Here is a 71090-nt window from a genome sequence, read left to right as displayed (position 1 = left end):
ATTAAAATATCATCTATAGTTATTTTATGTATATGTTGGATTATGATTAGATATTCTTAAATTAGAATAGTCTAGTACTTATAGATTAGTGTATTATTTTATGCACATTAATAAAATAATACTGGTGGAGACATAGATAATTTGTCAAAACTTAGATTTTGGATATGTGATTTAAATAATTAAAATCATTATCGGGTTTGGGATTAAATATTATATTCTTTTTATTATAATTTATTATTTAAATGATTAAACAACTGACTAGGATGTGATTAAGGTTAAAGGAGTTTCTTTTTAAAATAAATGGTAGATTGGTCTAGGAATGATTATTATTTTAATAAATATTTAATAGATATGGAAATTTAATAAACTATTAATGGATGTGATTAGTATAACATATATAAATATATATAGACATGTATATCGTGCTTTATTAAAGTTAAAACTTTATTAGGTTTGGTTTTGATCAGAGATGATCTACTTATTGGTTTTCAGAGGCCTGGTACAGTGAACTTGCTCGTAGGGTTTAACCCACGATTTATTTTTCAGGTTATTTAAGGTTCCAGTCTCGAGGTTGAGGATCCGCAGCTAAGAGACTGTCATTCATCTATTCATCTTGTGTACTTTTAAGTAATATTGGATTATTGGATATTGTTTTAAGGGGTCATTGAGTTATGGGATTCCCGAGCTGTAACCATTGGAGAATTATTAATGGATTTATTATTTAATAGATTTTCCTTCAGCGAGTTATTTATTCTTTTTATTTTCTTTTTGTACTCCGTGCTTGTTAAATATTTAAATTGTTTTGATATTCCCTGATTTTGTGCGCGGACTTGATCAACCCGTGTTCCGAAATCAGGGGGTATCACATGTACCCTGTTAGGCCAAGGTACACATGCCCACTTCGTGTGCGTTTTAGCATGTTGCCTTTATTCAGGTTAAGACCGGCATGTAGTCCAGTGAGAGTCCTTTAGTGTGAATATATATGTATTTACGAACTATTAGCTAATGTTGAATTGTTTAGGATGTACATGCGTATCGGTTCTCTACTTGGATTGTAGTAGTATAGAACTTGCGCGTGGGTCTGACTCACTTCTATTTTTCAGGTACTCGTCAGTTCCAGACTTAGACTTGATCATGCTGAGCAGAGATTGCTACTCACTCTACTGACGACGTAGGACTTCTCTCCATAGCTTATTTTCTTGATGTTATTTCAGTTATTTTTATTTTAGTTTGGATTATTATTAGGGGTCCACTAGAGATGAATTCCCAAGTTGTTTAAACTATTAAAGGTTTTGGATTACCGGATTTAAGTATTTATTTTTAAAGGATTTTATTTTAGTTTCTTCCAGCTGTTATTTATTTATTTCTTATTTCATTTTGTATTCCGTGTTCGTCTTAAATAATAATTGTTTAATATTCCCTCGAGTTTGGGCCTGGGCTTGATTAACTCGTGTCTCGGATTCGAGGGGTATCACACTATCCCTCCCTATCTCTCCCTATCTTCTCAAATTAGCAGAGAAAGCACATAAGGGATAGGGAGGGATAGCTGTCCCTCCCTATCTCTCCATATCCTTTCTTTTCTCTCCACTTAACCAATCCAAATACACTCTCACACTATCTTCTCTTTTCTTTTCTCTCCCTATCCCTCCAAATCAACCCTACCAAACATGTCCTTAAAATTCAGCAAAAGTGCAACTTGAATTTAATGGTCACACACGTGCCTTATAATCCCTATTTGACCACTTAATATACACCTATTTGTTATATAAATGAACTAATTAAAATAAATAAATCCTTATTAAAATACCCAAATTATCAATTAAGAATCTGGAATATATATATATATATATTATAATTAGGTGTTAGTTTCATTCCATATTAAAAAAGTAGAGTTGTCAACAGATCACATAAAAATTCCATTTTAACCGAGAACACCTACGTTTCTTCCCGGATACTGTTCTTAGGTAGATTCAATTTAATGACAATATGTTTTTCTAATTATATCAAATATCTTACATATAACTATATTGATAAGTGGATATGCATATTATTATATTTATTCAAACCCCATTAAAAAAGAAAAGTGGGGTACACGCACACTTTTAGGCATGAGATCAATTGGTTAGATGATCTAAAATCAAACAAATCAAGGATGGTTTTCGGGTATGAGTAGAAACATTATGCTATAGTATGTGACTATGTGAGTGTGAAAACAAAACACAATAAGTACTCTGAGAGTTCCCTATCTTTAGGGTTTCCTAACTGGTTTAGGGTTTCCTCGCCACCGTCGAGGTTTGTGGTTTCTCCACATTTGTGTGGGGTTTGTGCAATGGTTTCTTCCTCTGTTCCTCCCCGTCCCTCATTTGGTGTGCCTGGCCGGACGCGTATAAGGGAGTTGTGGGGATTATCTTTGGGGTTGTCGCGCAAAGGACGGTCTGTGACCGAATCATTGACGTGTTTCCCTTTTGATCCGGGTAAAGTTCATCTTTCTTTTGTTGTTCTATTTTCTGTAATTAGTTTCCTGGTGGTTTCAGTGTTCAGGGTACTTTGCTTGCTTTTTGTTTACTCTTTACCTGAGTGGGATGGCTTGTGGTTGGTGACTGAGTTTTTCGGTCATCGGCTTCATCGGCGGTGTTGTTTTGGGGCGGTGGTTATTTCTGTGGATGATGTTTCGTTGCCGCTGTTTTCGCCGTTGCCGTCTTGGGGTCGTTGGTGTTGCCTAGCTCCTCCCTGTTTTTTTGGGTACATATGGAAGCTGAAGCCCATCCTTCTTATGTCGGCGCTGTTTTTGCGTCCTCCGTTCTGGCGTTTACCAGCCTCTATTCTGTTTGCTCTTGGACATGGTGCTTTCACTTTTGGTAGCCATCTGAATAATTCCTTCAAGGAAACACGGGTTCCTCAATGGATTTTTTATGGCCATGCCTTTATTTGTCAAATCCCTTTGCTGGATATTTCTTCCTTGTTGCCATCTTGGTTGTCTGGTACGGAGTATCATTTTCAAGGTGTCCTCCGATTATTGTGTTTTCAAGTGATGGTGGATTCCTCTTGCGGAATGCTAACATTGTTTCTTTGGCGTATGGACCACGCTGGTGCAGAGATGGGTCTCGGCGAACTTCTAGTTCTTGGGGGTGGGCCTTCTCTCACATGGGTTTCTTCAGTTGGTACTTGTACTGTGTGGGCTTTATGTCTCTATTGGGCCATTTTGTTATATCACATGTTTGCCTGAGCCCACTGAATGGGTTGCTTGTACTGTGTGGCTGCTTGTACTTTTGGTTTTAAGTAATGTGTGTTTTTTAGTGTTTGCCAAAAAAAAAAAAAAAAAATCCTATGTGATTGTGTGTGAGTTCGTGGAATTTTCATCATAGATTACCCTTTTAAAACCAAGATTCATTGTTGTCTTTAGTAGACTTTGTAAAGTCAAAAAGACCTCACCTTCTAAATCTCTCTCTTTTTGCATCTCTCAAAGATATTTACATACACACCATGTGTAGCTCTCTATATATACAGGGGTAATTGGTCTCTTGCTGGTGCTAAATCCCATGTTCCTGCTAGTCTCCTTTGGTCAATCCCGTCTCGGTCCTCATTGGTTTGCTTCACAGAGTCTAGGTTCAGGTTCGTTTCTCAAATTCCAATAGTTAGCCTTCTGTCACGAAGTGATTCCTAAGACGCTTGGAGGATGGAAGACACGCATGCTGGTTGGCAAAGAGCAGAGTTTGACTGGGAATGGTTCCAGGGAAGGGGCGTGCAGGAGCACAGGATGGTACCTCTTCAGAGTTCAGGCAGGTCGACTCGGTTCAGTTCGAGGTGCTTGTCGCTAGTCTTGGACTTGACTATGAAGAAGGGAGTTGGCCATCCCTGCACAAACTGGTCGGGAGCTGGAGCCGTTCCCCTGACGAGACCATGGCAGGCCGAAACCAGTCAGCATGTATCCTTGGGAGGGCAGGTCGTGGTGGCTGACCAGGGCGCTTGCGCGAGCTGAAGCAACGCCTTGGTGCCGCACGGGCCGTGCCGCTGCGCCAAATCTCTAGGCCCGTGACAAATGGTATCAGAGCAGGACTTGGGGTAAAGCACGGTGGGGTGCCCCCTTGTCGGTCCGAGAGGGGTCAGAGAATGAAGACGGTGCATTGAAGTTGCGTCGATGTGGAGGAATCAATGCAGTTGGGGGGGAGAGCCTCCATCTCCCCAGGAAGAGGCGTCCGTTGAAGTTGCGCATTGAAGGGCCGGAGGGCCGCGCGCACCAAAGTTCGTGCTTAGTCCTTGGGTGATGCAAACCATGGTGAAGGGCGAGCATCAAGTCGGCAGAAGGCCATTGCTTGCTCGGGATGTCATGGAGGTGGCATGACGGAGAAGAGTCACGTCCTTGAGGAGTGGACGTCCCCTTGGTCCGAGGCCTATCATTGGGCGAGTGCAGTGCAGGGAGCTGCACAAGGAAGCGATGGTGGGAAGGCGAGCATACCGCATGGAGGCAGACTTTGGAAGGGAGTGGACGCAGTAGTGAAGCGCCGCACTGCGACGAGGACGTCGCAGGATTTGGGTGGGGGAGAATGTCACGAAGTGATTCCTAAGACGCTTGGAGGATGGAAGACACGCATGCTGGTTGGCAAAGAGCAGAGTTTGACTGGGAATGGTTCCAGGGAAGGGGCGTGCAGGAGCACAGGATGGTACCTCTTCAGAGTTCAGGCAGGTCGACTCGGTTCAGTTCGAGGTGCTTGTCGCTAGTCTTGGACTTGACTATGAAGAAGGGAGTTGGCCATCCCTGCACAAACTGGTCGGGAGCTGGAGCCGTTCCCCTGACGAGGCCATGGCAGGCCGAAACCAGTCAGCATGTATCCTTGGGAGGGCAGGTCGTGGTGGCTGACCAGGGCGCTTGCGCGAGCTGAAGCAACGCCTTGGTGCCGCACGGGCCGTGCCGCTGCGCCAAATCTCTAGGCCCGTGACACTTCGCTCATAGGTTAATGCAAAGAAGACTATTCGATATTTGTTAGGAGTTGAAAACACCTACGTTTCTTCTCCTATTGTTTGTTTCATCTTCCCCCATTCGTTTCTCTCTCTGCACTCAACACTCATGGGAACTCAAGCTCCAACCGACTATATACCCAAAGGGGAAGTAAGCCTCTCTCTCTCTCTCTCTATACATACACACAACGTTTTTTCACTTGGTGCGTGTGTGTGTGTGTGTGTGTTTTTAATGTATATATACATGTTTTCCTTCTATTGAAAAATTGTATATTTTTTTCTTTGTACTGAATGTAATGAAAGAAATGTTTACATGATGAACCACAGGTGCTTTGGCTATGCCCCGCACAATTGGACTTGCAAAGTTGTTGATATAATTTGACGGAGTTGTAACCTTCTTACTACTTTTTGCGATGGTATTGATGTTGTTTGCTATGGCTGCCATGTTCTTGGGGGTATTTTTCATTGGGAATTTGTTAAAGAATTGATGTAGGAGAAAGATATGGGAGGCAAAGGATGTTTCACATGGCGTGTCAAAAATTTGTACACACAAATTTCGTATATGCAAATTAAAGAACGAAATATGGGGCAAATAATAATTTATTGATTTTTCATGTTAGTTTTTTGTTTTCATGTTTTAATTTCTTGGTTTATGTCAATTGTGGCTTTCCCAATTAAATAGATTTTCTCCCGTTTGTTTGGTTGTTGAGAATATGATAATGTAAAGAAAGAATGTTGGGATGTCAATTTTATTTGTCAAAATGTGAAATTTTGCATGATAATTAAAGTTTTAGGAACCTATCGTTTTTTCTCTCTCTCACGCGCACAAATATTTCTCATCGCTACATCAATTAGTGAGTTGTAGTTGGGACACGTGTCCAAAACTCATTAGACCTAGAACCTACAACCCCCATACGGGGATTTAGTAGCCAATTCCTGTGTACGTGGGTGCCACTCACGTACTAAGCCCGTACACTTGAGGTTTGTTTAGTTAACGTCAACGTAAAAAGGAAAAGAAATGAAATTTTTTAAAATTGTTTTGTAATTTAGTTAGAGTGAAAAAGAAAGTTTTCAGGAAAATGATATTCAATTGATTTTCCTCAAAATGTTTCCTCCATAAAACACGCAAAAATTTAAGTTTGCTAAAAGTTTTATCATTATATGTTAGTTTCCAATTATACTCTTGTCAGTTATTTCTTTTCCTTTTTTTTTTCAGACTCACAAAAGCAACGACTTCTTTATGATAAATTAAGACTCCTAATTATATTACAACTTTCTAACTCTTTAAATTATGATTTCTAATTAAGTTACAATTTTCTAACTCTTTAAATTAGGACTATATATATATATATATATATATATATATATATATATATGCACATACATATATTTTTATTCATAAAACAATTATTTATATTTTTTTATTATGCTTGTTGCATGATGTATATTACTTAGTATTGAATTCATAAGGATAGTTTTGGCATATAAATCATTTTCTGTTCACTTTCTTGCTAACCAAACTAATGAAACAACATTTTTCCACAAAAAATGTTACAAAAAAATCATGCTAACCAAATGCATGATAGAAACATAATTTTCTTTTCTTTCATTTCACTTTCTTTTCTTTTTACTTTTCACCATCAATTTCCAGCTCACTAAATGAACCCTAGGTGCGTGTGTGCTTTTTTAATGTATACATGTTGTCATTGACTATCTTAGTGTGACCATGCCGTAATTAATGCCACTAATTTCTTTGATTCATTTTTAATGGAGAGACACTCTATCACGATCACGCATTGGTTGGCTGGCAAATTATAGGGATATTCTTGATTTGTAATTTTGAAAACAATTCTAAAAAATTCTGAAAATAGATAATAGTTTTCAGAAAATTATAAAAGACTATTTTATGAAAATAGGTCTTTTTATAACTGAGTTTTCAGAAAACTGAACCAAACAGAGTTTTTTGTACAGTATTCTGTTTCAAGTTTTCTGTTCATAATTTTCAGAGAATTATAAAAGACTGTTATCTGAAAATAGGTCTTTTTATAACTTAGTTTTTAGAAAATTGAACCAAACAAAGTTTTTTATACAGTTTTCTATTTTCAATTTTTCAAGAACAGAAAACTGTTTTTGTATTTACAAACTAAGCAAACCCCCGTCTTCAACCCATATTGTAGTAATTTGTATTGTTTGACCAACTTTGGGCAATTCAATTAATATTGGTATAAAAATGAATGGTTGGCAAAAACTTAAGGTTTGGATATTTTTTCTCACCGTAACTTAAGGTTTGGAATCTATTGTCTCAGTCCATGTTTGGTACCCTGTCTATGGCAACCAACCTATCAACTATCCTTCTAAGAAGCTTCCAAATTCAATTAATAGGAAAATTCGTTACACATTCACACCAAAACAAAATTAATTTTTCACAAAAGTCAATTTTATATTTATATATTTAATCTAATTTGAATGATTATTACATTAAAAAAAAAGTTCCAGTCAAAGTCGTCCCAACTTAATCCCTTTTTTATTTTTATTTTTTATAAGGTCACAACTATTTGCAATTATCATACCATACCTAATTATAGTTCATTTCATGTGTAATTAGAATCAGCTAGTTGATTTGTTCATTTCATGTCTAGAGTATCCTTAAATTCATTTTCTAGCCATGATGCCAATTCAGTTAAGGTTATGAACTTTTAATTCCTCTTATATGTTAAATTTTCATTTATTATAATGTGCGCTTAATGAATTTATAAAAAATGTAGGGTAATTCAAATCAAATGGGCAAGAAGAGTTGTTGAAGTTGAAGCTGAAGATGGGGTCGTGGCTGTGCTTTCTGAATTTCCTTCGCCTTGGATGGTTCTTTTTGAAAAACTTGTACTGCATTTGTCAAAAATTCTTAATTCTTAATTCTTTTTGTGTGAGATTTAGTAGTTTTATCTAGACAATTTGGATGGTATTTTCATATTGGCAGGTTAACTTGTGGTTGTATTAGTAGACATTTTGACTTTTTGGTTGACATTTTTTGGGTTTTGGTTGACATTTACCAGCTTTATCTATTAGTAGACAATTTCGATGGTATTTTTCATATTGGCAGCAGGTTAACTTGTGATTGTATTATGTAAAGACAATTTGGATGGTATTTTCATATTGACTTGTGTTATATTGGATGACATTTAGTAGCCGCCGTAAAGGTATTTTTCCAAAAACAATAAAAGGGGGAAAAATATATATATATATATATATATATATATATATATATATATATATATATATAATCACCCTTTACTAACGCTCTTTTAAGAAGCGCAGGCATAGGGGGAAAAATATATATATATTTAAAATGACCCTTTACCAGTGCTCTTTTAAGAAGCGCTGGCATAGGGGGAAAAAAAAAATTATAAAATGACCATTTACCAGCGCTCTTTTAAGGAGCACTGGTATAGGGGGGAAAATATATATATATATAAAATGACCCTTTACCAATGCTCTTTTAAGAAGCGCTGGCATAGGGTTACCAGCGCTTTTTCAAGAAAAAACGTTGGTAAAGGGTCTTTACCAGCGTTTTTTTAGACTTTCACCAGCGTTTTTTAGCGCTAGTGAAAGCCAAAATTGTTGTTGTGCAAATTGAAGCACTGGTTCGAACCAAGATTATAATATTTATATACAATATAAGTGGAGGGTCCCAATTCCTTATTTGTTGCATAGATGGACTAATGAAAATAAATAGGTCCTTGTTAAAATACCCAAACTATCAATTAAGAATTGGGATATATATACGTGTTAATTTCATTCTATATTAAAAAGAGTGATAGTAGTTTGCCTGACTATAAAAAAAACCTACTACTAACTACTCCTTACGTGGCTGAATATGTGTCAAATGATAGTAAAACTCTTATATGCTCCTTTTATTTATTTATTTTTTATTTCATCTTTTTTCTCCATAATTGAACTTCCATGAAAACAAACAAGATCACCTCCAACCACATAGTAACTAAAAAAATTATTAAATTACAACAAACAAAAATAGTCTCTCGATTTGATTTGAATTTCAGTTTATGTAAAATATTTTTTGGTTTTCTTGAATATATATACATATATTTATTGTTCTGTTTTATATGATATGTGAAACTGCTCTTGTTTCTCTTCCTTTAGGATCGTAATTTTTAAGCCTTATTATTTCAAATCTTGAATTTTCAGTCTTAAGGTGAGAGATTAAAGTTAGGTTACAAATTTATGCTGAAAAAAAAATAAATAAATAAATTAGGGATGGAGTGTGAGAGTGAATCATAGAGAACACTGCAAAGGCGGAAGAGTTGGGGGTCCAATATGTGCGAAAAATTGGGATGCATTGCTAGGGAACGAGAGAGAGCAGAGGCGCAAGAGAGTTTGAGATATTTAGGGCTCCAAATTTGTGCTAAAAAGTTGAGGAACAAAGGATGTAAAGAGACTATGAGATAAAAATTTGAGATAGAGTGAGAGATTAAATGTGTCTAGCGTCAGTTAGTCGGTATGAAATCGGTGAGAAGTTATAGACAAAAATATCATTTTTCATTAAAAAAAAAGTAGAGTTGTCACACACATAAAAATTCCATTTCAACCGAGTGTCTCGGATACTGTTTCTAGGTTGATTCAATTTAATGACAATATGTTTTTCTAATTATATAAAATATCTTACATATAAATATGTTGAAAAGCGGATATGCATAATATTATATTTATTCAAACCCCATTAAAAAAGAAAAGTGGGTCCACGCACACACTTTTAGGCATAGATAATAGTTTTCAGAAAATTATAAAAGACTATTTTATGAAAATAGGTCTTTTTATAACTGAGTTTTCAGAAAACTGAACCAAACAGAGTTTTTTGTACAGTATTCTGTTTCAAGTTTTTTGTTTATAATTTTCAGAGAATTAAAAAAGACTGTTATCTGAAAATAGGTCTTTTTATAACTGAATTTTCAGAAAATTGAACCAAACAAAGTTTTTTATACAGTTTTTTGTTTTCAATTTTTCGAGAACAGAAAACTGTTTTTGTATTTACAAACCAAACAAACCCGTCTTCAACCCATATTGTAGTAATTTGTATTGTTTGACCAACTTTGGGCAATTCAATTAATATTGATATAAAAATGAATGGTTGGCAAAAACTTAAGGTTTGGATATTTTTTCTCACCGTAACTTAAGGTTTGGAATCTATTGTCTCAGTCCATGTTTAATACCCTGTCTATGGCAACGAACCTATCAACTATCCTTCTAAGAAGCTTCCAAATTCAATTAATAGGAAAATTCGTTACACATTCACACCAAAACAAAATTAATTTTTTACAAAAGTCAATTTTATATTTATATATTTAATCTAATTTGAATGATTATTACATTAAAAAAAAAGTTCCAGTCAAAGTCGTCCCAACTTGATCCCTTTTTTATTTTTATTTTTTATAAGGTCACAACTATTTGCAATTATCATACCATACCTAATTATAGTTCATTTCATGTGTAATTAGAATCAGCTAGTTGATTTGTTCATTTCATGTCTAGAGTATCCTTAAATTCATTTTCTAACCATGATGTCAATTCAGTTAAGGTTATGAACTTTTAATTCCTCTTATATGTTAAATTTTCATTTATTATAATGTGCGCTTAATGAATTTATAAAAAAATGTAGGGTAATTCAAATCAAATGGGCAAGAAGAGTTGTTGAAGTTGAAGCTGAAGATGGGGTCGTGGTTGTGCTTTCTGAATTTCCTTCGCCTTGGATGGTTCTTTTTGAAAAACTTGTACTACATTTGTCAAAAATTCTTAATTCTTAATTCTTTTTGTGTGAGATTTAGTAACTTTATCTAGACAATTTGGATGGTATTTTCATATTGGCAGGTTAACTTGTGGTTGTATTAGTAGACATTTTGACTTTTTGGTTGACATTTTTTGGGTTTTGGTTGACATTTACCAGCTTTATCTATTAGTAGACAATTTCGATGGTATTTTTCATATTGGCAGCAGGTTAACTTGTGATTGTATTATGTAAAGACAATTTGAATGGTATTTTCATATTGACTTGTGTTATATTGGATGACATTTAGTAGCCGCCGTAAAGGTATTTTTCCAAAAACAATAAAAGGGGGAAATATATATATATATATATAATCACCCTTTACTAGCGCTCTTTTAAGAAGCGCAGGCATAGGGGGAAAAATATATATATATTTAAAATGACCCTTTACCAGTGCTCTTTTAAGAAGTGCTGGCATAGGGGGAAAAAAAAAAATTATAAAATGACCATTTACCAGCGCTTTTTTAAGAAGCACTGGTATAGGGGGGAAAATATATACATATATAAAATGACCCTTTACCAATGCTCTTTTAAGAAGCGCTGGCAAAGGGTTACCAGGGCTTTTTTCAAGAAAAAAACGTTGGTAAAGGGTCTTTACTAGCGTTTTTTTAGACTTTCACTAGCGTTTTTGAGCGCTAGTGAAAGCCAAAACTGTTGTTATGCAAATTGAAGCACTGGTTCGAACCAAGATTATAATATTTATACACAATATAAGTGGAGGGTCCCAATTCCTTATTTGTTGCATAGATGGACTAATGAAAATAAATAGGTCCTTATTAAAATACCCAAACTATCAATTAAGAATTGGGATATATATACGTGTTAATTTCATTCTATATTAAAAAGAGTGATAGTAGTTTGCCTGACTATAAAAAAAACCTACTACTAACTACTTCTTACGTGGCTGAATATGTGTCAAATGATAGTAAAACTCTTATATGCTCCTTTTATTTATTTATTTTTTATTTCATCTTTTTTCTCCATAATTGAACTTCCATGAAAACAAACAAGATCACCTCCAACCACACAATAACTAAAAAAATTATTAAATTACAACAAACAAAAATAGTCTCTCGATTTGATTTGAATTTCAGTTTATGTAAAATATTTTTTGGTTTTCTTGAATATATATACATATATATATTGTTCTGTTTTATATGATATGTGAAACTGCTCTTGTTTCTCTTCCTTTAGGATCGTAATTTTAAGCCTTGTTATTTCAAATCTTGAATTTTCAGTCCTAAGGTGAGAGATTAAAGTTAGGTTACAAATTTATGCTGAAAAAAAAATAATAATAAATAAATAAATAAATTAGGGATGGAGTGTGAGAGTGAACCATAGAGAACACTACAAAGGCGGAAGAGTTGGGGGTCCAATGTGTGCGAAAAATTGGGATGCATTGTGAGGGAATGAGAGAGAGCAGAGGCGCAAGAGAGTTTGAGATATTTAGGGCTCCAAATTTGTGCTAAAAATTTGAAGAGCAAAGGATGTAAAGAGACTATGAGATAAAAATTTGAGATAAAGTGAGAGATTAAATGTGTCTAGCGTCAGTTAGTCGGTATGAAATCGGTGAGAAGTTATAGACAAAAATATCATTTTTCATTAAAAAAAAGTAGAGTTGTCACACACATAAAAATTCCATTTCAACCGAGTGTCTCGGATACTGTTTCTAGGTTGATTCAATTTAATGACAATATGTTTTTCTAATTATATAAAATATCTTACATATAAATATGTTGAAAAGCGGATATGCATAATATTATATTTATTCAAACCCCATTAAAAAAGAAAAGTGGGTCCACGCACACACTTTTAGGCATGAGATCAATTGGTTAAATGATCTAAAATAAAACAAATCAAGGATGGTTTTAGGGTACGACAAGAAACACCGTGAACCTACCCTGTGAGTGTGTATGGGGTTCGTGGAATTTTCATCATAGACTAACTTCCGAGAAAAAAAATTCATCATAGACTCCTATAGGTGTAGCTCTCTATATATACAGGGGTAATTGGTCTCTTGCTGGTGCTAATTCCCATGTTCCTCACCATTCCGATAGTTAGCCTTCGCTCATTGGTTAATGCATAGAAGACTATTCGATATTTGTTAGGAGTTGAAAAACACCTGACGTTTCTTGTCCTATTGTTTGTTTCATCTTCCCCTGTTCGTTTCTCTCTCTGCACTCAACACTTATGGGAACTCAAGCTCCAACCGACTATGTGCCCAACAGCAAAGTAAGCCTCTCTCTCTCTCTATATATATATATACATATGCACAGCGTTTTTTCACTTGATACGTGTGTGTGTGTGTGTGTTTAGTGTATATATACATGTTTTCCTTGTATTGAAAAATTGTATATTTTTTTCTTTGTACTGAATGTAATGTTTATATGATGAACCACATGTGATTTGGCTATGCTCCTCATAATTGGACTTACAGAGTTGTTGATATCACTCGTTGGAGTTGCAACCTTCTTATCATTTTTTGTGATAGTATTGATGTTATTCGCTATGGCTACGATATCCTTAAAGATATTTTTTATTTTCGTCTTAATCGTGTCGGAAGTTATAAATTTTGACGATAAGAATTTGTTAAATATTTGAGCAGAAGAAAGAGATGAGAAGAAAGAGATGAGAGGCAAATGATGTCTTACCGGATGTATTTGTAAACTAAAAAACGAAATATGGAACAAATAATAATTAATTAATTTTTTATATTAATTCTTTCTTTTCATATTTTAATTTCTTGGTTTATGTCCATTGTGACTTTCCTAATTAAATAGATTTTCTCCTGTTTATTTGGTTGTTGAGAATATGATGATGTAAAAAAAGAAAGAATATTGGGATGTCAATTTTATTTGACAAAATGTGAAATTTTGCATGATAATTAAAGTTTCAGGAACATAAAGTTTATTGTCTCTCTCACACGCACAAATAGTTCTCACCGCTACATCAATTAGTGAGTTGTAGTTGGGACACGTGTCCAAAACTCACTGGACTTAGAGCCTACAATCCCCATTCGGGGATCTAATAGCCAATTCCTGTTTACGTGGGTGCCACTCACGTACTGTACTCGTACATTTGGTGCTTGTGTGTTTTTTTTAAAGGTATATTCTCACACTTCCAAAAAAAAAAAAAAAATGTCATATGTTTTTTTTTTGATCTGTTGCAAAATAATTGTCCACTTTTTTTTTTTCAAAAAATATATTTTACATCTTTCTATATATGTTCTTAAAGTTTAAAATTTCAAACTTAATATTTAAAACTTAGAAAGATATATTAGTAACTTTTCAAAAAAAAAGACATGTCGCACATGTCCTCTTAAAAATTCTTACTCCTCAAAAACGACATTTAAATTAGGACAGAGGAAGTATATGTTTTCATCGACTATCTTAGTGTGACCATGCCGTAATTAATGCCACTAATTTCTTTGATTCATTTTTAACATAGAGACACTCTACTACAATAACAAAAACATGGGTTGGCTTGCAAATTCTAGGGATATTCTTGGTTTATAATTTTGAAAATAATTCTTAAAAATTCAAAAAATAGAGAACAGTTTTAAAAAAATTATAAAAGACTGTTATTTGAAAACAGGCCTTTTATAATTGAATTTTTAAAAAATAATTTTTAAAAAATTCAACCAAACAGAATTTTTTGTATAATTTTATATTTTCAATTTCCTGAGAATGAAAAACTATTTCAATAATTACAATTTACAAAACAAGCAAACCCTGTCTTCTAATCATATTGTAGTAATTTGTATTGTTTGACCAACTCTGGACAATTCAATTAATGTTGGTATAAAAATGAATGGTTGACAAAAACTTTGGATATTTTTTTCTCTCCTTAACTTAAGGTTTGGAATCTATTGTCTCCGTCCATGCTTGGTACTCTTTGTCAATGGCCACGGGCAGGGATTACTGACTTTTCAGTAAACGTACTTATCAACTACCCTTCTAAGATGCTTCCAAATTCAATTCATTGGAAAATTCGGCTTTTTCTTTTCTTTTCTTTTTTTTTTTTCTTTTTTTTTTTTTTTTCACTTCACAAAAGCCAATTTTATCTAAAGTCGTCCCAACATTTTTTTTTTTTTTGATAAGGTCATGACTATTTGCAATTATCATACCATACCTAATTATAGTTCATTTCATGTGTAATTAGAATCAGCCAGTTGATTTGTTGATAAAACCCAAATTCTAGAAAAGTGAGCTTAGTTGTTTGAAATTTGGCCAAAAGCTTCCCATCATTTTATAAAATAAAAAAAAAAAAAAAAAAAAATTGATCGTTTTTGTGACGTGGAATACAAGGATAGCAATGAAGTACCATTTCTTGGTTATATTTTTCAGATTGATCTTCCTCTGTAATCCAAGCCCAACTTGTATACCGTGTTAGTAACTAAATTAAATTTCTTCGGATTGTGATTCAAAAATATGGAATTTTGGTATGAAAAATTTATAATGATACTTCTATTTTTAAAAGCTTTTTTTTTTTATTTTTTTGGGTCCGTTAAATACATATTGACTTGATTTAAAGGCTCAGTATTTGGTATTAAGGGTAAAAACCAAAGTCATGTTTTAATGTTTATACAACTAACTTTTAAACTATATCATCTGGTCAGTTTTACAATAAAATGTTCAGAACTTTAATACCTAACAAATCGAAAGAATACAGTAATGCTATTTGATTCTTTTGTTTTCATTCATGCATCTATTTTTTTTTTTTTTTTTTTTTTTTTTATCTAATTGAAAAATTGTATATATATATTTTTTGTACCGAATCTGATGAAAGAAATGTTGAACCACAGGTTGATAAACTAAAAGCAATGAAGAAGGCAATTGACCAATGGCTTCCCATCACTTCGTCGAGGAATGCAAAATGGTGGTACTCAGCTTTCCACAATGTCACTGCCATGGTTGGTGCTGGTGTACTCAGCCTTCCTCTTGCTATGTCAAAGCTTGGATGGTATGCTTAGCTCCACAACAATATATATTATATTTTGATTCAATATTATTTTATAACTTGAAAAATATTGGGTTTTTTTGGGTAGCAATACAATTGCGAGTCTTGCTTTGTGAATAGTATAATATTTCTTGAAGGGTTTCACTTTGTTCTAAAAATTAACAGTGTTTACATGATTTTATTAAAGGATTGTTTGCTCTTTTAATGTGCTGCTTCATTGTTTCGCTATTGGTCAAAACCTGTGTCAAAGTTGTTAAATGTCTATTAGAAGTAATGGAGTCGTGATTTAATAATGAAATTTCAGGGGTCCTGGTGTAACAGTACTGGTGATATCATGGATAGTGACATTATACACCCTGTGGCAAATGGTAGAGATGCATGAGGTAGTACCAGGGAAGCGTTTCGACAGATACCATGAGCTAGGTCAACATGTATTTGGTGAAAAACTCGGTCTCTGGATCGTAGTGCCTCAACAGCTGGTTGTGGAAGTGGCCGTGGACATAGTGTATATGGTCATCGGAGGAGAATCCCTCAAGAAATTCCATGATTTAGTGTCCGATAAGCCTTGCAAGGATACCAAGGATACCAAGGATACCAAGCATACAAGCTTCATTATGATCTTTGCGTCTGTCCATTTCGTGCTCTCCCATCTTCCCACCTTCAACTCCATTTCTGCTGTGTCTTTGGCTGCAGCAGTTATGTCATTGAGGTATGTATGTAGTAGTATTTGTTTGTATGTTATAAAATTGGTTTAGAAAGATGATATGAAATGGAGTTATATTGTTGTTTGTGATACTACTACAGTTACTCTACCATTGCTTGGACTACGTCTCTTGTGCAAGAAGATGTGCAATATGGGTATAAAGCAAACACGAGAGCAGAAACAGTTTTTGATGGGTATAAAGCAAATACGAGAGCAGAAACAGTTTTTGACTTCTTTAGTGCATTGGGTGCAGTGGCATTTGCGTATGCTGGGCACAATGTGGTATTGGAGATTCAAGCAACAATCCCTTCCACGCCTCAGAAGCCTTCCAAGGGACCCATGTGGAGAGGAGTCGTCGTTGCCTACATTGTGGTGGCCTTGTGTTACTTCCCTGTTGCTCTCATCGGGTACTGGATTTTCGGTAATGGAGTCAATGAAAATATACTCTTCTTATTAGAGAGCCCTAAATGGCTAATTGCAATGGCTAACCTCTTTGTTGTCATTCATGTCATTGGAAGCTATCAGGTACGTTCCTGCCAACTCAACAAATCTTGTTTCTTAATTTTTTCCATCTCATATATCACACTAGCTACTTCTTGTTTCCATGATTTTTGATGGTACGTTGTCATCTTTAATTATGCAGATTTATGCCATGCCAGTATTCGACATGATAGAAACTGTGCTGGTCAAGAAATTGAATTTCTATCCCAGTTTTATGCTTCGCTTTATTACACGAAATGTATATGTGGGTAAGTAGTGGATTGTGCAGCATTTCATTATATAGAAGAAGCGTTTTCCTATTATCGCAGGTGGCGTTATTTGCTAGCTGACATTTTTTGTAACTTTTGTTGTAGCATTAACAATGTTTGTGGCCATTACCTTCCCTTTCTTCGGAGGTCTTCTAGGATTCTTTGGAGGATTTGCATTTGCCCCTACAACATACTTTGTAAGAAGCCAGCTTCTTCTTCTTCTTGTTGGTTTCGAGTTTAATCTCTCATTTCAATTTTTTTTTTTCTTTCTTGCAGCTACCTTGCATCATGTGGCTTGCCATCAAGAAACCAAGGAGATTCAGCTTATCTTGGATTGCAAACTGGGTATGTGTATTGTCACATTTATGTTAATTTCTCATATTTTTTACCAATTGCCTTGAATTAATTAAAATGATTTTGATGAATATGCAGTTCTGCATTATACTGGGACTTGGGTTAATGCTTGTATCACCTCTTGGAGGTTTAAGAACAATCATAATTAAAGCCGATACCAATGGATTATACTCTATGAATTCTAATCTTTGTCCTTCAACACCAAGACGAGGCTAGGAAGTGGTTTGTGTTACAAGCAGCAGCAGCAGCAGCCAGAGAAAAATTTGAAGAATATGGAGAAGATGATGGTCGGCCATGGCAGAGTGATTTCGTTGAAATTTCTGGAATATTAATATATATGTGGCTTGTTTGTGGAGATTGTAACTCTCTGGCCATGGAACCAACCAAAAACATTTCCTGGAGGTCTCTATTGTTTTCTGTTTTTCTTTTTGCTCTTATTAAATGGTGTGCACATCTATATATATATATATATATGAATATCTCCCTTCATGTCTATTAAATATGTGTCCAAGGGGACCATTATATTCTTTGAAATTTAAATTGCTGAGTCAAATATGAAATTGCAACATTCGCTTTGTATTAATAAATATAAAATTTTAGATGTATTTCATGTATACCCCTCTTTGAACTTCACATCCACCTCACAAACATTATGTATATTATGGGAAATTTGAATTAGTTGATGCAGGTTACTTATACATTGAGTTTGAATTGCTCGACACTTCCCCCAAATTCAACCCGAACTAAATTGGAATTAAAAAAAAAATTCGATTTATGTTCAACTTAAATAATAATAATAATATATAATAAAACTTGTTGGGTGAATTTTGCTGAAGAAAGTTGTGTCCAAGCAATATATGAGCCAGAGTGTCCCAAACTTATTAAAGTTTGTCAACAGGATAGCAAATTTGTGATTGTAATTGTATAATGTATGATGACGTGTATATATATTTTTCAGTCACACATTCATGCCTTCCTTTGAGGACTTGAAAACACTGACCTGTTAATCTTATTGCAACCTTCTTTACACATATAATGGGTTATTATGTAAATGTCACTCTTTCGAAATTAAAATTATTAAGTGTGAAGCTTTGAAACAATTTCAAATAATATAACTTTCCTCAATTCTGCATCATGCTATGGCAGATTTGATCACCAAACTTGAAAGGAAAGTTGTATTTCAACCAAACTTGCAACAGACAGTAGCAAGTGGAGGTGCTCAAAACCATATGCCAAATAAGTATATATCTTAAACAAACTATATCATATTTTTGTCGAATATTAATAGAACTTATTTGTTACAAAAAAAAATAACAAAATAAAAAACTCTAATAACTTTTGAGTTTATCAGCTTAATATACAAAATTCAAATCACATTGTATAACCCAAATGCCTTAACAAAGGAAGAGGAAAAACATCTACAATGGACAGGGTTGAATCTGATCCTCTATGCAAAAGTTTAAAGTTCAATTATTAAAAAAAAAGATTCAAGGAAAATTTATACTAAAAAATCAAATTTATAAATCAGGATAAAAAAGTAAAAAAAATAAATTTTCAAAAATATATTAAAATAAATTTTATATGAATCTGTGACCACTGATCTCGTGATCAATACCTTATTTAGGTTTTTATTCATCTTATTTAGGTTTCTATTCACAATATTCTTTGCACATATATATATATATATATACAGAATTGTTCTTTTGCTCTTTGGTGTACAAGAAAATTCATGCACACCTGAAGTAATAACCATCGTATTCTATTTGGCATTTGAAAAGATAGTTTATGTTTTTATATTTAACCGTGATGATTTAATTCGTGTATAAATTCCATGCACACCAGTGAACAGGTGAACAGTCCTCATATATATACAGAATTGTTCTCTTACTCCCTGGTGTACAAGAAAATTCATGCACACCTGAAGTAATAACCGTCGTATTTTATTTGGCATTTGAAAACGTAGTTTATATTTTTATATCTAACCGTGATGATTTAATTCGTGTATAAATTCCATGCACACCAATGAACAGGTGAACAGTCCTCATATATATACAGAATTGTTCTCTTGTTCACTGGTGTACAAGAAAATTCACGCACACCTGAGTAATAACCGTCGGATTCTATTTGGCATTTGAAAATGTAGTTTATGTTTTTATATCTAACTGTAACGACTCGGTTATTTGCCTTCCTTTCCTTTTTTCCTGAAATTTTACGAATGAATTTTTTTCGTTTAATTTTCTTTTCTGAGCTCTGTTTCGTGTCGCTTAGTGTCATCTCGAGTGCTCGGAATTGGTTCCTGAGACTCTTTTCCGTGGATTGACAACTTCCTTTGAGAACCGAGTCATTTTCACATTTTTCGTTTTCGACACTATGCGCTATTTCGTCCTTTTCCCTATTCTGTCTTATCTCGGTTTGTTAGTTTTTGGCACAACCTCACTTCTCATGCTCGGAGTTGGTTTTTGACTTCACGTGCCTTCATCTTGAGTGGTTTCCACAAAATACGTATTTTTACTTTTGCAAGAAAGTACTCTGGTTGCTCCCGGTGTCCATAGGGGTATGGACGCAAAGTTCTTTGAAATTATTCTCTTTTCTTGAGGTGTTTTTCGTAAATATCTTTTGAAGATATTTTATTTCAGGGGTTTTTAAGAAAATATTTTTGGAAGATATTTTCATTCTGGGCCATAAGTGCAGTTTTAACTTTTTGGAGGGGCCATTGTGCAATTAATGAAAGTTATTGCAAAATGTCTTGTTTTGAACCTGGATCCTCGTACGGGATTCATTTTCACATTTTGTCGAGTTATGTACTCTTGAAATTTCCTCCTGGTCGATATTTTCCAGTTTCAGGGTTTCTGGCCCCGGTTTTCGCCAAACTTGTTTTGGGCATAACTTTCTGCTCGGGACTCGGTTTTTGACGCTGTCTCTTCCATTATTCATATTTTATCATTTTGAATCTTTTTCATTCACAAAGTTTTTCCATTTGAGCGCGTCTGCTCAAATTTTACTTTTTCGGACCCGGCGGGGCCCGTTCGGGGCACTTTTTGAGATTTCTATAAAAGGGGGGTGAGATAATTCATTTTTCATCTTTTCCCCTCTTCATGCACGACCTGGAGCTCCCATGGCAGCCCAAGGGGTGCTGCCACCTTCTCTCTCCTCTTTTGGTTCACTTTTCCTTGATGGAAAGTCTTCGGCCTTAACGTTTGTTGTTCCCCTCGCCATGCTCTACCTTTCCCCCTTATTAGAATTCAGTTTTGACCATTTCTTGAGTTTGGTTTTGAGGTCAAGTTATGATTTTGATGGGACTTTGATGGAGGTTATGTTCACGGTGTTGTCCCCGACAAAACCTCTCGGTATCGTCGAATTCGGAGCACTTTTATTTTGGTGGGCCTTTGGGATTTTCATCTCAAATTGAGGTGGGGGATGTTTTAGGTTTAAATTCTTATTATATAGCATGCTTGTGATGTTTATACTACTTGTTTGCATGATTAAATATAAAATATAGAGATTTTATTATTTATTTTTCTTGTACGGGATCTAATTTTTCCGGTTGCTCATGACTTGGTTTAAACATGTAGCATGATTTTATATTGCCCCTTGATATGCTCATTGTCGTGTATTAAAATTGGAACATTTGAATAAGTATTAAAGATTTTATTTAATATTTATCTTATGTGAAAGATTAATTCACATGGCCTTAACTAGCTTGAAATTAATATGTGTTAGCATATTATATTAGGCCTTAGCATGCTCTTCAACATAGTTGAATTTGAAAGTAATTGGAGGTGTTTTGAAAATTAGTAATTATTAATTAATTTGATTAATTAATTTACTCCGAGTGCACTATTCACTCCATTTGAATTCCGACTTGATATTCTTGATCTACATGCCATATAGCTTCACATATATTTGATTTAGAATATTCGGTGAGGTTTTGAAACCTTTCATTTAATTAATTTCCTTGTTTAAGATTTAATCCTCATGGTGATATACAACTTGGAATTGAATTGTGGCATGTTAGAAAATTAAGCCTAGGTATAGTTGTTCACATATATTAAATTGGGATTAATTGCATGAGAATTACAACTTTTAATTTATATTTAACTTTAGTGAAAGTTTAATTCACATGGTCTTAAATTGAATGAAATAAACTTGTAATGTGATATTATATTAGTTCTTGGCATACTTTCCAACATAGGTTAATTTGAGAGCATTTGGTTAAGTTTGAAAATCTAGAGATTTTAATTAAAAGAATTAATTAAAATCTATTTTGTGGTCCCATTAGCTTAATTAAGGTTTTAACTTGATGTTTGTATTGGCCATGACTTGTTTACTAGTATATATTAATTGTGGACCATTTGAAGTTACTTTAGAACCTTGGTAATTAAATTAGCATGATTTAATTAGAGTTCTACTTTGTTGTTCCAATAACCTAATTGAGTTTTAGAATGGATATAGGTAATGACCATGCTATGTTCTTTAATATGTATTAATTTGAAGTTATTTGGAATTGAATTAGAATTTAGGGAATTTAATTATTTTTATTTAATTAAATTCTATCGAATTGAGTCATGGATTTAATTGTGTTTGAAAGTCGTTTCTATATCAAAATCATGGACTTGGACTTGTTGTATATTCATTTGGTTATGTTTTGAACATTTGATAACATAATTGCTATGTTTGTATTCATGAGAATATGTTTTCCTTATTGAATATATTGTTGCCTTGTGTAATGATTTGCACACTTCGTATTTAACATCTTTCATGCATAGCGTGTAACGAATCACACACTGAAGATTCGACATTCATCATATCATATTAGTTGTGGATTTAGAGCATGTATTGTATAGGTTTCCAAATTTAGTTGTGCTTAGTAGATAGTTGATTATCTTGTATATTCTTGTTGATATATGCGTTGTTGCACAACTTGTTGATTTTAGAAACTTGGGGATGTCGTTGTTTGACTATGGCTAGGACGTGATTCTAGTACGGGGGATAGTCCCTCTATATATAGTCTAGTGCGCACATAGAGAGGTTACCCATGGGCTAGTAACCCTAAAGTAACTATGTTGTCGGTCTGATCCGGCGTGACGTCCGAGTATCCACTTTATTTGATTTCGCATTTCATTTTAAAGTTGATAACTAGATGATATTGTAACTTGTTGTTTCTTATTTGTCGTTCCATTTTAAGTTACAGGATGTTAACTTTGCCAAATTGTGCTTTATGCGTTGTATTGGAAGTTCCAATGTTGGTTAAATTGCATCGATATTGAAAATCGTGTTTTGACGTTCTAATAAAGCTTAGTATTGATCCTATTGATTCATTTATAATATAGACGTTAGGTGACATGAACCACTACTGTTATTTTGTGCTTTAGATTCTAAGTTGATGGCTTTGAGAACTTAAACCTTGTTGCATTGTATAACATGCTCTTTTATTGTTGAATTGCATGGATAATGTGATTCTTGTTAACTTGTATTCAAATATGCTTTTGTCATGTTGTATGGATTACTCTAGACCTGGTTCAATTGTATTGAAAATGCAATTCATGTTAATCTATGCTCAAGCTTTCTTCTTGTCGTGTTCTTTGGATTATCCCAACCATGATTCGTTTCATACACATATGTGTATCATGATTCTTGTTGCTTAGACTCTAAGGTAGCTTAGGATGCTCCCCGAGTCTCACTTGGACATAGACGTTAGGTGGCATGAGCCCCTTTAACATGTTTCACCATAAGGTGATAAATTTGTAAAATGCTAAGTCGATGCATGCTCGTCTCCTACTAGTAGCTTTATGTTACTCACCCCTACGATACTGGGGCATATTTCAGGTATGAAGACTTGGTTCGTGAAGCCTAGCAAACCTTGGATGTCGTGTAGCTTTCAAGTTTCCATTTCATGCAAATGTTAGCATGAAATGTCATTTTGTAAACTTATATGTCAAAATATGTATATTTGATTCCATGTATGTAATGTGTACTTAAGTACACTCCTTTAAATGTATTTGACATGTATGAGATGAGGCCGGAGGCCAATGACATGTGTATTGTATTCTATACAACTTTTTAATTTCATGAAATATTATGAAAACCTTGAAAAATCGCAAGTCATTGCTTCACCATGGTTGCATCGGGTGTGGGAATTCCATTTTCATTCTTTCATAGGGTCTTATTAATCTTGTATGAAGTGTTGCCAAGGGCCAAACGGTCATTTGACTCCATTTTACATTTTTGGATTCCATGTTTTCCATTCTAAGTCCATTTTTGCCTTTTTGCCCGTTGGGGGGTCGGATTTTGCATCTGCTAGGTAAGTTACGTTTGCGTGCATGGTCGTTTCCGGGCAAAACCTTATCGTTTGTGTTTTGAGCCTCTTGTGAATTCATTTCGTATTTTTTTTACATAATCTGATTTAGGGGCGCTCTGGACCTTTCACATCAGTTTTATTTCCTTCTTTCAACATGGTTGAATAGAAAACATGATTTTAGGGGGGGTTTCTTTTTCGTGTTTTTCCAGAAAATGTCGTCTTGGTGCCGGAAATCGACCGCAAAGTTCAGCTTTTCTGTTTTTTTTTAGCAGCTTTTTGGACCTCCATGACCAGATTTCATGGAGGGGCATTTTGGGCATTCTACATTACATTTTTTTTTAATTCTCTTGGAAGTCACATAGAAAATTCAATTTTGAGGGGGGCTTCTTCTTTGTGTTTTTCCAGAAAAATTCATCTACTAGCCCGTTTTTACTCTCTGTTCTGGCTGTTTCTGGAAAAAATGCTTGTAGCAGCTTTTTGGGTCCATCTTGACCTAGGCTGTTCAAGGGGCATTTTAGGGACTTTACATCGTTTTTTTTTTTGTTTCTTCTGCATAGTCGGGTAGAAAACGTGATTTTAAGGGGGGTTTCTTCTTTGTATTTTTCCAGAAAAACTCATTTAAGGGTCCGTTTTTAGCCTCGGTTCTGGAAAAAAAATTAATTGGAGCTTTCTGTCAAAACACTATTCCTGCTCAAATTTTTGAACCCGGAAAATAAGTCTAATTTTTTAAAACTTTGAGGCTTCATATCTTCTTCGTCCCGACTCCAAATCAAGTGATTTTTGAGTCTAAGTTTATTAGTTTTTGCTTGTCTATCCAACGGTATTCAAGGTTGCATCTAATTCTATCTAAAAAGACTATTTTACCCCTTGTAAAGTACCCTTGCCGCACTGATTTTAAACTCAAAGGTTGGTTTTTTTGAAATTTTGACGTTTCATATCTTCTTCATCCGGACTCCGAATCAAGTGATTCTTGAGTCTAGATTCATTAATTTTTTCAAGTCTATATATTGGTATGCTCAGTTGCATCCAATTTTGTCTAAAAAGACCATTTTACCCCTTGTCAATTACCCTTGCTGCACTATTTTGAAACCCGAAAGTTGGTTTTTATGAAACTTTGGAGTTTCATATCTTCTTCATCCGAACCCTGAATCGGGTGATTCTTGAGTCTAGATTTGTTAATTTTTCGCTGTCTTTCCAGCGGTGTGCTCGGTGGCACCCGAATCCACATTTTTTAAAAATGACTATTTTGCCCCTGGGGGCTTACTTGTCGTATTTCTGACCTTTTGCTTCCGCATCAGTTCTCATTGAGTTCCACGACCTCATGAAGATCACTTTGACTTCTTAGAGTCTTGTTTTCTATTTTTGCTTCCGCATTCGGATCCGTTATCGGATCATCTTTACGGTTCATCACAGGACACGCTGGCCTAAAAATCAGGGTCGTCACACTAACCGTGATGATTTAATTTGTGTATAAATTCCATGCACACTAGTGAACAGGTGAACAGTCCTCATATATATACAGAATTGTTCTCACGCTCCCTGGTGTACAAGAAAATTCATGCACACCTGAAGTAATAGCCGTCGGATTCTATTTGACATTTGAAAAGGTAGTTTATGTTTTTATATCTAACCGTGGTGATTTAATTCGTGTATAAATTCCATGCACACCAGTGAATAGGTGAACAGTCCTCATACATATACAGAATTGTTCTCTTGCTCCCTGGTGTACAAGAAAATTCATGCACACCTGAAGTAATAACCGTCGGATTCTATTTGGCATTTAAAAGGGTAGTTTATGCTTTTATATCTAACGGTGATGATTTAATTCGTGTATATATTTCATGCACACCAGTGAACAGGTGAACAATCCTCATATATATATAGAATTGTTCTCTTGCTCCCTGATATACATAAGCACATATGTAGAGTATACAAACCCAACACTTCAAAATTACACACATATATCTATATATACATATATACATACATACAACGCCTTGTCCGCCATCCGTGCTCTCTGCAGCCAGCTACCTATCTCATCCGAGCTTCCCCCCTTGCTCGCCGGCAGCCGTTCCGAACCTCTCTGCCCACCCCATCGCGACTAAGTTCAGTCCACATTCCACTGCCGAACTCATCACAGAAATCCACATTGCCGAGCTCCCCTTTTGCTACAGGCTTGGCTGGACAGACCAGCAAAACGAACCGGTGAGGGATGGCAGCTTGTGCACGCTAGCGATTGACAAAATAGCGGGCAAGATAGGCTGTGGATGAACACCGACAGTGCTCGGATGTGGTTGAATCGCAGTGGGCTTGCGGCACTACACCTACAAGCAATGAAGGACGGTTCGCGACAGAGACAAGGTGGATGGTGGGTTTGCAAGGCGGCCTAGTGGAATCTCGTAGCGAGCAAAGAGAAGCCCTCACCGACCAAGCCCTCACCAGCCGCCAGTCCTCCATGGCCAAGCCATCCATAGTCAAGCTCTCCACCGGCCGAGCTCTCTATAATCGAGGCCGAGTTCATCCCAAACGGCAAGAGACATGCCGAACAAGCAAGGATTGAAAACGCAAAGGCCAATAAAATTTCTCCAGCGGTTGTGGTATATGGCGTTAATGGAGGACCAAATCGGAACAGTAGCCATCGTTGAAGGCCATGTTGCCTAGAGACCGGCGAAATCGACGGCAGTAAAGAACTTGATTTTTTTACTGAATCGGAGAGCAAAAAGGACTGCACGGCGAGGACGACGATGACTACAATAAATTTAACGAGGACGACAGCGACCAAGGATTCTGACTGGACGGTTCTTACTAGCAATGCAAGGATGTGCTACAAGGGTCTGTTCTTAGCTAAGAGAAGTGAGTTTGAACTGAACGGTGGTGAAGAGAATTGAATGGAGATGCATTATCTCTTACTGACAAGGACGACGGCGACCTGAAATGGTGGGGTTCTGATCAGCAAGCACATTATCCATAGCCGGCGACAAACAATTTTATCTTCTGGGTTTGAGAGCTATTGAAAGAGAGGTGAGAGAGTAAAGTTGTGTACATGAATGAAAGAGATGAGATAGAGGGTAGTTTGGTCATTTTATGTGAGTATTAAAATATATCTTAGGGCATATTAGACATTTCATGTCACTTAAGGCTGTGTTTGGCTCTGTTTTTTAAAAATGGGATGCATTGTTCAAGTTTACAAACCTGAGTAGTGTCTTTGTCCAAAAAAAAGCTAAGTTATATATGACTGTCAATATGGCAAACCTCAGAGGGTGTCGTTGTAATTAACCCTTATTTTTAATACTCCGTGTGTGTATATATTACGGGCAGCAAATGGGCGAGTTGGGTCGGATTTGAGTTGGGTTAAAAATGAACGGGTTAACATGAATCAAGACCCATATTCAACCCGTTCAGAACGGGTTAAAAATAAACGGGTTGAAAATGAGTAAGGTCAATCCGTTATGACCTGTGAATTCATTAATTATTATTTTTTAATTATTTTTAAAATTTTGCTTTTTAGTATTGTTTTCTTGATTTGTTGTCTTCCATGTATATGTATTCTGACCTAAGTTTTCTTCCATGTATATGTATTCTGACCTAAGTTTTCTTATTACTCAAATTGCCGTGGAAGTCGCATATAACAATAGATCACTTACGATTGATGGGGAAGGGAAAATCATTATTTCTTGGGCTATTCATTACCCTCGTAGCACTGCCGAAGTAAGTGTCAAGATAGTTAATTACAATTGTCTATTCATATATATATACACACACACACACATTTGTTTTTAATGCATGAATATATATTCAATTTTATGCATAAATTATATTCACATTTTTTTTATGCATGGATTATATTATTTTGGCTGCACATACGATTTTATGGTAGCAGAAAGTGGATTCTATATTTTCTTTTCTTTTTTAACTGCACATATTAGCAAAAGTCTCAAAATAATTGTACAGTGCAATCATTATTTTGATTCTATATTACCCAGTGTCTTTGGTAGAGTGTACCAAAAAAAAAAAAATTAAAAAAAAAAATTAACAGTAATTTTTTTTATTTTTTAAAAATAAATTAATTATTTTTTATTCATTTAATTATTTTTTATTTTTTAAATTATTTTTATTTTTAAATTAATTTTTTAAGAAGGTTTTTAAAAAAATTTAAAATTATTTTTTAATTATTTATTTTTTTTTAGAAGAAGTTTATAGAGAGAGGGGTTTGATAAGAGACAAATTTAGAGAGAGAAGATTGTGAGAGAGAAATGAGTTGAGTGCAATATAGAATAAATATGTGTTGTATGTTTATTATCTGAATGGTGAAATATGAAGGTACTCCTAATGGGTTGAAGACCATATCGAATATGGTTAACCATATTCAACCCATCTTGACCCTCAAATTAAATGGTTAAAAATTACCCAACCCATCTTGACTCTCAAATTAAATATAGTTCACCCATAACCATTAAAAGGCGGGCGGATATGGGCGGGTTAATGGTTCCTGACCCATTTTGCCACCCCTACTATTGACCAAAGCTAATAAAATATGTTTCCTGATAGACTTCCCGCGAACTACACACGTTTTTTAGTATATAAAATTCCTACATTATTTAACCTATTTCCATTTTTTAATTTCATTGAAAACTTTTATTAGTCTCTTTCCGTATCATCTTCTTTGTTGGTTTTTTACCCAAAAAAAAATTAAAAAATAATGCTGAACAAAATTTCACAAAATTTTATTGAAAATAATATTGTTGAAAAAAGATTCAACAAAGAAAGAACAAAGAGATTGAAGAGTTGTAGGATAAATTACTATTAACTCCTATTTGACTTCAAAGCCTAAAGAGTTCCAAAATTTATGAACTGTCATCCAAAATTCAATCCTATGTAGAATTTTAATTAATTTTTCTTTTTCTCAATATATATATATAGATATAATTTTTTTTTTTTTTTTTTTTGTAGGCTACCCATTAAAGTGATTTATAGTTTTAAATAAGAATAAAAATGGAATATTGTTGTTGCCATCTCTCTCTTTCGTTTTATTTTTCTTTCCTTTTTTTTTTTTTCATCTTTTTCAACTTTTATCACCTAGTCAAGGAAATTAAAAATAAAAATAAAAATAAAAACTTCTAGCATGTAAATTGGGTTGGATTAAATTTGTATATCGGATCTTCATTATGCCAATTAATCGTTGCTGCATCTATCACTTTAATTATGGTTTTTTTTTTTTTCTTCTTCCCTTCTTTGTACACTTTAAATATGATTTTTTTTTACTAAGGATATAATTGTTAAGTTAAATTATGTTAATAATGATTTAATCTTTTTGGTCCATCAGTCTCTTATTAATTGTTTCCATCTATTCCTTCTTGTATCGCAATTAGTTGTGAAATTTGAGGATTGACTGGTTAATGATAGGATGTGATATTTATTTTATTTTTTTCTTTTAAAAGGAAGAAAAAAGGAGGAGGATGCAGTTCGCAGATACAAAGCTAGGTAACGGTGGTAGCATGCAGCGTGTTCTATGTGGTCTATGTGGTTCGTGCAAGCTCTTTCTTGGACGACAGGAATGCATGGAGGGTTGTGTATTTGCAGCAGACGAATCCGAAAAATTCCTGAAATTCCACAATAGTATTATGACATATACAAGAAACCGTAAGAAATTCATCGATCTGGCGTGTGATTTCGCAGATACAAAGCAACCACCCATGCAGCGTGGTCTATGTGCTTCGTGCAAGCTCATTCCCGGACGACAGGAATGCATGGAGGGTTGTGTATTTGCTTCGATTTTTCCGGCAGATGAATCTGTCTTTCTGGCATATACAAGAAAGCGTAAGAAATTCATCGATCGGGTGTGTGATTCCATAGATACAAAGCTAGCTAACGGTGGTGGTAGCATGCAGCCTGGTCTATGTGCTTCGTGCAAGCTCATTCCTGGACAACGGGAATGCATGGAGGGTTGTGTATTTGCTTCGATTGTTCCAGCAGACCAATCTGAAAACTTGCTGAAATTTTACTATAATTCTCTGACATATACAAGAAAAATTTAACGAAGCCAATCCGAATCCGAATTTTAACAGTGCGGACCTGATCATTAACAATCTCCAACATCAGGTCAAGTCGCAAGAGTTTCAGATACTCGATCTCAAGAAGGAACTTAATGGAGTGAAGCAGTTGGTTTTCGGGTTCAACCAGATGGCTGCTGCTGCTGCTGAACAACCACGAGAGCACAAGAAAGTGAAGCGAGAGCAACCACAAGAACAACCACAGGAGCACAAGAAAGTGAAGCTAGAAGGACAGGGTTGGTGATGTTGGTTATGAGGCTCTCTGTAATATAACTTGCTAACTCATCATCATGATACACATACCTTTGTACTTCTCATTGGTGTTTCCATTTTATTTGCATTTAAATTTTGGTTGGATCATCACTAATGGGGTCATTAATTAAGTCTCCTTTTTTTGTTCTGAATTTTTCTTGAGTTGATTGAATTTTTGAAGATGTTAGTTGTTTTCAATGTTTCTGAGTAATAGAATTGTACAGTAAAAAATATATATATACACAACATGCAAGCGAAGGCATGGCTTGATCAAAATACTAATATCTGGACTTCAATGACAGAAGGTCAACCAAAAGGACTTATGGATTGCTTGTTAGTATACTGCTTCTGTTTATGGCTCGTGGCAGCGGAAGACATAATATTTAGGGTTTCAGAGAGAGTTCTTATGTATTTTGAAGCAGATGATTAGTGCTTTTAACTTGAAACTTGTAAAAGAAAAAAGATTGGTGTCAATAAAGTTGGGCATTGTTCTGTTTCGAAGCAGGGTATTTTGTTTGTGAGGCAAAAATAAGAAAAATTAAACGCTAGAAGGAGGGCTTGAACCTCCGACCTTGTGGTTAACAGCCACACGCTCTAGCCAACTGAGCTATTCCAGCTTCATGCTATATGTGTCAGTAAAATTTTTATTTTTCACCTTCCTGCTTCCACGTAATAACTAATACCTATTAAATCTGAAAAGAAATAAAAATAATATTCATCTACAAAAATTATAGTTTGAAAAGAAAAATAAAAATCAAAAGAAGAGTTGTATTCCCGTAGTATTTGTTTATTTTTTTTAAGTAAAAGGTTAACAATTCAAGTTTTTGAGTTTTTTGCAAAAGTAAAATATATAAAGGCATATCATTTTTTTTTTTTTTCAACTACTGCTCAAGTCCTTTAAAAAAAAGAAAGAGTAAGGACATCATACCATATATAATATATGCATAGTCTAAACAAATCATATTATAAAATCCACCAATAGCTTTAATCTAGTGATAATTCACATACCCTTTATTATATTAATAAAAAATTGGTGTGTGAGTAACTTGTTATTAGAAAAAAATAATAAAAGGGAAATTAGGAAAGCCAATTAACACTTGCCAAGGCTTAAATTAATAGTAATAATACTAATAATAATAATAATAGCACCTTGATTTGACTTATCTCCTATTTGTTAATATTTCACATAGTTTCGTAATACCACTTACTTTTTTTGAAGTTGTCGTTTATATAACAAAATTTTCTTGTCGTCAAGACACTTAATGGAGACTAACAGAATAAGCTGAAGTTAGCGGTAAAAAAAAGAATAAAATGTCAGTATTGCCCTTATGATGTCTGAAATGACAATAAATATTTTATGGGCAAAACGATAAAATAACATAATACTAATAAATATTTTATGGGCAAACGATAAAATAACATAATACTATTACTAAATTGGATGCCCGTAAATGACAAAGAAGGTAAGTAAGAATATGAAACTAATAGTGGGTTTATGCGAGATATTGACAAATGTACTGACGTAAGTGAAATTTACCTTTTACTATAATTCCCTTATTATAATTGGTGTAATAGAGTTCTTGTTGCAAATCAATCCATATGAAAAGAGTCTTGGACTTGTAAAAGTAGGTAGGCAACCGAATATGCTTTTTGGGTTAAACAACAAGTGTCTAATTCGTTACCATAGGTGTTGTCTTTGATCTGACTCCAAGCACCCTCTTAGGTGGTGTTCAATATGGACAGTTATTAGGTCATTCTGCCTTTCAAGAAACGGATAAACAAGATGATCTAATCATAAAATATGGATGACAATTTGCCCTACGAGAGCGGGTATCCGACCCATTTATATTAGTTTTGAGGGACCGTTTAAATTATTTAGGGTAAATTATACTGACGCCCCTTAACTTTCAGTTAATACCCCTAAACGGACAATCAATGCACAAGTTTACATTGACAACACATGAAGTTTCAAAATTTTACACACACACCCCCTCCAGAACTTTGACACTCGAGGAAATGACCATTTAATCCTTTAAAAAGTATAAATTACTAATATAACCCTATAAACTAAATTTTGAAGCTCGAAAATAACCTCATTTTTCATTCTCTCTCTAAATTGGGCTTTAATTTCGATTTTATTTCAATTAATTCTCAGTTATAAAGCAAGAATTCCTACCCAATAGAGAGATCAATGTTGGTCTGTGATGAGAGAGATAGGGGTGGGAGGATAGCGGTGGCTAGTGGTAGTGGGTTGTGCTCAACAACGATATGATCAACGATTGCAGCAGCGAACAAAGTTCTGCTTGGCAATATCAACGGTTTCTACGTCGGACATTGCATTGTCGTTCTTCTCTTCGCTGGTGCGATTAATCATCTTCGCCGCCGGTAATTTTTGCCGTAGGTAAGATTAAATTCTTGCTCGGGCCATCATTATCGTCATTGTGGTCTTGGGGTTTGAAGCGACTTGGCCAGGGATGTCGACAGCAAGGGAAAATGAGGTCACTGGGTTGGATCTGTTATGCAGTGTTATTGTCAAGAATGATTTAAAGCGGTGAAGTTTCCAGTGTCGGTGATGGCGTTGCTGCTATAGAGCGAGAATAGGTGTGTGGTTGTGGCGGTGGTGTGTGGGTATGCCGGTGGTTGTGGTTGTAGTGCTTTGTGTCTGTGGCCAGGAGCGGAGCTAGTGTATGCCTAGGGGGCACGTGCCCCTTACCCTGGCCACGCTTACATGTATATATGCAAAAATTCATATAATGACCCTCTAAAATTATCCCTTAAATTTTGTATTTTTTTTTTTTTTACTCTTTAAATTAGTTTAATTTCCATTAAAAAAAAAAGTCAAATTTTCCTTTTTGAATCAAATTCCAATTTTTTTTTCCTTTCAAAATTCTCTCATTTTTCTTTTCTTTTTAAAATTTTTTGTTAACTATTTATCTTTCTTAAATTACTCATTGATTGGCATATTATTTTGAATAATTTTTTTTTTCTTTGTCTCTTGATTTATAAAATCTATGTTTATTGTCATGATTATTGAATTTTTATTTTTTTAACATTGTGCCTCCCTAAATTTAATTTATGGCTCCGCCCCTGTGTGTGGCGGTGGTTGTGGTGGTGTGTGTGTGGCGGTGGTGGTTGAGAGTCTGAGAGGGGATTTGTAGGACGAGTTTGGAGGAGTCTTTGGTGAGGGGTGGTTGCGGTGGTCTGTGGAAAGGGAATTATAGAATAATATGATAAGGGTTATTTTTGTCAATACGTAGACTCGAGAGTAATTATGACTTTTGAAATTTCAACGTGCTAATGTAAACTTGTGCGTCGACGGTCCTCATAATGACGTTGACTAAAAGCTCAGAAAGTGTGAGTGGATAAAACTAAATCGGCCCTGTTTACCATGTCTAATCTACACGGAAGAAAATCATCTCCATTCGCTTCTCACTGGAACTGGTCCAGTGGTGGGCCCCGCGGCTGATGTGGCAAGGCAGGTAAAATGTGATTTTACTGTAGTTTTACTTATACCCTTTCTGTATTGTACGCCCTTTCTGTATATAGCCTTTCCCTTTCTGTACCCTTTCTGCTCATACTGTATTTCATTTTCAAGTTAAAATTCCCCCCAAAACCAAAATTAAGTTTGCCCCCAAAACTGATACTGATATATATATACATATATATGCCTCTGCTCTGTAAATGTTCCACAACTCTCTTCTCAAACATCCAATAGTTCAGTCAAGGAAAAGGGAAACCGAGTAAGAAGGCAACCAACACATTAGACACGTAAAGGGAAAGATTTCTGAAGAGAAGGTCCCTGTTTAGACACACAAAGATTTCTGAAGAGAAGGTGCCTGTTCAGAAGCTCCGTTCGGAAAAATCACCATACATTCTGGCGAGAAGCTGCAGTTCCGATCAGGGTTTTCGACAAGAAGCTGAAGCTCCAATCATCCATTCCGGTAGGAAGCTGAGTGCCTAAAGATGCACACTTCTCCACATGCATAGAAAGCAGTACAATCTCCTTTTTATAGTCTTCCATATCTACGAGTGACACTTAAAAGGAAACTGAGAATTAGATTGCATTTTTCAGAAGTTTCCTAAAACTCATAAATTACATACATCATAAAGAGAAAGTGCCCAATTTACATAACAAAGGAGATAGATGAAAGTAAAATCTCGATTAATCCCATAAATCACGTATTATTTATAGTTTTACAAAAAGAAAAAAAAAAGAAAAAAAAAAAAGAAAAAAGAAAAAGAAAAACCCATTTGCAAAGAGCAATACATAACAAAACATAGTGAATACCTCAGGATCTGATTATCTTTGTCACAATTCTCAAATCGTCAAACAACACAATGTACTCAGAATCAATTGAATTCGTCTGAATGTGAAGCTCGGTCGATCAAGATCAATTTGAATTCCAGCCAATGTTGCAGATGTGAAGAGAGAGAGAGAGAGAGAAAGAGTGAATCAATTTTAGTGAAGCAGAAGACGAGCGAGAGCAAAGCTCTCTTTCTCTCTCGATCTCTTTCTCGATATGAATGTTGGTCGAGAGTTATATCATATATGTCTCAATAATTTGTGTATCTCTCTACAATTTCTCTCTCTATCTTCATAGCTGTAGAAGAAATAGTAAAAAAATTGGCTTAGAAGGGACGAAAGTAGCAGCAGCTGTGAATTACTCTCTCTCACTCGACTGACACCGACCGTTTTAGAGAGAGAAATATAGAGATCTACCCACTCCAATCATTTCTCAATCGCTTTTGAACATTTTTCATCAATATATATATATAGATGTATATATGTATGTATATAATGAATTACACAGAAACAAAAGTGAAGGCATGTGAATGGAAAGAGTGGAACCAACTGGAAAAGGCATGGTAACTTCAGAAGAAGACGAAGAGGAGACTACAGGAGTTGGAAGGAAGAAGAACAGTGGAACTTTAAACGACGCCGACGAAGATGAAGACCAGAGGAGAGAGATTAGGGTTCTATAATTTTAGCCAAAGGTAAAGTTGAATGTAATACCCCTAATTTTAAAAGGATAGTCCTGGTATTTTGGTTAATTATTTAATTGTATTTTTAATATTTTAAATTGCTTGTTTATGTGAATATTTGAGTTTGTTGTTTATTTGCCTGATAGTTGATTTAATTGTGTATTACTTGATTAAAATTTATTTAATTGTTTATTTGTCTATTTAATTATTTTGTTTAATTAAATTGTGTGATTGTATGTTTTTACGTGGTTTATGATAATAATTGTTTAATTAGGTAGTTAAGTTTAATAAGTTTTAAAAGTTTTAAAATACGTTCATTACTTAGGGTTGGTTTTGAAGTTACGTATTGGTAGCCGACGGAAAGTATAACTTAGGTTTTCTATGGGCCGATTAGGATTCATTGTAGGGTTTGGATTGAATTTAGGTTTTGTATAAACCTATAAAATATGTAATAAGGTTCTACCTAGGGTTTTTAGAACCTAAACACATATGTGGAGGCAGAGAGAGAGAGATAGTAGAGGAAGGTTTCCAATAGTCGGAGTTCGCCGGAGAATTTAGGAAGCGACGGTGCAAGGTTTCAAACTGAGACCTAAAGGCAAGTTCTAATCCTGACTCCTTCCCTTTGCCTCATATTCTTTACATATCTAACACAACTCCAAGGAACCATTAAAGATTAAAATTAAATTGGATTTTTTGTACCTCTGTTGATTTAAAACTGATTGTAGTAGTAACGTTGTGTACTGCTTGTTTTAATGCTTCTTTGTGTATCTTGTGTTTTAAATTCATGTAAATTGGTGTATGAAGAGTTTATTAGATCTAAAACACATTGGGAACAATTATAAATTAATCTGTCTCGCATGGTGAATTTACTTGAAACAGTGATGTTCCTGATTTCTTAACTTGCTCTTCTTGAAATCTTCTTGCAATAATCCATGTTTTAATCGATGCGGGAAGTTGAAAAATGAATATAATGGATTTTGGAACATGTTAAAACTTAGTTTACACATCTAAGAACCCTAGGATAGAAAGACAGTTCATCAGAAACACGCCGGACGTGAAAGAGATGAAGAACAGAGAAGAGACGACTTAAGATTTAATAGAGCAGGCTTTTCCGGACAAAGAGCAGGCTCTTCTTTTAAGTAGAGCTAGCTCTAGGGGTCTTAGAGATGGCTCTTCTTCTAGTAGAGCCGGCTCCAAGATGGGAGAGCAGGCTCTTCTTTTGGTAGAGCAGGCTCTTCCCTCGGGTGTGCGTTTTTCAATTTTTCTGCGACTGTGTGGGCTACAGAACTTGGATTTTGGAATTTTCAGTTTTTGTTGGAAGCTATATTGAGGTGTTTAGAGGTGGTCTAAGCTTGATTAAAATCCTTGAGAGAAGATTTATGTAAAATAGAGCAACTTTGTTTAATGCAACGGTAAGTAAAAGCTAAGTAAATCAATTTACTTTTCTGGATAGAAGGATTTCGAATTGCTTAAAGTTTAGGATAACAATTCTTAGTAATAAAATTTACAGTTGCTTATTTGGAACATAGTTGGTTTACGGTTTCCGGAAAGAAATGATTTTATATTGCTTACTTTTATGATAGCAATTCTCATGGATGATTTGTTTTAAATTAAGTTCCAGTGTTATAAAAATAAGCCTGTGAACGTCTATATTCTGTTATGGTTGTTTTGAAATAATTGGTTTACATATATGACCTGTTGTGTCAATTATTGGGCATTGTGGAGTAGTATGGATTAAGCCTGTTAACTGACAATCTTTTATCATGCTTAATTTGGAACAATTGATGTTTGTACTTAATGTTTTATTATCAATTGTGAATTGTATGGATTAGTTGATAGTTATAATTTGTATTTATTCTATCAACTGCTGGATGGATTGGACTGTATGCACCGGCATGGGACGGTGACATACCAGGAATGGTTTAGTTTTAAAATACTAAATCCAACCAGTATTGGAATAAGGGAATGGATTATAAATAAATCCTACTTATATTTATGCCAAGTCAAAGAAGCTGCACAAGCTGAATGACTAGCTGGATTACTTGTGATCTATGTTGAGTCAAAAAAGCTGCACAAGCTGAATGACCAACTGGATTTCTTATGGATGGATAGGATAGGATTTTAAATATATTTTATGGTACCACGATATGAGCCTGAGTTTCAAAGTTGTTGGTTAGGGAACGTATATGCATTGGGATGCATAGCTGGCTATGATGGTTGAATGTGTACCCTGCTAGGTCTAAGTAGTCATGCCCACCTCAGGTGCGCTTTGCATGGTGCCTACTAGTCAGGTTGAGACGGGCCTATAGTCCAGTGAAAGTCCTGTAGTGTGAATATATATATATATCTACAGACTATTTAGTTATTATTGGGTTGATTAGCATGTATATGCATATCGAGTTTCTGCTTGGATTGTAGTAAGATAGAACTTATTCATGGGCCTGACCCACTCCTATTTTTCAAGTGTACGTTAGTTCCAAGCTGAAGCTTGTTTGTGTTGAGCAGAGACGGTCACTCATTCTTCCGACGACGTAGGATCTCTCTTCATGATTTAGATAGGGAATTCTTCAGTTGACATTTCAGTTTGGTTATTCTTATTAGGGGTCCACTAGAGATGAATTCCCGAGTTGTTTAAACTTTCAGTGGTTTTGGACTAATGGATTTTAAGCATTATATGGTTAAGGATTTTATTTTAGAAGTCCTTCCGCTTTTATTTATTTATTTTTCTTAATTCGTTTTGTAATCTGTGTTTGTTAAATATTAATTGTCTGATATCCGAGGGCCTGATCAACCCATGTCTCGGATCGGAGGGATATCACATTGAAGGTAATTTTTAACAAAAAAAAAAATATTTATTAAATGTAATTGTAAATTATGTATTCTGATTTTGTATAATGTATAAGTGTATGGTATATTAATATAAATGTATGGGGTATTCGTACATGTAGTAGATGAAAATAGTACATCAGTAATTTTTTTTTTTTTGTGTAAATGCTGGGTGTTGACTGGATGCTAATTGGACAATGATGGGGCAAATAGGCTGAGGTGGTTTCACCTCAGCCCTTGGATCTGCTCCAGTGAGAGGTGCACTGGAGCAGATTCGGATCCAATCTACACCGCTTGTTTTATCATTGGTCTCCTCACCGTTCTATGCCTTCTCGCACCATATGCAGCCTCGTCCCTCTCCTCCCACACCCACCAGTAATTAGCTTATAAAACGCACCAAACAACCCACATCACCACCAAGCATACATATACAACCATCACAACTACAAAATATATATTTTATACGCATACATATATATATATATCTCGAATACATATCCTCCATTATCTGCAAACGAAGAAGCCAATTGACAATAAATAGCAACATCAACGGTATGACAGAGGATAATTGCCCTAGGGTGTCATCCGCTGAATCGATGGCCTCCACCGAATCTTCAACAACAAAGCATAGGTATCCAAAAACCCTAATTTTCCATCCTTCCCCTCTTCAAATTCAATACCTTTTCCCCATCAACATATTCAGAAGTTTCGCTTTTGCAGTTCCTTAAAGAAATTTGGGTCCTTGTAGATCGATATCCTCATATTGGATCCTGACATTATCATCATTCTTGCTCAGCTATTGATTGTACTCAAACCGTATAATGATATCGATTTTAGGGTTTTATGTTTAATTTTTTTTCCCCTTTTCTTTTGACTTATTTAAGATTATATTGCTTTTGTCTCAAGTTTATAAATTTTATACATAAAGATGTTTCTTTTTATTCCAAAGATGTGATGCTTTATCCTGTTATTATTGGATTCATTGTTGCTGAATTGCAGCAGAGGTATGTCGAAATTTGCTGATTTGGTTTAGCTCTTGAAGATATGATCTTTCAAGATGTTTAAACACACACACATGTATGTATTGAAGATTTGTAGTGATAAAAGCCTTCTAATCGGATGAACCCTTGTGGCATATATCTCACTTGAGACAAACTCAAATCATCTACATTCACAAAATCATTCACAAAATTAATCTTAATGGGATAAAAAAGAAAGCCTGGTTAGCATATAGGTGGTGTACATTTAAGCAATTTATTCTTAAAGCCGAAATGGCATACACTTTGGGTCTCAAATAACTTGCTGTTATACTTCTACAGTTATCGGTCATACCATATATATATATATATATATATATATATATATATATATAATGATAAGTATTATTGTTAATACCACATCGACAAGTAAAAAGTGCCATTCAATGAAGCCAGGTGTTTTTGGCATTTGCAACTTAAAAGATTATGGTGAACAGTGATCCTTATTGTTTAACCAAACTCAAAGTGTTCATAAATCTCAACTTCGTCACCCTTCTGCTTGTTTTATGATCAATACATTTGGCGAATAGTTCAACATAATGGGTCTCATGATTAGTATTAACTTAAAGCACATGTTGTAGAAAAAAGAGGAAGTGGGATCAGCCTGCGGAATCCTTGGTTTCAGTGGGAGTAGCGGTACCTGGGATTCTTCCCTTGGGCAATGTGGGATCTCTTGTTGGGATTGGACTTCCAGGTGTAGCTGCAGCCTCTGGAGCTCTTTTAATGAATCCTCTTACTGCCTGCTCTACAACTGTACCGCAGGTGTTTCAGGTGCCTTCCATACAGCCACATACTGCTGCAGTGGTCCAAAAAATAACTCAAGTAAGATACATTAACAGAAGTTTGTTGCATTACTTATGGGTTCATATTAACTCTCTTTGTTTTTCTTCTTGTCAATTTCTGATGACACGGTGTATATTATAACAAAAATGAGTATATAAGGTTTGCTTGTCCATTTCTAAAAAATTGATTTGCATAGGAAGTTATATTATTATTGTTATTTAGATAATCATTTCTTTTTGATGCCAAATACATCAGCTGCATATCTACACCGGTGGAACTATGTATCTGTTGGTATTAGCAGATTCAGCACTAAAGAAAAGTGATTTATGTCACGAATATATGTGGCGGTGTTGCAGTGTTAGCTTTGTTTTGTTGGATATGCACATTTTTTTGGGTGAATGCACAGCTGTTATTATTCTCAAGAAGTAACATTGGGAAATATTTGTTTTTAGCACGCAGACAAGGCAACTTTCTGTTTTACCCACCAATAAAAAGTCGTCAGGGTTTGCAATCACTACAATATTGATATGTTGTATATATGGATTTGACTATTTCTGTGCTAGGTGTTCTTTATTCACTAAAGAAATTGTGAAATAAATGTTTCTGCAAACTATCATGGATTGTGTTTCTTTTTCTTTCTTTCTTTTTTTAAAAATTAACAACTCTCACCCCAACCCCCCCCCCCCCCCCCCCCCCCCTTCTCTATTTTTAAACCATTCAGTTGTCGGTTTGTATTATCATTCTTTTTTATTTTTTTAATGAGAAAAATTGTACTTCGAAATGGTATCAGTTTTGTATTTTGTATTTATTATCTTTGCATATCAAAGATTATTGTCCGACTTGTAGTACTGAAACCAAACAATACCTTTATTATACTGATATATCATATATGAAACCATTGTTGCATTCATTGCGAGGTATCTCCCTTGATGTTTTTGGTCTCTAATTTAGTTGAGTTAATTACATTCTCTGTTGCTTGGTGGCAAACAAATGTTGGAGGAGATCGTTACTTGTTTTTAGGGGAGAGGATTTTTTGTTATTGTGATTTCTCATGTATGCTATGTCATTGAAATATATGCATAGAGAAGAGACAAATAACATGTTGAATTCCACCCTTTCTCTTAAAGTGATATCTTGTAATAGTAATGGAAGTGGCCATCTATTGTTTCAGAGGATTATAGAGTTTGTTATCAACAAAGCACCAATTTTCCTGTGCTGTTTTGGAGATAATAGTGTCAGGTCTGAGGCTATTAATTAGTATATTTTTCTTTAGAATCAAATCAGGGGTTGTCACACTTTGTTTAGCACCTCATATTGTGCACACATGGGCTTTGGCTTGTTGGTACAATTGTTGAGATTACATAAAAGATAAAAGGGTGGGAGGTTTTAATGACAGTTTGTTGGAAGGAGGCAGAGAGTTAGGTAGATTACATCTGAATCCTTTTCAAATGTGTGGGGGGTTCCAAAACCTATTAGATATGGTGGGTGGAGATGGCAAAGGGTGGAGTAATCATGTAAATTTTCGCTCCCCTCATCACGGGGATGAAGGCCTGTTATTAAAGATGGTTTTGGGAAGGGTTCACCCAGGTCAGTAGCACATGTGGAGCCTCTATATTGATGAATATCTCCTTTGTTTTCTTTTTCGCTCCTTTTCTATTCTCTTCTCTTTTTGTCTTTCTGTTTTGGTTGTTGCCAACTTGCAATATCAATTCATGTACCACATCTCCTTATGGGTAAATTTTTTTTATATTTTTTATAGGCATTGAGTGTCCAACACGTTAAAGTGTTCCTTTCCTTTTTACCACCATGCATGTGTTTTTGACATGTCCTGTTGATATATTTTACAATCCATTAGATTTTGAACAATATATATGTTCTGTTGCAGGCGAAAATCCAAGATGAGTTAATAGCACGAGAAATTGTCATAAATGATGCAGAATCTTCCATTCGTTACAAGCTCACAAAACGTCAAACCCAGGAAGAGGTGAATCTTCTTTAGTTTTATTTACGACTAGAGGATAATCGAGCAGTATAATCTCAATTTTGTTGACCTATATGCTCAATTTTGTTGATGTTAGCATTTAATTCTTATCCTTGGAACTAATATAATTTATTGAATTTGCAGATTCAGAAGTGCACAGGTGCTGTAGTTATTACTAGGTAAGCAAGTCATCAAGGCAGTAATGATGTCTTTTTAGTACTTTATTGTTATATTACACAGTTCATTTTTGAATTGTATTTGCAGGGGCAAATATCGTCCTCCTAATGCACCACCTGATGGTGAAAAACCACTATATCTTCACATTTCTGCTGGGGCGCATGTAAGTTTCTTTTATATATATATATACATATGTATATATTCCTTGGATGAGACATACTTTGAATGGGTAAAATAGTTGAAAAATGTTTTGTCAATATGGCTCTACAGTTTCTTGCCAGTGGGGATACTTCCAAGCTCTTGTTTTTTGTTTTTATTTTCGGATATTAATTGAATCTCCATATCTGTGAAGCATATGAGTTTGGTTTACTGGAATTATTGGTTACCTCTGCAGTTGAAGGATACAGTGGAACGTATTAAAGCAGTTGATCTTGCAGCCGCCATGGTTGAGGAAATGCTGAAACAGGGTTCTGTGAACAATGGAGTAAAGGTAACACTTATCCAGTGCAGCTCTTGTATGAACGTGTGTTTTGGGAGGTTTGACGCATGCAACGACTCTACTTGAATCAGGTTACTCAGACACTGAGCACGTGTGTGTTTTTGGGTTTTGAAGCAGACCCATCCTTGAACATTGCTGCTCGTATTCGTGGACCAAATGTGAGCCTTTCTTTGACTCCTTATCCTCTTTCCCCCTCTCTGTCTCTTACATATTATTGATATATACGCTCTGGCTGACCAAATTGCTGGACCTCTTGTTCATTTGCGTAATAATTTGCATTTATTGGTTTCATCATCATTGTCATTGTTATTATTTTTGGGCACTACACAGTCCCCAGGGCAGGGTTTAGAGATGAGGGTTTGGTCCAATTTATCATTTCATGGATTTTCTTTTGCACACATTCATCTGGCATTGATAACCACTTTTCTAGCTTTATTTTGTCTGTTTTGTGTTTTACTGTTTGATGAAATTTTCAGTGTTTATATTGCTAATGACGAAAATGAGAGATTCTAATGTTTGAAGCTTTCTCTGACATCTCCATACAATTGGGAGAGTTTGTTTTTTGTGTTGCTGGTGGTTGGGTTTTGTACATGCAGGACCAGTATGTAAATCACATTATGAATGAAACAGGAGCAACTGTCTTACTAAGAGGATGTGGTTCAGGAAATTCTGGGAGTGCACAAGGCGAAGGTGGTACCTTGTTGTATGCTGTGTGAAGCTCTTGCAAGTTTTTCAATATATTTATGCCATTCAGCATATTGTTTGCTGTTACCTATTCTCTTTCATTCTTCTTGCAGAAGGACAGCAACCACTGCATTTATTCTTGTCTAGTAATACTCCCAAAAGTCTTGAAAATGCGAAGCTTTTGGCTGAAAATCTCTTGGATACAATCAGCAAAGAGTGTGGTCTTTCCAGGTAATTAGGTTTAATTTATGCCCACATATATCTTAGAGTATGAGTGATTATACTCAATGGAACAATTGTGTTTTTTAAGGGTTGGCTGCAGTCTTTCTTCCAGAATAGGGTGAGGGAAATGCACCCTAGGTGTTTCTTGGTAGCTACTACTGGATGATATAAAACATCATATTTGCTTGATCTGTGGTCATAGAAAGATCTATTTTATCCTGCAAGACTTTATAAAATCTCTTAGAACAGACTTTGGGCATTCTCTTTTACAATTATAGGGATGTGTTTCACCCAACTTGTAGAATTCCATAATCCTTTATCTTTTCAAGAATTCTTTTTGGTGCTTAGTATATCATCAATTTATGCTTTTTGCTTGAATACAGTTTTTTATGGGTTAACATGGTGGAAGTGTACTTTTTTCATGTCACATAATGTTCTCTACACCCTAAAAAGAGTAACTTGTGGTTAATTTCTTTGTCCTAGGGTCTCATCAAGTAAGGTCTATGGTGCTGTTCCACCACCACAACAATTGTTGGCTGGCGTTGAAAGTTCTGGGAATGAGCTTCCGACAAATATTAGTTCAGCTGCCAGTTCAACATCATCTACTGCGGGCTCTATACCAGTTCCACAAGCTACCCCGGTTACACTCCCTGGTTTTACTACTATCAGTCCTCAGGCGACGGTATCAGAATCTGTGGGATTGTTGAACTCTGGGAGCTCTCAACAAAACATGCTTTGTTATCCCCGGCCTTCATTAACTGGTGGAACAAGCTATAATGGATATGGTGGGATATACCCCCAGGCCACACCTTTGCAACAAGTTGCCTTAGCCCTTAGACAGTCATCTTCTCCGGTCACATCTACAGTTGCTCCTGTGACAACAATAGCAAGCACTGCATCAAAGTCAAATTTTGGGAAGGAGAAACGGCCTAATCAGAAACGAAAGTTTCAGGAGTTACCTGTTGCCTCAAAGGGGCCTGCACAACCCCATCAGGTATCAGTGCTTACCTGCAAATAGATGTATAGATATAGCTTTGGGTTATTGCACCTTATAGGCTTCTGGAATGAATGTAGAAATAAGTTAGATTGAAAAGGCCGTATATTCAAGTATAACCGTTCAGGAGTTTATGCTAATCAACAAAAGTAAATGTTGAATATTTTAAAGATCAAATTGGAAAAAGACCCCTGAACACACCCTAACTATCAAGTTTGTCAAATAATCCTATGTGCAATTAATTTGTCAAAACCCCCCCTAAAGTTCTTCTAAATGTTGCAATTACCCTACCTTCTGTTTTCCATTACAAAATAAACAGAAGGTAGTCAGGTGCAATGCACGTGACATACATCTTTGTAACCAATGTTTAGTATCTTTTTAGTAGGCTAAATACCATTTGACCAATTTTACCCAAATATACCCAATTTGGATCCATTTATACAAGCATTACCATACCCGATTACCAGCCCTGTTTCACAAATGACTAACCTAATCCCATCGAAAAACAAACACTGCCTTTACCACCTTCACCATTGTTTCCAGCTGCATCACTTTCTCTTTTAACACAACCACACAATGATGGTCATTGTGAAGAGGAACATTAATAGTGGTGACATCAAATTACTGAGAGGAACCATTTTCATGAACTCCTTAATCTCTCTCAACTCTTAAAACAGCAGCTGTCATCACCGGTGAATGGCTATTTCTTTCATTTTCTTGAGTGAGGCTGTTTTTTGCAACTAGTATACCTTGTGGTTGTAAAATCTATATATACCTTGTATTTTTCAAATGCATGAGATTTCACAATATGCAAAAGAGGACATAGTACCCCAATCAATTCTTTAATTCAGAATCGTATATGTTGAAGGACAACCTTCATATGGTAGATTTTGAGGTTGGTATGAATTAAGATGATATTTGTGTATCTCATTCTCTTCTGGAGCTTTTCCTTATCAAATGAATGGTTGGGGTTGCTTGTATTTTCTTATGAGAAAAGGCAGATGCTGTTAAAAGAGCTTATAGTTCAATGTAAAGAAGTAGTTACACATGCAAAGCCACACTCCCTCTTTTCCCTTTGTTATATATTTGAATGACAGAGAAAAATATCATTATACATAATCGAAATCAGAGTTTCTATTTGAAATGAAGTTGTTGGTATGTTTGTTGCGTTATAATATAATATTAATTTTTAAAGTTGCGATTGCAAAGAGAGGCTGCAACTTTCCTCCTGGTTGCTTCTCTGGGTTTTGTGTATTACAACCCAAAATCTTGTTCTAGGCTTTGTTTGCTAGAGGTGAGAAGAGAGGTCAGAACTCGAATTTATTATCATGAATCCTGTTGTGATCACCTTGAGTGGTCTGTTGCATTTCCTTCAAGGATATCATGTAACTCAATTGTATATATTTATTTTCCTGTTTGTCAATGAGCATGATTAATTAGTTCCAATAAATATTTCAGCTAAGGTTTATTTATTAATTATTTAATATATATATATATATATATATATATATATATATATTCTATTTTATAAGTTTCCAATTGAAATCAAGTTATTTGTTCTGACTTTTACTACTTGATATTCCAGGTATTTTCTCTGACCTTGTATGAAGCTAACAGGCCGATACTGGACCTCTGTTGGACCATTTGTATGTTAACAGGGTTTTCTCATTATGGAGGCTGCATTGGATTGGCGCATGCTGTTTCAATGCTTTGACCAGGCTGATTCCAGAATCTGTGCTGTTTGGTTTAACCTGGTTATGTGGCATATAAAATAAAAAATACACATTTGCATCAATATTTACTTATTTGTTTTTCCACTGCTGATCCGGAAATGAAGTTACGCCTTGTTGGCTTTTACATCCATCTATTCCTTTTCGTCTGTTTCCCAGAACTTGATGTGTGAGTATCAAGCTTGGGCCTATTTGTCTCAATTGGTATATGCTGCTAAAGCCTAAAACTTCATATCATGCGAGACATTTACAGTCCAGTAGCCTATGGCAACCAACTCAAGCTAGCGCACCTATTAAGACACCCCATGTTCTCAGGCAGGGTTTATACCATTACGCTCACAAGCAGAATCTTAGCTTGAGCCTACCTTGGCACACCTCCTGTGACATTTGATCATCTCTTTCCCATCTCTTTCCATTTTTTTTTTTCCATTGGCAAGAAACTTACACCATTTGCTCCTATGGAGACTTTATACCCTCACCTTCCAGATTAAGAGTCAGAGGAGATACCACTAGGCTACAGCCTTTACTGGTCCATCTCTCATATATTAAGCTGCTGCCTTTTTGGTTGATTTTTCTTCTTTTTCTTCTTTTCTCATCAAAATTTCTAAATGTATTTTATTTGTTCTTGAATAATGTTTTTCTCATCTTTATTCTACTCTTATTGAGGTGTATCAGGTTGGATTTTTGCCCCCGAAGAACTCACTACGGGGATCAGAATTTGTTAAGCCAAGTGAACCAACACCAGATTTAGGGGTGAGAAGTATTTCAATGATGCCAGCTCCAAAGAAGCTAGTCCGGCCATCATCCAATGGAATGCCACTGCTCCCTCCAAGGACCATGCCTCTGCCGCCACCACCGCCACCGCCAAAATTCAATTCATCAGCACCTGTCCTTAAAGTGCATGAGAGGAACACTATTCTGAATAAAACAAATTCTGGAACTGTCCCTGGTAGTTTCTCAAACTTAAATCTATTTTGCAGTTTTGAATGTTTAAGTTCAATTGTTAAGCACGAGGAATCAATACTTTTAAGTTAAATGAAATCTTTTAAGTGCTGCCTTTCTCTCCATTTCCGAGGCAAGTGGAAGCTGCTTCTGACATTGTGGCAACATTCCTTAATACTCATCTAACCCAATATGCTAGCATGTTTGGCTTTCGGCATGTTATTGTCTGATGTACTATAGTTGTTCGGTTGTTTCAGACACTTTGATCAAGCTAATGGAATATGGGGAGGAAGATGATGACCCTGATGAGACTGAAGAATCCTTCAAAAGCAACTCAAATGCAGTGGCGGCCCCAAAACCATTCTGGGCGGTATGAACCTTAGGTTGCATCTCTGGGATCACTGGCAATAGCAGCACGTGAATTTGGGCATTTATACACCTAATTGTGTTGAATTAGCACTTAGGAAGTGTTGAAGTGTGCGTTGCACGAGGCAAAACAAGGTGGCAGGAAATTGTAATGCATAAGCTGTCTGCGATCTAACCTCCGAGGCTAAATCAGTTTGGTAATGGCTTCTCAACATTGGGTGTTGCAAGGAAAGCCGAGTGGAGGACCTTTGTTGTAACTTGTATCCCGGTCTTTAATCGTTTACAATTAATGTTGTAGCCTAGCCATCTCTCAGCAATTAGGCAAATTATTAGTTTTAGTCTAAAAATTATTTTTAGCTCGTGGAGTGATTAACGGCTTTGTGTGGAAATTTATGATGGAATACAAGTTAGGGTGTCTGAACATGGCTTTAAGGTCTCAGGGTTTAGTGTTTAATTGTCATAGAATGTGAACTATAATTGGATTCACTAGCTACTTGTCATAGCTTTTGACCATATCAAGCTTTGACAAGTAGCACAGTTCACCCTTTACTTTTGGTCATGAAAAATCTGAGAAAATTCACAGGTCTTATTGCAAGTTGGAGGCATAATGCTCTACCAATACAAGTATCAAATCAATCATTTTCCAGCATTAACCCTATGTCAAACAAGGTTAGCATGATGAAAGTGAGAACTGTTCCTGAGGAAAAATATTTGCATCTACTAAATCAGATACAGATACAGATACAATCCCTCTCCTCCCCAACATGGACACATTTCTAACTCCAAATTCAGGCCCCATCATGATTTCTAATTCTACTTTATTTAAAGGGGACAATTCAAATGACTTGTACAATTCTTTTCCATAATTTTTTTTTCTAGACCTTTTCATGAACCTGAATGAGCCACAAGCTGACTAGTGGGGTCTTAGCTCCAAGTGGTCTTCTCTGACCCACAATATTTGTGATATATCTCCACAACTCGATTCTCTACAAAATATCTAAAACAATATCAATGATACGAAACTTCTGTTGGACCTACAAGGGTTTAATTTGTTATTAATTCAAAAAGTCTTCTTTGGCTGGCAAGTTCGTTCAATATGGCCACAAGAAAGCTCCATCACATTTTCTCCCACCTTGCAAAGAGATGGTCCAAGACAAACCTAATTTTATAATAATATGTTAGCGATTGCCTAGGATATGCCAGGGAGGCATAAGACAAGGAGTTAGATCCTCTCTTGGTAATTGCCAGATGTATGCAGGATGGGGACTGAATTGCCAGATGCTAACAGGATAGGGACCGCATGAGTTCGATAATTTCTAATACGGGAGATTGCATGTGTCCAATGGTTGTCATGACAGTCCTTGGTTAAGGCTCGGACACACTCCTATATAGGGGCATGTATAAACGCATCTCAATTGCCATCATCCTGCTTTGTAAATTTATCTTTCACAAGGGATACATCATATCTCTATTTTCACCATTTTTAGTTGTCAAGAGACATCATTGCTGCATAATTTTCCCTGAACTCGGACACCTTCGTCGCATTACCTGATTTTACATGTTAGATCTTACTCCTAATTAAGCAATCAAAAACATTATATTAATGAATTCCGGACAACACTTCCCCTGTTCCAACTGTTTTGCTTATTATGTTTAAGGATATGGAACTAACATTTCCAGCAAAACATACACAAATAGATTCAACACAAACACACCAAGCCACCAACAAAGTTAAACCAATGTGTGTTGATAACACCAATTTTTACTATCACAACAAAGTGAACACAAGATATTACAACGCCACAATCCTTTTAGCCTTATTGCATTACATATATTGGGAGAGAGAGGATGTACCATACCATTTCAGTAGATTATCCCGGAGTATACCCTCTCGGATATCACTTCCAGTGGCAATTATGTAATGATCTTGGAGCTCCCTCGAAGAAGTCCAAGAGGAAATTCTCTAGATCATCAGCACTATACTTAATGTGCTTGTCACTAATATGGTTGAGATGTCTTCCTACAAATGTCCGGTAGGCCTGGATCACCTTAAGGGATGTTGAGATTCGTAGATCTTCTCGAAGCTGACTATCTGCTACTAACCATCCGGTTTGGCTTTTATAAACCTCCTCGAAAGCAAGGTAGAAGTTTTGGAGCCTCTCCTTGAGAAGAGATTTTGAAAAGGAATTTGAACCGTGGTGCTGAATCCCCTCATCCTTGAGTAAGGAGAGGATTGAACTCCAAGTGGCTCTCTCATAGTTCATTGCGAGCTGTTGGAATTTCCCTATGTGCTTGCGAATCCAATCATCTCCCAAGATAGTTCTTAACTCAGAACCCTTAACTTTCTCAGCCATGTAATGTATATTGTTCATCAAAAAAAGGTGCCGGAGAGAGTCATCCTTGTATAACTTGGCTTTATCCTCAAGGTTGCATTCTAGAATGGAAATGAGGGATCGGAAGTGTAGAGCCATTGGTGAGAAACAACAAGAAAATCTTCCGCTTGTGGAATCTTCATCGTCAACTGGACTCATATCTGGTGAAACTGATTTGGGGGGCTCTTCCCTGTCCTGGTCCTTGAGGGCCACATTAAGAGAGTCACTGTAATCCATGAGAGTCCTGAGGTAATTCATGACATACCTAGTCAGATGATGAATTCCACCAGCAGCAAAAGGGTTTGATGATATGTTAGAAGCAACGGCATTCTGAAATTCAAGAAATGTTGCCTTCACACAATCACCCAGTCTCCTTAAAACATCTTGGCATTCGGTTCTAACATAAGAACCAATCTCATTGTTGTATAAAGCATCTATATCTGGAGTAAGATCTGCTAGCACCTCATACATGTCAAGAATGCGAAATAATTTCTCTGGTTGGTGGGGGCCAATGGCTATGGCTTCGCCGAAATTCAGAAACAGCAACATTGAGGCTTTTGATGCCTCTACAAAACAAGCAGAACTAACTGAGTCAAGCTCCCCAAAGATCTGGTCGCTCAGCCATTTCTCACTGGCAAGATAGACTCGCACAAAGATCTTCATAGCCCGCATCCATCTCCTGATTTTTGTATTCAGGGTGCTCCATTCCATCTTTAGCACATCCTCAATGCTCAATTTCTCCACTTCAAGAATGAATATGCAGTCATCCAAGGCATCTTTTCGGACACTAATAAAGGCCTGGCAACATTCCTGATCATAATTTGAATCAAACATTAAATGAGTAATGCATTTGAGCTCAGGAATCACATCCGATTGGACCAAATCAATGATGAACTCCTCAGAGCTTCTGCTCATACTATCTCTCTGAATCACTTCCTCAACCGAATCATCACCAAAAGAGACAATTGAGCCCTCATCCACAACATCCTCCTCATTCGAACGGAAAGACATCCGTTCAGGCTCAAAGGGTTGCCTGTTTTGAACAAGCAGGTGCCTGAACTCTTCCTCAAGTCTTGCCATCGCAGTCTGAAGAACATCGTGAGCCCTCCTGAGAAGCTCATTCTCCTCACTATCTTTACTCAAACGCAAAGACTCTAAGCTTTCAGTCAGCTTCCGGATTTCGTCCACAGCCTTCACATACTCATAAGCTTCTTCAGGGCCACTATCCCATATCATAGACTGATCCGCCTCCCAATTCATGACCTTATCCTGAACAACATTTAACCTTTCTTCAATCTCACCAAACCCCTCCTCATCCTTGCTTTCTTTCACTTTAGACATGGAGGACAATTGGGTGCCTAGATCTGCCAAGATTTTCCTCGTATCATTCGTCAAATTCTTGTTCGTCTCCAGTGCCTGTACGAGGTGCTGCGCCGCAGCAATCAAGTTTTCTTCTCCTTCCAACATTGAAATAACAGATTTACAGTCTCCCATAGCATAAGAGACAATCCCAAAATCACAAGGAATCACAGGAAACCTAACACCTCTTTTCGAAACCAGAAATTGAAAGTTAACCACTTAAATTGAAAGCTAAAACCCTATTTTTCTAACCAAAAATCACTCATATGCCCCCAATATTACAATCAACAGAAAATTTAGGAATTTCCCAATAGTAGAACCCTAGAATATTCACTAAAAGAGAGCCAAATTACTCAGAAAGTTGCATACTGGAAAGGAACTATAAGGACCACAATATGATAGGATCAAACAATGGAAGATATGATCCAAAACCAATCTTACTAAGAATTCAATAAAGATCGACCTAATCCAATCTCAATTTTTTGGAGGGTATTATCAAAGAAAAGGCAAAAGAAAGAACAATGAGCTTCCTGCGGACAAAATCACATAGATTATAGCACAAGAAAATGAATTTCTAAGCTAATTGGCATGAACAACAATCCATGGAAGCTAAAGATGCACAAATCTTCAAAGCAAGATTGATGCAATAAAATAATGACTCCACTTAAGAACAAGATCTATATATGTGTTATGTATGTATATATTGAAGTGATTTTTCAAGGAGAGAAACAAGTCAAGATGGAAAAATCAAGACTGACCCCTTTTGTAGCTACAATCTACCACTCAGAACTTTCAAGAAACAACAATATTCTCTAGTGGCTGATCTCTGCAACTTTGATGATCTTCTCAAGACTTTTCTTTCTTGCACGGCTTTGTTGCTTTGACCATATTTTTACTCTTTGCGGAACACATATAAATACAAAAAAATAAAATGTAATGAATTGCCAGAAAAGGTGCTTGTTTGGAAGACAAATGACAGAAATGCCACTATGCAATGTTGTCTAAAGTGTTGGTATATTGACGAGTCTCCAAATGTGAGGGGACAAGTGTGAAAAGTCAAGCATGCACAACAACATAGCACGAGATATTTTTTTTTTAAAAGCAAAAGAAATGGTCAAAAGTATCCCATTTGCTTGGATTATAATCACAATTGAACCTTTTTCATGTGTTTTTATTTATTGTCCCGAGATATTCTAAAATGGTAATATCACAATCTGAGCACTTTTATTAAATTGGGTTAATTTAAGCAAGATTAAGAAGGGACTAGTTAGTAATGCTTTGATCTCATCTTTGAGAAGAGTAGTTTCCAAGTTCCAAATACACTAAATTTGGCATTATTTCTCTCTCTAAATTTTTACATTTTTTTTTTTTGTTTTCCTTCTTTTTCTTTTTAGAACAAGTGTATTGCCCTCATAATACACGCATCATTCAAGTTAGGAGTGTGGTTCGAAAGTGAAACCTCAATAACTTACCTCAAGGATCCCTGTCATAGCCGCTATGCTCTTGGGAGCCCCTGCAATGCCTATTCGTGCAAGTACATAAGATAGTTGGATATGAAATTCATAGTACCACTGCTATGTACTTTAAATTAGTCTTAAATTTAAATTTCACCACCATCAGATTTAGGAACTCGGATCCCATCATATGCACACGATGATATAATGCACAAAATGAAAATGGAAATCTTCTCACATCGGATGGATCCTATCGTCCAATGAAAAATTGATTTGAGTGTTTTTTTTTTTTTTTTTTTAATAATTTTATGAGGATAAGATTTGTTAATTATTATTATTATTTTTTTAACAAAATAGGAGAGGAGAAACACAGGTCCACTCGTGGAAATGATTGATGTACCAACTAGGTCACTGCATAATTATTTCTCAAGGTGCTTTACATTACTACATATTTGGCTCATAGTTTCTTCCTTTTTTGATGGCCCAAAATTGTGCTTAACATCAATCAACAAAAAGCAACTGTCTGTTGGGCTCAATATTCCAGTGGACCGTCGAATCCAATAACGTGTAGTGATGCCTCTTGCACTAGCTTGGCTTAGATTGTGCTAGCCCAAGGTCAGTACTGACTCAGCAGCGATGGTTCTGTTTATATTGCATAATTACAAAAATACTCCTGTACAAAATATACTACACTTTCATAAAATAAAACATCAAAACCGTAATATCTTATCCTTTTACCATTTCATAAACTAATTCCTCTATATTATTTCATTAAAAAATATATTAAACAAAACGCGACTAGTCGAGATGAGAACCGATTCTATTATCATCCTTAATTTCTTATTCCTTATATGTACATATTATGTCATGTACGGAATACGTAATATTGATATTTAGGTCAACTATTTTCTAATTGAATAAATATAGTTGAATAATAGAAAAAAATTAAAAAGGAGAATAAAGTTTGAATTCCAAAGGCAATAACATGACATGTTATTTTTTTATATATAAATATATAATTGCTTTAGTCATTCTAATATTCCATTTTGATGCCAGTCAACATATGGCAGCGTAATGACCACTTTTAAATGTATAATTGATTTATAAAACCAAATACCATTTTGCAGTCAATTATTAAATGGGACTAATAGTCACGTTATTTTCAATGAAACTTAAGTTTTTTCTTTACTCAAAGTTGACATAATTGAAAAGTATTGGCGCCAAAAAAAAACAGAAAAGTATTGGCGCACTGCTACGACATTAAATTATATTTGATTCTCTTCGGCATTTAAATATTTTTCACTAGCCACAAAGTTCAATAATTTATTTATTTATTTTAGTTATTGGCAAGAGACTATCATACCTCACAGCCAATTTGCTCGAACCCACATCATTTGGTCCAATCACTTTTAAAAGGTAAAGAAAATATCAACAGGTCGCAAAGTCTTTGGGCTTTGGTACAAAGTTAAAATGTGAGTGTGTGTGGATGTGAGGATTCGAGTTACAGCTAGGGATGGCAACGGAGGCAGGTTTGGACGGGTGTACCTTCCCCTATCCTCACAACAGTTTAAAAATTCTGTCCCCGTTTCCACCCAATCAAGGGAGAAACTAGTAATGAGCTAACCTGGGTTATAGCCCAGGTCCAATTGAAAAAAAAAAAAATTTAGTACTATTGTTCCTATAAGTTCATGTACTATTCTTCCTCTTCCTATCAGCTCAGCCCAATCCATAGTATTTCTATAAATAAAAAGAGTAATAAAATTTACAAAGGCTAAGCCTTAAATATGAGCAAGTCCACGAACCATGGACATACCCAATCACAAAAGAAATCATAATAAAACATAACAGGGACCAACCCAATAAATCAAACACATTGTTAGTCTATGAAAGAAGACCTAAACTCTTCGTGTGTAAGGCACTAAGGTATAGGTGAATGGATATCATGGATTATTATTGTCAATCCAGTGAAATATTGATTTTATTTTTTGTAAAAAATAAAAATAAAAAAAATAAAAAAAATAAAAAAAATAGGGCAGTGTTGATGAATTGATGATTTCTTGTTAAATTGGGTAATTTACTGTAAGACCCCAAAACAAAATTAATTTCGTTAGCATAGTTTAATTTTAATTTGACATGAGTTATATACGAATATTTTATGATGTGGACTATTTTGTGAAGTTTTGTTTTTGTGTTAAATCTTATTAACTAAAGTAGTATCAGCCAAGTGAATGGAAAAAAGAAGCGAAATAAAGAAAATTGTTACATGTTGGTATGGGTGATGCCATATGTGGTGGGTGTTTTGATAACTATAAATAGTAAAATTGTTAGAATTCTTTTATATTTAAAACTTATTGTTTATGTTGGGGACTAAAGAAGCCGCCAGCACTAACTCACACACACAACATGTAGCTACCGATTTATATGTATATATAGGATTGATAAGAATTAATGAGGTGTGGTGGGACATTTTGTCTTTTAGACTTTTTTTTTTTAAATAAAAGATATATGTCTATACATACTTGATGAGTCATGGAACACGTGTTGGTATGGTGTGTGAAATTGAGGGTGAGTTGGTGTGTGGAAGCCTTGGAATTAATGAGTAAAATAAAGATAGGAAAATAAATTTAACTTGTAGACAAGCAAAGTTATGTATATGAAGCTAAATTAGGAATCAGTTATGGGGTTGTTTACTGGCAGCAAGAAAAATAAACTCAAAAAGGAAAGAAAGATCAATAGCTTTGTACGACCAAGGAGAAAGGGGAAAAGAAAAGGGGTTTTAAACAAATTACTGCGTACAGGTAGAGGGTTTTGTTTTTATTATTGGAAATTTTTCTTACTGAAAGTTTTTCAATCAAATTCCTTAAGAATGAATTATTGAGTTGGTTTGGATAAATTTTATTTATCTTATTGTCTTTCTCTTAATTGAGTTATTAATCTCTATAAAGTGAGATAATTTGCTGGGTATGTGTAAATTAGGTATATCTTGATACATTTAATATATAATTAATTATGGTAAGAGAGGAGATTGGGAAGTTGGTTATGAAAGTTTTGTTTGAATAAGAAAATAAAAATTTTAGTCTTGTGGCCACCGTACGAGAACCCACAAAGAAGAGAAAAAAAAAAGAAGGGATTTATCAATCCAGTAAAGGAATTTTCTATTTCTATATTTGATGTCTGTCATATTTCAACTTTCCATGAATAGTCTAATTTATAAATCTTGTATAAATCATGTGGATTACTATTTATTTACATGTCATAGACATGTCCCCAATCCAGTATGACCCCATCCAAGCATACTTACAATCCCAACAACCAGTTTTTCCTCCCCTTCAAAAAACTTATGCTGCAATTTCTTCAGCATCAGATAAACAAATTTCCACAAGATCTGTTTCACAGCAAGTGGTGGTTAACAATCCCACTCTCAAAAAATCTCGTTATTTTCAAAAACCAAATTCATCAACCATTTGTGTGGTTGAAAAAGAACTTTTTAACCAAAACCCAATTTTACTTTCTCAAAATCATTTTGTCAAAGGTTTTCATTATCCAACATCCGATTTTCGAAAAATACAAAATTTTTACGAGTTTATTTTAGTGGACACTGATTCTATCAAAATTTGAACTCATTCAAAACCAGGTGATGCGTCTTTCATTTCTCACACCACATGTACCATTCAAAAAGTCCTTACTCCAGCAGCCTGGAGTAAAAATATCAATGCTCCGAGGCAATTTTCTCAGCCTCGCAACCCTCAAACTTTCAATTACTGGGACTATCAGGATGCCTAGTACAATACCTTTTATTTCCAAAATCAGGATTATAGCCATTCCTGGCTTATCCTTTTCCAAAAGAATTTCAATCTAAATATCCCTAGATGGTTCATTGACTGGTGGCATATGTTTGGTCCCTGCCAAGAAATCATTCCTGAAACGGTGTCCAAGGGATTTTCAATTTTCAATGAAAAATTTCATGCTCCTCCTGAGCTTTCCGAATTTCCCAAATCATTCTTATTTTTTGCAAATTTCGCATTGTCATGGATAGTTCTATGGCAATTCCAACTCCCCAAATCCCCTTCTAATCTTCCTCTTCTAGGAAGGATTTTCAAAGTCAAATGGTGGGACCAATTCTCTATCAAATATGTTACTCCAGAAGCAATTTCTGAATGGTTCTCAAAGCACCCTGCAATTTCATGTTCTGCCTTAGGAGAGTCTTCGACTTTCTTCCTATCCAAAAGCCAGGCCCAAGCAAAGCTTTCTTCAGCAAAATCCCAAGATGAATATGAAGCCTTCCTCATGGAAGCTCTAGCCCAAGTCAATCCCATAGCCTTCTCAAAATTGGGCTCCAACAGAAGTGAAGGCTCCGGTTCTTTCCATGGTTCCCAAACAGATCTGGCCCAAACCAATGAAGATGAATGTTTTGGTATTTTTACCCAACAGCTCTAGTAAACAATATTCTCAAAAAATCATCATTTCACTTCAAAAAAGTTTCTGACCTCAGTCATTCAATGCCGCTGCATAGCGACAAAAAAAAAAAAAAAAAAAAAAAAAAAAATAGCAAAAACTACAGTTTAAAATTTTATTCAACAGTTCTCTATTTTCAGGCTTTTAGTACCTTTCGGCGTTCATGACAGACAAGCTTTTCAAAAAAGGAATCCAAGGCAAGTCAGTGGCCATCACCTCAATTCAGCCTTTCAGGCTTTGCACATGGCCTCCTGCTGCATTCAGAAGACATCACCTCAAACCAGCCTTTCAGGCTTTGCACATGGCCTCCTGCTGCATCCTTATCTCCAAGGAATCCAAAGCTCCCCAAGGCTCCTCCGAGGTCCTATAAATAACAACTCCTCAAGACATTGGAGGCAGGCTTATATTTTCAAGTTTAGATTTTAGTTTCCATTCCAAAAGGTCTCAGTTCAAATTGTATTTTTAAGTTTAAGTCTTTAGTTTCATCAGGGAATTTATCAGCAAATTGGATGGATCTGTTGATTGGGATGACAGTTCCTTGGTGGATCTGGAAACCTAAGAACCTAATCTTGGTCTGAAACAAAGTTAACTTTGATAAAGAAATGACTAATCCATTATGCTTGATGGTTTGAGCAAAGACATTGAGATGTTTCCAATGAGCATCTATAGAAGAAGAAAATATTAGTATATCATCAATATAAACAATTGAAAAATTCGTAAGATGAATAAAAATATCATTCATAATTTTTTGGAATTCTGAAGGAGCATTTTTTAATCCGAAAGGCATCACATTCCATTCGTAATGGCCAAAAGGAACCGTGAAAGCTGTTTTGTATCTATCCTTTTCAGCAATTTGGATTTGCCAAAATCCTGACTTGAGATCAAACTTTGAAAAAACGGTTGCATGAACGAGATGTTGGATTAGGTCCTTTTTATTGGGCAGGGGATACCTGATCCATTGAAGAACTTTATTGAGGGGCTTGTAATTGATAACTAATCTGGGAACACCTCTTTCTATTTCAGCATTCTTTTGGACATAGAAAGCGGCACAGCTCCATGGGGAACGGCTTTTTCGGATGAGGGATTTGTTTAATAATTCCTGTACTTCCTTTATACAGTAATCAAGAAGTTCCTGACTCATTTGGCTAGGACGGGCTTTGGTAGTGATATCCTTTTCATTGAAAGATTTTTCATAAGGTAATTCAACAATGTGTTATCTTCTGTGCCAAAAAGCGTTTGGGAGATCAGAGCAAACCTGACTTTCAAGTCTTAATCTGAACCTGTGAATAGAGTCTTGGAGACTTTTTTGACTGAGTCGTTCATCAATCTGTTTGAAGTCGGTGCAGAGAGCAATTCCTTCAGCTGTGATGGTACTAATGATGTCACCATAGGTGAGGGAGTCATAAGGAATATGGCCATTGTGTTTTGATCTGAAATGCTTGCGAATTCTCTCAGCAAAAAGATTGGGGAGTCTAGCAATGAACTTTTCAATCATGTAGAGCTGATGAATCTGATGATCGGGATCTTCAAATTGAGAATCATTTGGGGATGGAGGGGAATCATGATGATTTTCATTTAGGGGAAGGTTTTGCAGACCTTTGTTTTGAGAACTAATTTGTGTAGGTAAAGGAGTGTTGCGAAGAGGATGGATGTCTTCTTCCTCAGTCTGTATGCTAACATTGTCCTGGTAGACCGGGTTAACAACTTCTTTGTTTTTGACACCAACGAGGTTTGGATACCTTGTAGGCATTCCTGAAAATGATTTTCTGGAAGGGGCTTTTGAATTGTTTGAGGGAGTAGCATGAGAGAAAGAGGATCTAGAACTTTCTATCTCTTGGATAGAAGGTCTAGATCTTTCTATTTCTTGGATAATAAGTCTATTGGGCCTGTTGGAGTTAAATCTAACCTTTACCGTGCCATCAGAAAATTGAGATATTTGTTCCAACCTTTTATGCTCGATCTTTGAAGGAGGGGCTGCATGCTCGAGAGTCCACTCTGTCGGGAAGGTGACTTCATTCCAAGTAATGGTCCTCGGAACATAAGTTTGTGAATTTTCGTCACTAGCATGAAGAAGAAGGGTTTCTCCTTTGGGAGACTCACGAAGAGCATGGGGGCTTACTTGGGTTGTATAGACTTTGTAGTGGATTCTATAGACAACATTGAAGGGTATGGCTCCATCCATCATTTTGTAACCACTACTTGAAACATTGAAGGTTAAAGTATGGAGGATTGTTGGATCATCAAGAGCTACTGAATAATTTGGAAAACAATTGAAGTATTGTGGGCCATCAAAAAGACTAGTTTGGCAAACTCCTAACAGAGAGGAGATTTAAGAAGAGAAAAATTGAAAGAAGGGGAAAGAGAATATACTACTGGGTTTTATGACTAAATTAGTAAAAGTATTTTATAAGGGATGTTTATTAATTTAATTTTAGTGGATTACTTGGTTATGGGTGTTGTAGAAATGATATCTATTTATTTATTTATTTCACCTAACTCAAGTATGAATTTATTAATGGTTAGTTTGATGGAATGATGAAGTTGAGACTTCATATAAACAATTGTGCTTTCAGTTTTAATTATAATGGTGTAGATGGTTGGGACTATTATAGATGTAATGATTATTATTTAATTTATGTAGAAAAAAGTATAACATGATTATAATATTGTTCAGGCAAGGAAAAGGAACAAATAACTTCAGCAATATCAAAGGATAAATAGACAATTTGAGAAGTAGCCAAGGTTAGTGTACTCACTAGAAGTTTTACACTTGAAATGTTAAATTGAAGTATTGAAGTTGTTTATGTGATATGAAGATGCATGTATATCTATACTTTGATTATGTGATATAAGGTCCATACTCTGGCCTGGAAAGAGAGTAATATATTATATAAGGTCCATACTCTGTCCTGAAAAGAGAGTACTACATTAAATAAGGTCCATCCTCTGGCCAAGAAAGAGAGTACTATATTTAAATAAGGCCCATACTCTGGCCTAGAAGGATAGTACTATATTTTAAATGCCTGTAAAGCTGAAAGTTTTATGCTATGGAGTTAAATTGAAATTATCAAATAATCTTTGTTTATATTACTTTGATGTAGTAGTGTTGCATTCACTGGGCTTAAAGCTCACTCCTTCCATATCTATATTTTCAGGTACAAGGTTGGATCGCTACTGCCAGGTCTAGATTTTAGAGTATGAATGGGGAAAAGAACAATGTAATGTCTTTTGTTTAAGATGTAAATGTTGTAGTAGTATTTAATAGTGTAACTTATTGTTAATATTCTAGTTGTCAGAATTTGCGATATAGGCTTATATTTTGTGTTAGATTTGTAAACTATTAAACAGGTACTCTGATGTAGGATGATGTTATGGTTGAATGAGGTTAATGCAGATGGTTAGATGCATTCCAATTTGTTCAATTTATTAAATAGTGTAAATTGGGTTGGGGTGTGTTAACTTTTGGTATTAGAGCCTAGGTTTTCTAGGTTCTGGAGGTAGTAAGGGTCTAGACTGGCAGTGGCAGTAGGAAGTGTGTAGTAAAGTCATTTTTTTGACTTTATTTTATACTAACAAATATATGTGGTAATTATGTATTATATATATATAGGTGATATTCAAAATTCATTGCAGATAAAAAGTAATGGAATGAGGAAGTGGTTATCATAGAATCGAGGAAGAAGCCTCTTATGTTCTTGTTGAGGCTGAAGTGGAACAACCTATTCAGGGTGGTATGAGAAGAGAACATGAGTACTTGACCGGTATGCAGAAAATGGAAAAGGCGATAACAGACTTGGCAGAACAAAACAAACAATTTATGGCAAGTCAAATGATGGTACAGGAAAGGCTGGAAAGACAACAGAAAGGAAAGAAAAGCTCAGATTGTGAGAGGTTTATCAAGTTAACACCCCCATAATTTTCAGGTACTACCAAACTAGAAGAAGCAGAGGGGTGGGTAAGAAGAATGGAATTGATATTTGCAGTGATGGGTGCAGTAGAAGACCAGAAGGTAAACTTAGCTACATTTATGTTCAAAAATGAAGCTAATTATTGGTGGGACACGACAAAACATTTATTGTTCATTCCAGGAGAAAAAGAGGTGATATTATGGAATCCATTTGTTAAAGCTTTTTATGAGAAATATTTCCCTCCAATTTACAAAAAAGAGAAGGAACGGGAGTTTATTCTCCTAAAACAAAATAGAATGTATGTGGTTGATTATGAAGTTAAGTTTACAGCTTTATCGAGATTCGCACCCAAGTTTGTACAGAATGAAGAAGATAAATGTACAAAATTTCAGGATGGGTTAGAGGCGGCTATTAAGTCTAGAGTTTCAGTGTTTGAGGAAGCAGATTATAACAGACTTGTGAATAAAGCCATGATTGCCGAAAGGGATGTGAAAGAATTGCAAGAAAGAAGGGAACAATACAAAAGAAATAGATCTAAGCCGTCACAGTTAAGAGGAGGTGAAGGAATTTCAAGTCAGAAAAGTCAAAGGTCGTGGTATGGAAGGGGAAGGGGTGGTGAATCTCAAGGTCAGACATCAAGTATTGGAAGAGGTCAAGGGCTTTCCGAACAACAATCTATACAACCAGGTAGCTTTGGAGGACGTGGTACTGGCAGGGGGTGTTTTCAGTGTGGAAGGGAAGGTCACCAGAAGAAAGATTGTCCTGTATTGAAAGCAGAAGAATGTTATCATTGCCATCAGCCGGGTCATCGGAAGAGAGATTGTCCTATGTTGACAGGAGTGACCTTCGTAGGTAGTGTTGTTGGTTCTGGTAAAGGTTTTCCACAGGGGAACTCGTCAAGAGGAGGTAAGGGTACTACAAGTGGTTCACAAGCCCAGGGAAGAGTGTTTGCTATGACACTTCAGGATGCTCAAGCAACACCAAAAGTGGTGACAGGTACACTTTCTATTTTGGATAGAAATGTTACTGTGCTTATTGATCCTGGCTCAACCCATTCATTTGTTGCATTATCTATTGCTACGCATTTGGGTAGACCACTTTCATCATTAGATAGTAAATTGTTTATTTCTACACCAATGGGGGAAGTGGTAGTGGTTGCAAATGAATATCGGGATTGTGTGTTGCAAATGGGAGATAAACAGATAAAGGTGAATTTGATACCATTGAGTATACCAGATTTTGATATTATTTTGGGTATGAATTGGCTATTTGCGTATCATGCATCAATAGATTGTTTTCGGAAAGAAGTTATATTTCAGATATCAGGGGAGCCAGAATTCAGATTTACCAGAAAAAGAAATGTTATTCCAAACTGTCTTATCTCAACTATACAAACCAGAAAGTCGTTGAAGAAAGAGTGTCAGGGTTACTTGGCTTATGTGGTTGATACTGAAAATAAAAAAGGTGACACTGGAAAATGTACCAGTGGTACGAGAATTCATAGATGTGTTTCCAGAAGAATTACCGGGGTTACCAGTGGACAGAGAGGTAGATTTTACCATTGAGTTGGTACCGGGAACAATTCTAATTTATATCGCTCCGTATCGAATGGCACCGACAAAATTGAAAGAGTTGAAAGTACAATTGCAAGATCTACTGGATAAGGGCTTCATTCGACCTAGCATTTCACCGTGGGGTGCACCGGTGTTATTTGTTAAGAAGAAGGATGGTACTATGCAGTTGTGTATTGACTATAGACACTTAAATAAAGTAACCATCAGAAACAAGTATCCATTATCACGAATTGACGATCTGTTTGATCAGTTGCAAGGGGCAAATGTGTTTTCTAAGATTGACTTGAGGTCAGGATATCACCAGTTGAAGGTAAAGGATAGTGACATTTCTAAAACTGCTTTCCAAACTCGATATGGCCATTATGAGTTTTTGGTAATGCCTTTTGGGTTAACCAATGCTCCAGCGGTGTTTATGGACTTAATGAATCAAGTATTTCATCCGTATGTTGACTCTTTTGTTATCGTCTTCATTGATGATATTTTGATATATTCTCGGAGTATGGATGAACATGAAAAGCATTTAAGAATTGTACTACAGATTCTACGGGAGAAATAACTTTTTGCTAAGTTTAGCAAATGTGAATTTTGGCTTGATAAGGTTGTATTTTTGGGGCATGTGGTATCTGGGGATGGTATTTATGTTGACCCGTCAAAAGTGGAAGCAATGGTGAAATGGGAAAGGCCTACTAATGTGACAGAAGTCAGAAGTTTTCTGGGATTAGTAGGTTATTATAGGAGGTTCATCCAAGGGTTTTCTAGTATTGCATTGCCATTAACAAAGTTAACCAGGAAGGAAGTAAAATTTATGTGGAGTGAGGAATGCCAAAGAAGTTTTGAAGAAAAAGTTAACGTCAGCTCCAGTGTTAACTATTCCGTGTGGTGGTGAAGGTTTTGTAATTTACACTGATGCTTCACATCAGGGTCTGGGATGTGTTTTGATGCAGAATGGCAAGGTAATTGCATATGCTTCTAGATAATTAAAGAATCATGAATTGAATTATCCTACACATGACTTGGAGTTAGCTGCTATTGTTTTTGCTTTGAAATTGTGGAGGCATTATCTGTATGGTGAAATTTGTGAAATATTCACTGACCATCAGAGTTTGAAGTATTTATTTACACAGAAGGACTTAAATTTGAGACAGAGACGTTGGATGGAGTTAATCAAAGATTATGACTATAATATTCACCATCATCCTGGAAAAGCCAATGTAGTAGCAGATGCTTTGAGTAGGAAGTCTTCAGGGAGACTATCTTGTGTACAATGTGCACGGGTGGCAAATATTATGGAGTTGAGATTGATGGGAGTTGAATTGACAGTTACAAATGAAGGAGCATTCTTTGCACATGTTATGGTGAGACCTTTGTTGCTGGATCGAATTAAAGAGTTACAAATTCATGATGTATTCCTGGATAAGAAAAGAAGAGAAGTTCAAGAAGGTATGCAAACTGAATTTATAGTAAAGGACGATGGGACTTTGTATTTTAAAAGTCGAATTTGTGTTCCAAATGATGTTTCTTTGAAGAAAGATATTTTAGATGAAGCCCACAGTTCTATATATACTATGCATCCGGGTAGTACTAAAATATACAAGGACTTAAAAGAATACTATTGGTGGAACAATATGAAGCGTGAAATTGCAGAATTTGTAACAAAGTGTTTGGTATGTCAACGAGTAAAAGCTAAACATTAGAAACCAACGGGGTTGTTGCAGCCGTTGCCAATTCCTCAGTGGAAGTGGGAGCATGTGACAATGAATTTTGTGACGGGACTACCAAGATCAAAATGGGGACATGACTTCATTTGGGTGATAGTTGATAGATTGACGAAATCAGCTCATTTTCTGGCAGTAAAAACTATTTACTCTACAAAGGAATATGCTCGTTTGTATGTTGATGAAATCATATGTTTGCATGGGGCTCTAGTTTCTATTGTTTGTGACAGGAATCCGAAGTTCACTTCGAGATTTTGGTGTAGTTTACATGAAGCTATGAAAACTTCTTTGAAGTTAGTATAACTTTTCACCCGCAAATAGATGGGCAGTCAGAACGAACTATTCAGATTTTGGAAGATATGTTGAAAGCTTGTGTGCTGGATTTCAAAGGTAGCTGGGATGATTATTTACCGTTAATTGAATTTGCTTATAATAATAGTTATCAGTCTACTATTGGGATGGCACCCTATGAAACATTGTATGGGAGGAAATGTAGAACTCCATTGTGTTAGGGTGAAGTGGGTGAAAGAAAGTTATTGGGTCCAGAATTGATTGAACTTATAATAGAGTGAAGGTAATTCAGCAGCGTATGAAAGTAGCACAGGATAGACAGAAGTTACGTGGATGTGCGAAAAAGAAGGGATTTGGAGTTTGAAGTTGGTGATTTTGTTTTTCTTCGTATTTCTTCTTGGAAGGGTATTATGAGGTGTGGAAAGAAAGGTAAATTAAGTCCCGGGTACATTGGACCTTACAAAATTTTGGAACGAATAGGAGCAGTGGCGTATTGGTTGGAATTACCAGAAGAATTATCAAGATTACATGATGTTTTCCATGTGTCTATGCTTCGGAAGTATATATCGAATCCATCTCATGTTTTAGTTTTGGAACCGATAGAGTTGAAGGAAGATTTTACTTATGTAGAAAAACCAGTACAGATTTTGGATCATCGAGAGCAAGTATTACGAAATAAAACCATACAATTGGTAAAATTATTGTGGAAGAGTCACACGGTTGAAGAAGCGACTTGGGAAAGTGAAGAAACTATGAGAACACAATATCCGCAACTTTTCGGTATGTTTCATGCATTTTAATTTTGAGGACGAAATTAATTAAAGGGGGAAAGAATTGTAAGACCCCAAAACAAAATTAATTTCGTTAGCATAGTTTAATTTTAATTTGACATGAGTTATATACGAATATTTTATGATGTGGGCTATTTTGTGAAGTTTTGTTTTTGTGTTAAATCTTATTAACTAAAGTAGTATCAACCAAGTGAATGAAAAAAAGAAGCGAAATAAAGAAAATTGTTACATGTTGGTATGGGTGATACCATATGTGGTGGGTGTTTTGATAACTATAAATAGTAAAATTGTTAGAATTCTTTTACATTTAAAACTTATTGTTTATGTTAGGGACTAAAGAAGCTGCCAGCACTAACTCACACACACAACATGTAGCTACCGATTTATATGTATATATAGGATTGATAAGAATGAGGTGTGGTGGGACATTTTGTCTTTTAAACTTTTTTTTTTTTTAAATAAAAGATATATGTCTATACATACTTGATGAGTCATGGAACAAGTGTTGGTATGGTGTGTGAAATTGAGGGTGAGTTGGTGTGTGGAAGCTTTGGAATTATGAGTAAAATAAAGATAGGAAAATAAATATAACTTGTAGACAAGCAAAGTTATGTATATGAAGCTAAATTAGGGATCAGTTCTGGGGTTGTTTACTGGCAGCAAGAAAAATAAACTCAAAAAGGAAAGAAAGATCAATAGCTTTGTACGACCAAGGAGAAGGGGGAAAAGAAAAGGGGTTTCAGACAAATTACTGCGTATAGTTAGAGGGTTTTGTTTTTATTATTGGAAATTTTTCTTATTGAAAGTTTTTCAATCAAATTCCTTAAGAATGAATTATTGAGTTGGTTTGGATAAATTTTATTTATCTTATTGTCTTTCTCTTAATTGAGTTATTAATCTCTATAAAGTGAGATAATTTGCTGGGTATGTGTAAATTAGGTATATCTTGATACCTTTAATATATAATTAATTATGGTAAGATAGGAGATTGGGAAGTTGGTTATGAAAGTTTTGTTTGAATAAGAAAATAAAAATTTTAGTCTTGTGGCCACCGTACGGAACCCACAAAGAAGAGAAAAAAAAAGAAGGGATTTATCAATCCAGTAAAGAATTTTCTATTTCTATATTTGGTGTGTGTAATATTTCAATTTTCCATGAATAGTCTAATTTATGAATGTTGTATAAATCATGTGGATTGCTATTTATTTATTTTGATAAATTTGAGTTCTAAATTATCTGAAATGGAAGGAATTGTAAGTAGTTTGAATTGTGCGGTGAAATATATATATATATATATATATATATATATATATATATATATATATATATATATATAGGTAGTAATCTGAGAAGAGATTATAGAAGTCAGAGAGGAGATTTAAGAAGAGAAAAATTGAAAGAAGGGAAAAGAGAATATACTACTGGGTTTTATGACTAAATTAGTAAAAGTATTTTATAAGGGATGTTTATTAATTTAATTTTCGTGGATTACTTGGTTATGGGTGTTGTAGAAATGATATCTATTTATTTCACCTAACTCAAGTATGAATTTATTAATGATTAGTTTGATGGAATGATGAAGTTGAGACTTTATATAAACAATTATGCTTTCAGTTTTAATTCTAATGGTGTAGATGGTTGGGACTATTATAGATGTAATGATTATTATTTAATTTATGTAGAAAAAAGTATAACATGATTATAATGTTGTTCAGGCAAGGAAAAGGAACAAATAACTTTAGTAATATCAAAGGATAAATAGACAATTTGAGAAGTAGCCAAGGTGAGTGTACTCACTGGAAGTTTTACACTTGAAATGTTAAATTGAAGTATTGAAGTTGTTTATGTGATATGAAGATGCATATATATCTATATTTTGATTATGTGATATAAGATTCATACTCTGGCCTGGAAAGAGAGTAATATATTATATAAGGTCCATACTTTAGCCTGGAAGGAGAGTACTACATTAAATAAGGTCCATCCTCTGGCCAAGAAAGAGAGTACTATATTTAAATAAGGCCCATACTCTAGCCTAGAAGGATAGTACTATATTTTAAATGCCTGTAAAGCTGAAAGTTTTATGCTATGGAGTTAAATTGAAATTATCAGATAATATTTGTTTATATTACTCTGACGTAGTAGTGTTGCATTCACTGGGCTTAAAGTTCACTCCTTCCATATCTATATTTTCAGGTACAACGTTGGATCGCTACTGCCAGGTCTAGATTTTAGAGTGGGAATGGGGAAAAGAACAATGTAACGTCTTTTATTTAAGATGTAAATGTTGTAGTAGAATTTAATAGTGTAACTTGTTGTTAATGTTCTAGTTGTCAGAATTTGCGATATAAGCTTATATTTTGTGTTAGATTTGTAAACTATTAAACAAGTACTCTGATGTAGGATGATGTTATGGTTGAATGAGGTTAATGCAGATGGTTAGATGCGTTCCAATTTGTTCAATTTATTAAATAGTGTAAATTGGGTTGGGGTGTGTCATTTACTATATAATGGATTAATAACTAGTCAAGGGCGGAGTATATATGTGTTACTTTCTAATGTGAGTTTGTTGATAAGGAACATATATATTTTGCATTATTGCAGGTGTTTGTTTTAATATTTGTATGAAGCAGACTTCAATAGATTATTGACTGTGAAAATGCGTTAGAGTTTGGAAGTGTAAATGTGCTAAAATGTTGTAAATTATAGGGTTTAATTAAATGACTGATGCATGAGAATTCCGTATTTAGAACATGGATGGCACAATCATGGGTTTAATTATTTTTAACCCCCTTTACTTTGCAATCTTGGCTTCGCCCCTGTGCCCAATATCGCAAAAAGGGGGAAATTTTTCACCCCATCCCCGTAACCGTTTAACATTTTTACTCCCGTGGGATTCTGCCCCGCTCCGTTTAAGATCATAATTTATTCATTGTTGAAATAGAATTTTTTTTGGCCTCATCTTCAATTTTTCACCATTGTAAATTTCCTTTTAATCAAATTCATTTGTTACTTTATTATTGTTATATAGGGTATTCAATATTTAGTGGGAAATATATATACTAATAAAATAAGGGTACTTAAGCAATTTACCTATCTAAATGGGGCGGGGCGGTGTGGGACGACCTCCTCCCACCCCCGCACCAAACCCGCGCTGATTTTTATTATATTAAACCATTCCTGCTCAAATAAGCAAAACGATCTTCCAAAACTGTCAAAAAAGGGCACGGGGTGGGGCGAGTAACCGCGGGGCATGTCAAATTGCTTTCCCTAGTTATAGTTCCGGAAAGGAAAAAAAAAAAAATGCAAGAAAATTTTTTCATACATAAATAAGTAATAAATAAAGTTATATTATTATAGATGACTGAAAAACTAGTGGCTAAGAAACAAAAAGAATTTTCAAGGATTAGTCTGACGTCAAATTTAGAGAGTCTAATACCCAGTAGGCTCTGTATCAAGTGTGCAATCAGGATTTTTGGTTGGTTGGGGTGAGCTAATTTTAGTACGTTGGTTAAGTTGACTTGGGTTTGATGGGTTTGATGGGTGGGCTAATGCTATTAATATATATTTTTTTGGACTAGGCTAATATTAGTATAAAATATATTATTTTTTTTGGGCTAGGCTACAACCCACCATTCCGTATGGTTAGATAAAACTTAATAGTGTTGTAAAAATAAAAAATAATGAAATGAACTAAAAAAAAAAAAAATTGTCATTCTGTATTTGTTTAGCATGAGAAAATTTCAAACAAATTATGAAAAGTGTCCCGCTTATGATTTGAGTAGTATGAAACTTATTATAAAAAGGGCATTATTGTAAATTCATAAATCCTTTGCAAGAAATACAAATTTTAATGTGTTTTTTTTAAAAATAAAATAAAATAAAATAAAAATTTATGTGATTATGAAAAATAAATCTTCCTCAAATTTTTACTTTTCTTGTAAACCAAACTTTTAGAATGATTAAAAAATTAAAAAATAAAATAAAATAAAAATAAATTCCTTTTATCACCTGCTATATCCCATCTAACCAAACCGAAACATAGCCTACTAGTTAGCGGCATACACACGTAACTCAACAATTGAATTGAATTGAATTATGAATGGGTTTGGACTACTTTTTGACTTAGGTTGGAGTATCTTGACACCCAAATTGGACCGTTGCAATACATTATTCTCAAACGGTCACTTCCCACTCCAATTTGCTGCTTTCCCATTTTGTATTAAATCTAACTCAACTCACCCTTTCCAGATTGGTGCTCTCTCTCTCTCTCTCTCTCTCTCTCCTCTCTCTGATTGATGCTTTCACAAGTACAAAACCAGCAATCCAATGGAGAAACTCTCTGAAACGTCTTTTGGGACTCCAATTCAATCAGAAACGACCCTTTTCGACTCCAAAACTCCCAATTCCGAACAGCAAACAGATCAAAATTGCCCAAATTCTTGCACTGATTCTCAGAAACCAAGCACTCCTGATCGTCTTAAGGTTCCCAAGGCGTTCAAGTACCCTGAAAGGTACATACAATATTCTGCTCATATATATATATATACACACACACACACAAATATATAGTTTTGAGTTCAATAAATGGATATCATTTATATGTGTATGTTCCTTTAATTTTTTTTGGAAGGTATACAAGCCCAACTGATCTTGTGGTATCACCCGTCTCTAAAGTACTTGCTAGAAGTAGAAAGTCTGGAACACTCTTGCCGCCCACTAAAATTCAACCCAAGGTACAAATTTGATCATTTTCATCATCGGTCAATTTATCAATTATAAATATATATATATATATATATATATATATATATATATATATAATGATACATCCTTCAAATTTTAAAATCGGTTACTAATTTTTGTGTGAGTGTAACGTGCGTGTCACCACTTGACATCATATGGTGAGGTCGACATCACATTTACACAAGCTTTTGCTATACTTATTTTATGATTTGTGTTTGATTTATGCAGATGCAAGATTCAACTTTTGAGGAGGTGGGACTTTTTTCAAATTTAAAGCATCAAGAACAGAGCTGTTGATTTCTCCATCGATGATTCTTCTTGATTCAGTCTGAAGATCTCTATTAGGGTTTATTTGTAGGTTTTGAGAAGGTTTCAGGGATGAATTGCAAAGCTCATTTCTTTCTATTCATTTGTGGTTTTAACTTTTTAAGATTCGATGCAAGGTTTTTTTACATGTAATTCTAAGTTTAGTTTTGTAATAAGAAATGGGGATTTAGAAATAAAAAAATTATTTCTTGTTGGAAAAGAATTTGAATTCTACAACTTCTTTTTACTTCTTTTTAAATTTTTTATGGCGAGAATTTAACATTGGTCACAAACAAAGCCTTTATCGTAATAAACGTGTTTTCTTTTTCTTTTTATGGACACTCAAACTAAGCGAGATTAATTTTTTCCTCAATTTTTTTCCCACGTATTGCAGAAACAAATATAAAAATAAATTAAGTGTAGCAAACTCATTTAGATAAATTAATGGATATAAATGAGAAATCCAAGAACGAATTTTATTATTTCATCCATGTGTAATTTCACCGCAACCACCTCCACTTTGGAAAGGAGGAGTTTGTTTGATATTGCTCGGTTACATGGATCCATTCTTTTGGTATACATTAGCGGTGTATATTGTAAATCCTCAATAGTAGAAATGACAATTTGTCCCATAGGGACGGGCCTCACCCCGATCCGTTTAGGTAAGTAAATTATTAAATTATCTTTATTTTCTTAGTATATATAGTCCTGGACAGAGCCTGTGTGTGTATATTTTTTAAA

The 71090-nt window shown here is 35.1% G+C and overlaps 6 protein-coding genes and 1 non-coding gene across 11 annotated transcripts; 5 read left to right on the top strand and 2 right to left on the bottom strand.

The window, feature by feature from the left end:
* The first annotated feature begins 12767 nt into the window (after positions 1–12767).
* On the top strand, positions 12768–18122 carry LOC132315977 (lysine histidine transporter 1-like). 2 transcript variants are annotated; one of them, XM_059814455.1, is made up of 8 exons: positions 12768–13021; positions 15594–15751; positions 16053–16457; positions 16553–16976; positions 17095–17200; positions 17306–17397; positions 17477–17545; positions 17633–18122. In XM_059814455.1, exons 1-8 carry the CDS (start codon positions 12980–12982, stop codon positions 17768–17770), a joined length of 1434 nt encoding a protein of 477 aa, XP_059670438.1. In that variant the 5' UTR covers positions 12768–12979; the 3' UTR covers positions 17771–18122. The 2 variants fall into 2 exon arrangements, with proteins under 2 accessions (XP_059670438.1, XP_059670437.1); XM_059814454.1 differs by lacking the exon at positions 12768–13021 and adding an exon at positions 14655–14726.
* A 12575-nt stretch (positions 18123–30697) lies between these two features.
* Positions 30698–30771, bottom strand: TRNAN-GUU (transfer RNA asparagine (anticodon GUU)). The gene has a single exon. It is a non-coding gene; the product is annotated as a tRNA-Asn (tRNA).
* A 7525-nt stretch (positions 30772–38296) lies between these two features.
* Positions 38297–47944, top strand: LOC132315976 (protein RIK). Of its 4 annotated transcripts, none has more exons than XR_009483886.1 (12): positions 38297–38594; positions 39582–39822; positions 41669–41767; positions 41909–41943; positions 42029–42104; positions 42336–42431; positions 42512–42598; positions 43037–43130; positions 43238–43355; positions 43830–44340; positions 45926–46239; positions 46746–46803. XR_009483886.1 is itself a non-coding variant. In XM_059814451.1 (12 exons), the coding sequence occupies exons 1-12, from the start codon at positions 38518–38520 to the stop codon at positions 47386–47388; spliced, it is 1827 nt and encodes a 608-aa protein (XP_059670434.1). In that variant the 5' UTR covers positions 38301–38517; the 3' UTR covers positions 47389–47944. The 4 variants fall into 4 exon arrangements, 3 of the variants coding, with proteins under 3 accessions (XP_059670436.1, XP_059670435.1, XP_059670434.1); XM_059814451.1 differs by lacking the exon at positions 45926–46239 and adding an exon at positions 47270–47944 and having other exon boundaries at positions 38301–38594; positions 46746–47019; XM_059814453.1 differs by lacking the exon at positions 46746–46803 and having other exon boundaries at positions 45999–46496.
* A 1165-nt stretch (positions 47945–49109) lies between these two features.
* Positions 49110–52008, bottom strand: LOC132315975 (exocyst complex component EXO70E2). Its single transcript, XM_059814450.1, has one exon. The coding sequence runs from the start codon at positions 51242–51244 to the stop codon at positions 49277–49279; it is 1968 nt and encodes a 655-aa protein (XP_059670433.1). The 5' UTR covers positions 51245–52008; the 3' UTR covers positions 49110–49276.
* Positions 52009–61003: 8995 nt separating this feature from the next.
* LOC132316192 (uncharacterized) lies at positions 61004–62491 on the top strand. Its single transcript, XM_059814705.1, has one exon. It carries the CDS (start codon positions 61004–61006, stop codon positions 62489–62491), a length of 1488 nt encoding a protein of 495 aa, XP_059670688.1.
* A 43-nt stretch (positions 62492–62534) lies between these two features.
* LOC132316191 (uncharacterized) lies at positions 62535–64478 on the top strand. Its single transcript, XM_059814704.1, has 5 exons — positions 62535–62873; positions 63099–63225; positions 63389–63453; positions 63601–64164; positions 64446–64478. Exons 1-5 carry the CDS (start codon positions 62535–62537, stop codon positions 64476–64478), a joined length of 1128 nt encoding a protein of 375 aa, XP_059670687.1.
* A 5067-nt stretch (positions 64479–69545) lies between these two features.
* Positions 69546–70572, top strand: LOC132267432 (uncharacterized). The gene is made up of 3 exons (XM_059768592.1): positions 69546–69811; positions 69931–70033; positions 70272–70572. Exons 1-3 carry the CDS (start codon positions 69627–69629, stop codon positions 70338–70340), a joined length of 357 nt encoding a protein of 118 aa, XP_059624575.1. The 5' UTR covers positions 69546–69626; the 3' UTR covers positions 70341–70572.
* Positions 70573–71090: the final 518 nt, after the last annotated feature.

The sequence above is a fragment of the Cornus florida genome, unplaced genomic scaffold (genome assembly GCF_030987335.1).
Source record: "Cornus florida cultivar Cherokee Brave unplaced genomic scaffold, ASM3098733v1 CherokeeBrave_3.0.0_Hap2_Chr07, whole genome shotgun sequence".
Classification (NCBI taxonomy): Eukaryota; Viridiplantae; Streptophyta; class Magnoliopsida; order Cornales; family Cornaceae; genus Cornus; species Cornus florida.
This window is presented reverse-complemented; position numbering and strand designations above follow the sequence as displayed.

What these genes read in the sequence shown, in the direction of transcription:
- LOC132315977 (XM_059814454.1), top strand. Translation starts at nt 14,670, where the DNA reads ATGCTTGGTACTCTTTGTCAATGGCCACGGGCAGGGATTACTGACTTT. An exon ending in GCAGCAGTTATGTCATTGAG is followed by an intron (nt 16,458 to 16,552) that starts GTATGTATGTAG and finishes ATACTACTACAG; the next exon opens with TTACTCTACCATTGCTTGGA. An exon ending in TACACGAAATGTATATGTGG is followed by an intron (nt 17,201 to 17,305) that starts GTAAGTAGTGGA and finishes CTTTTGTTGTAG; the next exon opens with CATTAACAATGTTTGTGGCC.
- LOC132315976 (XM_059814451.1), top strand. Translation starts at nt 38,518, where the DNA reads ATGACAGAGGATAATTGCCCTAGGGTGTCATCCGCTGAATCGATGGCC. An exon ending in AACGTCAAACCCAGGAAGAG is followed by an intron (nt 41,768 to 41,908) that starts GTGAATCTTCTT and finishes TTGAATTTGCAG; the next exon opens with ATTCAGAAGTGCACAGGTGC. An exon ending in CTGTGAACAATGGAGTAAAG is followed by an intron (nt 42,432 to 42,511) that starts GTAACACTTATC and finishes TACTTGAATCAG; the next exon opens with GTTACTCAGACACTGAGCAC.
- LOC132315975 (XM_059814450.1), bottom strand. Translation starts at nt 51,244, where the DNA reads ATGGGAGACTGTAAATCTGTTATTTCAATGTTGGAAGGAGAAGAAAAC.
- LOC132316192 (XM_059814705.1), top strand. Translation starts at nt 61,004, where the DNA reads ATGGGTGCAGTAGAAGACCAGAAGGTAAACTTAGCTACATTTATGTTC.
- LOC132316191 (XM_059814704.1), top strand. Translation starts at nt 62,535, where the DNA reads ATGGCACCGACAAAATTGAAAGAGTTGAAAGTACAATTGCAAGATCTA. An exon ending in AAGTTTTCTGGGATTAGTAG is followed by an intron (nt 63,226 to 63,388) that starts GTTATTATAGGA and finishes GTGGTGGTGAAG; the next exon opens with GTTTTGTAATTTACACTGAT. An exon ending in TTTTGATGCAGAATGGCAAG is followed by an intron (nt 63,454 to 63,600) that starts GTAATTGCATAT and finishes ACTGACCATCAG; the next exon opens with AGTTTGAAGTATTTATTTAC.
- LOC132267432 (XM_059768592.1), top strand. Translation starts at nt 69,627, where the DNA reads ATGGAGAAACTCTCTGAAACGTCTTTTGGGACTCCAATTCAATCAGAA. An exon ending in GCGTTCAAGTACCCTGAAAG is followed by an intron (nt 69,812 to 69,930) that starts GTACATACAATA and finishes TTTTTTTGGAAG; the next exon opens with GTATACAAGCCCAACTGATC. An exon ending in CCACTAAAATTCAACCCAAG is followed by an intron (nt 70,034 to 70,271) that starts GTACAAATTTGA and finishes TGATTTATGCAG; the next exon opens with ATGCAAGATTCAACTTTTGA.